Raw genomic sequence first — 70627 nt, forward strand, 5'->3', positions numbered from 1 at the left:
CGGTATATAACTTGTTTGTCTATGTTACTCATAAACAACTGTCTTCTCTTAGCCATTTTATAGGATTTTTGGCTTTGCTAGTTTGGACCATATGTTATATGAACAAAATAAGTCGGTACTTCTCGCTTCTTGTTTACTTCAATGTCTAATAATGAATTTTGTTTTCAAAGTACCCTATTAGAAAACTTCTCCACGTTAAATGTTATAATATCAACAACGTGACAATTAATTGAATGTAATTGGAGATAATGAAATGAAAAAAAAAAAAAAAAAAAATCACCATAAGATTGGTTGATACTTGATAGTCTATACTAGTTTATCGATGATGTCATGCAATCACCTTTGAGCTACACTTAACGTATAATACAAGTGATGGTTTGATGAAGCTAATCTTAGCCCCATTGATATTATATGTTGGCCGTACGAGTGACCTACTAAAATCTAAAGAGACCTCAACCATCTCATAGTCTAGCTTTTAAATTGGGGCTCCAAATCATAAGAATTCCTTCGAGATTTACAATAACGGAATAGTTCATATCATTTTCGATTTGTTTTAAATTTGATTTGTAGTACATCAAGGTCATCAACCTTTTACTGGTAGCATCAAAATTAATTTATTGATGATGTCATGGAATAGTTCATATCATTTTCGGTTTGTTTTAAATTAATTTTGATGCTTAAAAATATACTTGTAGCATCAAAATTAATTACGCTTTTATAAATTAGATCATGTATGAATATATTAACAATTACTCGTAATATTTACTCCTTATTTCAAAAAAATTGAATTGGGCAGAAGAGAAATTAAAGTTTTTTAGTAGTGTAACATATAGTACATATACATAAACTAGGAAAGAACAAAGCAACAAAAATGGTAACATTTTAACTTACAATTAAATAATTGTTGGTTATGTAACAAGTAAGGTATCACTATCTCAGTAAACTTTACACTAATTTAGAAGATACTCACAATCATGGAGCACAGAAATGCATGCTCCACAAATAGCCAGTTGGAATATAAAAATTAAAATAAAATAAAATGGAATAATCCCATGACACAAATTAAAGAAATTCACCAAAAGCCAAAAGAACAATCTATTAAATATCTCATGCATTCACACCTAGCACTAAGATGAGGTGATGGAACAAAACATAGGATATAAATATCATTAATTTAATCCTCAATTTATATATTCTGAACAAAACATCTATCTCACCTCAACTTTTTTTATTTCAATTATTCCACATTTAATAATTTTCATAATTTTTTTTCAGAGGAATTTGAGAAAAATGGCATCCTCACTATACATAGTAAAATATAATTTTATACTAACAATAATGTTTTATTTTTTTATTATAAACCTCAAATATACAAAGGGTGATCAACTAGCACCAGCATTGTTTGTGTTTGGAGATTCATTGGTTGATGTTGGCAATAACAATCATCTTCCTTTCTCCATTGCTAAGGCCAATTTTCCTCATAATGGCATTGATTTTCCTACTCACAAGGCCACCGGAAGATTCAGCAATGGCAAAAATGCCGCCGATTTACTTGGTATGTAATCTTACTCACTCTTTTGATACTGCTACAAGTTTAAGGTTTAGACGATTATAACTTTATAATCCCTGTGTAATCTCGATCAATTATAGCAATATATTTACTTCTAACTTATTTTCTCACCGCTTATTGTTTAGGTAGTTATTATTTACGTACGTAGTTATTAAACTTAATAGACCATAGAACAAAACACTTGTCATTATTTTAATTTGTATAAATATGCCATGTTTTGTGTATAATAACAATACTTAATTATAGTAGATGGGTATATATAAATTGCGTAAATATGATGTTAGAGGCTCTAATTGATATTATTACTACTTTATAGGTAATTAGGTGTTTTATTTATCGATACTATAATTCTCTCTATGAATGGACACCCCTAACTTTTAAAAATTATGCAAATTATTATGAATGGGCATTGAGAAATTAAACTAAAATTATGTAAACTATGAATGGGCACCTCTTAATTTTTTGTTCGGTCTATTTACTAAAGTCCAAATAGATGACATGACATGTTCTACACACTTCAAAACATTTTGGCATCTCATGAAATGTGATAGCGGCGTTCATGCATTGCAAACATAATTAACTTGTATTTGTTTAGTCGTTGCAAATGATATTTGTTTAGTCGTTGCAAATGATGTACTCTATCAGAAGATGTTTGTTCATACATACGAAGTAGTAATTAATTTTACGTGTGACTCTTTATGTTCGAAATTTTCAAATATTACAGCACAATGCAATGTCATTTTTATGTATCTTTACGTATAAAATTTCTTAGGACAAAAAACCGTAACTTGTTAAATTGAAATTCAAAAGAAGGTAGAGAACTATATAATAGTATAATTGTGCACATTTTTTTTTCCAATTATTGAATTCTCAATACCCAATACTTGTTACAGTAGTAATTTTGTTTAGTCTCTGGTTTGATATACCTTTCAAATTAAATGAATCAAACCATCAAGGAGCCCATGATATAAATTGTTACATAAATTAATGACCTATAGAGATCAAATGGATGTACTATAAGCTTTACCATAATAGAATATCTGCATCAAATAGTAATTAATGGTATTTAATTAAGCATTTAATTAAGCCTAACAGCATTTTTTTTCGAGATTATAATAGGAATGATAGGTCTAGTTAGATAGTTAGCTAGCTAACAAATAATTTGTTGTTTAAGGGGATAAATGTATACCCATCTTATAGGTATGTAGGTTGGCAAATGAAATAATTGTTCCTTAATTGAATGATTTTGTTTTTTTTATGATAAAATATTGATTTTCTATTTTCATGATTAACCTTTAATTTACCAGCTGAGAAATTGGGGTTAGTGTCTCCACCACCATACCTTACCTTGACACACACCAAAAGTAGCAACTTTTCAAGTGGAGTTAGCTTTGCATCTGGAGGTGCTGGAATCTTTGATGGCACTGACCAACTTTACGTATGACTTCCTTAACTCTCTTCTCAACTTTGTGAAATAGTAATTTTTATTATACTGTCAGTTGTACTGTACAATCAAGGTTATTTTTCTTTCGTGTATGCTCGTTTAGGAAGGTCACGTAAACAATTGAACAAACATAGTATTGGTTGTACGTGTGTATGTTACAACTTATTGTTCTGTGATACACATTTAGCTTAACTTGACCAGCTCTGTACAAAACAAGATAACAAGATTCATTTATACATTGAATTATTTTGAAACTTTTTCGTTACTTGATCTGTGTTAAACCCACCCCACTAATGCTTATGTATTAAAGTTCAAATTAGTTCATACAAAACAAGTCGAATAAAACAATTGGTAACCATAAGACTCAACTATGATAAGAGTGAGATATAAGAATTGAACCGATTAGATAATTGTGTACTAACTTAATATTTCAAAATAATAAAATATTATATAATGTGACATAGCACATATACATATGTAGAAACGAAAAAGAATCATACCTTAAACTAGAAGAAAAGTGGGCCGTTTCAGGCTTTTTGTAAAGAAAAAGAATCTTATAAATGGGCTAAAGCAAAAAAGTAATTGGGCTACCAACAATCCGTCAAACGGTCAAAGCAGATTAACCCCTAAAAATAAAACATGAAAAATGCGGTGAGCGTGGATCGAACACGCGACCTTCAGATCTTCAGTCTGACGCTCTCCCAACTGAGCTATCCCCGCATGTTAATTATTTTTGGTTTTTATTATATTTATTTAATTTTTAATGCTTTAATATTAAATTTTCAGCGTCAATCTATACCTCTAACAAAGCAAGTAGATTACTTTGGTATAGTACAAGGGAAAATAACGCAACAATTGGGACAAATAGAAGCACAAAAAGTATTGTCGAAATCAGTGTTTGCGATCGTGATTGGAAGCAATGATATCTTTGGCTATTTCGGTTCATCCGCTTCTAGTCAAAAGAAAGTCACCCCTCAACAATACGTGGCTTCTATGGTACTCGCTTTCAAAGGTCAATTAAAGGTATATGTCTATATTCTTCCACTTCATTATTATTATTCACAATCGATAGCATGGAGTACATATGCATCCACGAAACAGTAGACATTACTAGTTCAAATAATACTATTTTTGCGACACAAGATAGTTTACATTAATATATTGAAATACATATTGTGATTACAATTTATACAATTTTGGAAGAAAAATTATTAGTACTTTCTCTTGATGTATTTTAATTAATCGCAGCGACTATACGATTTTGGAGGTCGAAAATTCGTGATATTCGGGGTGGCAGCAGTAGGGTGTTGCCCGTCACAGAGAGACAGGAACAGAACTGAAGCTTGCAATGAAGCAGCCAATTTTGGGGCTTCCAGTTATGACAAAGGACTCATATCAGCTCTTCAGGATTACCAAACACAACTTAAAGGCTTCCAATATACCTACTTCGACACCTACGCCGTCTTCCTTAACCTCATCCAACAACCAGCTACCTATGGTACGTTTATTATCGCGTAAAGTGGTTGTCTCATGGCACGTAAAATCATAAATGATATGGTCGATTGTTAGAGATATGACATATCGGAAGATATATCTCTAACATAGATCGTTCACATGCTTAATATGGAATACTTATTAATTGCCTCCATACTATAAGGGTCTGTTCTCATATATGTTTATTTTCAGTTCAGTTCAGCTCCTAATTTCCTTATCTTATAAAATATTCATTTCAGTTCATTTCAGTTTAGTCCATTTCAGTTCATCTCCTAATTTCCTTCTCTTATAAAATATTCATTTTAGTTCAGTTCAGTTCAGCTCAGCTCAATTCAGTTCAGTTCAGCTGAGTTCAGTCTACGAGAACATACCCTAATTCATATTTCTTAGTAAAAATTAAAAAAAAAAAAAAAAAAAAACCTAGCTTAGTAATTTATAATGTAATGATGCTACAACTTATGCTATCCTAGCGATATGAGTATGATGTGGTGTCATGTCAATGTTAGAGCGGTAGCGACTTATAATATTGGGACATAATATATGTACATGCCTAAGGTTTTAGAACTTGTTTACATCATAGATTTTGTTCAACTGTTACAGGTTTCAAGGAAGCAAAAGCAGCATGTTGTGGAGGAATAGGAAATTTACATGCAAAACTAGCTTGTCTACCCATCTCAACTTATTGTTCCAACCGAAGTGACCATGTATTCTGGGACCTTTACCATCCAACTGAAGCAGCCGATCGAATCATCATTGATACGGCTTTCAATGGTCCCCGGAAATTTGCCTTTCCCGTCAATGTGAAGCAGCTAGTTGCAGCATAGGTAAATGACATAGTTAAGCTCTAATTATGTAGTACATTCCAATTCAATAGTATACAGTACTATACAGCAGTCACCATGTTGTTTTCACTACTTACAAGAGGGTCTTAAAATATTAATTGCACATCTTACCCTTGATTACTTGAAACAAAAATGGTGTATCTAGAGTACTTGTTACGGATCAAAATGAAGATATATACATTATTGCACTTTTTGCCCTAGGGTTTTGAAAATAATGTCATGTATGAAGAAGAATAATACTTGTCTACTCGCTCCGTGTTTTTTAATGGTTACACTTTGACCTTAACATGGCATGAAATTCATACTCTATCACACAGGCCCACCCATACCTAGAGCTGACTCCAATACCATGTTAATGGACCATCTCAACCAAAAGTTTAAGCTTACAAAATGTAGTGTGAACAACTTACAAAATGTTTTATACTCTGATCTATGTTTTATACTCTAATCTATCAATTATTGTAGTGTGAACAACTTACAAAATGTTCATATCAGAAGGTAGTTATTTAAAAGTAAAAACAAAGTCGTTATTCATAAACTTTTGTTACATTGTATATAAGGTAGTTCTGCATGTTATCAATTCATGTAACTAGAGCTCGTAGATTTTCAACAAAACCCCTAATGTAAAACTCTTCAAGCTCTTTAGCCAACAAGAATTCTCTCCATTTTGCTTGATTGATCCGTGCTTCCCTTCCCACCTCACTTTTCAGGTCCATTACTGCCTTAATTGCCTTACAAATACCCTCTTTGGTGAGAATACCATCTTCTCCTTTCTCAACTTCGATCCCAATTTTCAAGTCCAAACTCATCATCCTCGCGTTGATAAATTGATCGGTAACCTGTGGGCATAGTACTATTTGACAGTCACTCACCATAGCCTCCGATAAAGATCCAGCACCGCAATGTGTCAAAAAACATCCTACTGAAGAATGTTGTAGGATTAGTTGTTGTTGCACCCAGCCTCCATGAACAACTCCTCTTCCCTTTGTTCTCTCTATGAACCCTTCTGGTAAAGCTGATTCGATTGTTTCGTAACCAATTGGTGGTTTCAGGGCAGCATAAAATGGCATTCCTATATGAAATGTTGCATGTACCATAAAATATTATAAAATGAACAATATTATTTAAATTGTCATTTCGTCCATACATAGGACTAAGTATAAATATTAATTAATTGAAAATTTTATAGTGGTCGTTTGAAATATAAATACCATAATATTTTATTATTTATATAGTTCATGATTGACATTAGGACAGACAAAAATGAAAGAAATAAGGGGAAAAAACTAGTAATAAATATATTTGTTACCAGTAAGTTCAAAACCAAGAAGCAACTCTTGAAATCGGTCCTTACTTAGAGAGCATTCACTCCCAAGTGCACAATAGATCACACTACCCTTATCAAAACCACTCAGCCACCCATCCAAATGGTCATCTAACACGGCCGCAGGTTGTTCCGGCACCACTGGCCCAGCCAATAGCATGGGCTTTCCATACACCTTGTGTATAAAATCACAATAAACCCCCTCCATTTCCCTACAACTCTTGACTGCAAAGGCATCACATGCTTCAAGAGCAACGGCATGCCTTTGTAGCATTGTCTTTCCTTTTCCTCCAAATTCCATGTGGGTTACCATGTACCCCACAGAGCCAGCCTCATGGGCTTGTAACGTGATCATGGACTTGGAGGACGGAAATCCAGGTGGCGGCCTAGACAAGTCTTGGCCGCTAGGCTGAGCCCTTGCTCGGGGCAAGAAATAAGCCCCACTAACCGCGAACATTGTGGCATAGTACACGGACTTGGCCCCATGTTTACGGGCCAACCCAGGTAGCCACTCGGTAAAGTCAAAGAAGACTAAGTCAGGCTTTAGCTGAGAGAGCAACGAGTCAATGGTATCCCTAGTCAAGTCCATGGCTTCCATGATCAAAGAACGATCCTCGTAAGGAACATCAGCCGTTGTCTCGGCCTCACAAGGTAAGCCTTTGACCGCGGGAATGGTGATAGGAATGAAGGTGATAAGGTGAGGGTGGTGATTGTGAGGTGTTAGTTTGGGTTGTGTTTTGTTGGGGAGGAAGAAAGAGACTTTGTGACCTCGTTCGGCTAGTTTATTGGCTAATTGAAGGAATGATGTAAGGTGGCCAAAAGCAAACCAAGAGTACATTGCTATATGCAAAGGCTTCTCTTTTTCCTCAACCATACTTGCTATTTTTTGATCCATATTATTTTCTACAAGTTTGTAGTGAATATAAACATCAAAACACACGTCTTTTTATAGAATGCAAATTACTAATCACGGAAGAATTCTAAGACAATCCAAACATTATATTCACATTCCAAATTTAGAAAGATTCGAAGAGTAGAAATTTGAGTACGATTGTAGCACTAACTTAAAACAGCTCACATCTATCCGATGATCTAGCTTAGATACATACCGAGCCCCACGTTCGAGTGAGCTGAGTAACATTGCTAGCGTACTTATCCATTATATTTCAGTTCAGCCTAGCTAGTTCAACTCTTACTTGTTCGTTCTCTTTGTTGATTTCTTTTATATAATTCTCAACGTGCTTGCTTGCAATAATTTAGCCAGCTCAAGTACAGAGTGTATCTTCAAAGCATTAACATATAATAATAATCCGCTTCTAATTTAAATATTTGTAGGCATGATTTTGTTCTTTGATTTGGTTTCTAATTTAATAAAATACTCCATTCCATGTATCTTAATTAGATACACAATTAAAAACTAAGCACGGTCTTTTCATGATCTTAATTAGATACACAATTTTACTAACTACTACTATATCATGGAAGACGCAGTACGTTACTCTAAAGTGTGTGATCTACCTTCAAAAACGACGGAAGAAACCTCCAACTCTCGAACCTCCAAAAGAATGGTGTCCTTTGGCTTATTCGCGGTTGCTGAAACTTTAGACTATTTTCTGATGCTATTAGGAGGCATTGGAGCATGTATTCATGGTGCTGCACCTCCGGTATTCTTTGTACTAGTTGGCCAGATGATCGATTCTTTAGGGAGTTTATCATCATCAGATCATTATTTGTTATCTTCCCGTATATCACAGGTCAGTATCACGCATTAGTTCCTTCATATGCCTCATCATCATATAGTTCAATTTTCTCAAGACTAATAGGGAAATTCTCAGCCTCTAATCGCTTGAGTTTTTAATGAATCTATTAATAATGTCTGTTGGTATTAAATTGTGCTTTAATGGTACCAATTTAATACCAAAATACTCCCTCCGTCCCTTAATACAAAGCCTCTATCGGTATTAGTACCAACAAATGCAATAATAATGAATCTAATAATAATGTATGTTGGTACTGTTTTATTAGTACCAACAAATGCAATAAGTTCTATTGGTATTAGTGCCTATAGACTTATTTGTTGGTATTTAGATGGTACTCGTACCATCTAACACACCTTAGTACCAACGGCGATATTAGAGTAAATTAAAGGTTGCTACTATTTGAGGCTGAGAAATGGATTACTCTGATGAAGCAAATTGATTAGTGTTATGTTTTTCTTTTTTGCAGTTATCAATGTACCTAGTTTATCTTGGATTACTAATGCTTGTATCTTCATGGCTTGGTAAAATCTACTTCTTTTCTTTTCTTTTCTTTTCTTTTGGTTAGCCTAATCATTTTAGTAGATAATGGTGAAATTGTACCATTATATGCTTCGACATGTTTAACTCTCTTTGATGTAATTTTTCGGTTATTTTTGGCACTTAGGTGTTGCATCCTGGAAACAAACTGGAGAAAGACAAGCATCTCATATGCGATTGAAATATCTCAATGCGATTTTGAAGAAAGATATTCAATTTTTTTGAAACAGAATCCCAGCACAAAAATTTGATCTACCAGATTTCGAGTGATATTATATTAATACAGGATGCCATAGGTGACAAGGTTTAGTATGGGCTTTTTATTAGGATTATTTGTGTGGTATATAAACTATATATAGCCTAAATAGTCTTAAGTCACGATCTCTTCACGTTTTTTAAAGGGAAAATTTGCCAAAAATCTTCTTATACAACACTTATCTCGTACTTTTTTGAGCATCTTATAATTTTTTTTTGGTAACACATCTTATAATTTTTTTTGGTATAGCTTAACTTTATTTTTATTTTGCAAAATACATGTTATGTCAAATTTTGTCCGGAATTAATCTCGTCACATGTGGGTCACGTAATCTCATAAAATTACTCTCACCACCAACTCACAGCTACCCTCACCAACACCATCTCACCTGATAAATTCATTCCCATAAAAAAAAAAAAAAAAAAAAAAAAAAAAAAAATACCAATAAAATTAAGCAAAGAGGGAAAGAGATAAGAGACCTCAAGAGCACATTTATGCAACTAGAGCTTCCTCAAACGGTTGATGGCATGAAAAATATCACTCCTATAAACAGGAAAACCTTCAACCTTTCATTTATGAAATACATATCCAATTGATTCTTCTCTTGGAAGCCTCTCTATTCTTTTAAGACAACATCTTGGGTGCTGAGCTCGAATGCTTCAAACTCAACTAAGATCGATCACTGATTGTTTTGAGTGCCAAATGTAAATGGGGCTAATTTGTTGGTCGTTTTCAGAGGCACACCACCTGTTCGATGAAATGTCGCTGTGAGTGAACGCCCTAAAGCAAGGGCGATTGCTCTCATATTTGTTAGATGTGAGACCAAATTAGTTCATTGGTGAGGTGTATCATATCGGAATTTCGTTCTACATAAATTTAACTACCGATCAACGCTTTGTTTAATGTTCTTCACCTTCTTTGTTTTTGTGAGATGGTGTTGGTGAGGGTGGCAGTGAGGTGGTGGTGTTGGTGTGGGAAAATGAAAAAAAAAGAAAAAAGAAAAAAAAGAAAAAAAAGAAATTGAGGTTGTTTTATGCCCACACATGATGAGGTAACAAGGTCAACGCTTGGATCAGGCATAAGGTATGTTCTCTCAAAAAAAAAAATGTTAAGGTGTTTTGTTAAATAAAAATTACAAAGGCAGGAGTAGTACCTTTTTACAATTAAATTTTTTTTATAAAGAGGTTTTTGGCAAAATTTTCTTATTAAAGTTAAACTAGACTTTTGGCCCGTTCGATGTAGGTTAGTTCATATGTAGGTATGTTTTTTAATAGTTGAAACTTTTGATATGAAATATGAAGTAATTGTTTCATTGCTAAAACTTAAAAGGGAAAAAAGAATGAGGGTAGAACTGTGGAAAACGATAAAGGAATTTAGTTATGTATATATACATGAAGATTGTAGGATATGAAATGACATATTGGTTTAAGTTATATTCTAAGTCTATAAGTTGAAAAGACAATTTTTATATAATTCAATTCATATGTTTATGTGATGTATATATTAATTGGTTCAATTTTATTTTATTATGATGGAAATGAAACACTTCATTTTCTTAATTGAATTTGCAAGTTATAGAATGTATAAAGACTTAAACAAAATGATTAAAAGGGGTGACATGTGTCATACTTCCTCCGTTCTGTTAATATTGCAACAATGGACTTTTTGCACTATTCATCACTCTTGTTTGACCATATAATATGATTCATATGTTAAGCAAAATATAGTCATTTGAGATTTTGTTGGATTCGTCTCATAAAATACTTTCACTATATCAGCTTTTTATAATTTTTACTCTTACACAACTATAGATATTTAGCATATAAAATGTGTATTGGGATGCGTAATTTCCTCCTTGTTGCAATATTAATAGAACGGAGGAAGTATGTGATAGTAAGTGACTTATGATGACATGTGCTATATGAAAAATTATGGTTTGTGTTTTTAAATACTAAGTATAGATATAGATTATTTGACACATTTTACGTTGACACGTTTCTGAATGAATAATTCATACTTAGGAGCCGTTTGATATGGAGTATTCAGGAAAGGGAATGGGAATTAACTGCCCCGATTCCCTTTGTTGTTGTTTGTTAAGCACTTTTTTTATTCTCTTTACCCTCCCATTACCCCAAATCCTTCCAACTTCATTCCCCACCCTCCCAGACTTTCCCATTCCCTTTCCTTTGCCACCCCTCCACCACCACATCCACTACCCTCCACCACCCAGCCGCACCTCCACGGCTCCACCGACCATCGCCGCCCCTTCCTCGACCATCACCACCCTTACCCCGACCATCGTCTACCTTCGCAGCCCTTTCCCCGACCTTCCACGAGCTTCCACGACCTTCGTCGCTCCTTCCCCTCCCCTCGCCGCCCACCGATAAACACTCGCCGCTAAAAACCCCTCCCCTACCTCAAAACACCTCCCTTACCTCCAAAAACCATAAGGGAGGTTTTTCGAGGGAGAGATGAGTCGCGTTGGGCTCAACAAGTGGTGGGAGAGGGCTTGCGAAGGGCGGCGAGGGGAGGGGGAGAGCCGGCGAGGGGCGGGGGAGGGCCGGCGAGGGGTTTGGTGGCTGAGAAAGATGAAAAATTAATGCAATGTGTGGTTGTGTGGTGGTGGGATTGATTGCCTTTGTTTTTAAAACAAACAATAAAGCAAAAATAAGGCATTTTCATTCCATTCTGTTCCATTCTCTTTGTTCATTCCATTTCGATTACCCTGTGCTAACCAAGCGGCCCCTTATTTAATTTTGAGAAATTTTTTGTTGAGATATATCTAATTAACAAGAGTCACGTGACAACTTTTTTGTTAAAAACCCAAACATGACAAAAAGAAATCATTATAACTTAAGTGAATAATGTCTAAAGTTAATACATGCATGTCAACTTAAACGAAACGGAAGGAGTAATAGGCTAAATCATTTAGGCATGTACATGGAGTAGTAGCTAGTAAAACATTTAAGGCAAGAGCCAAGATGCATATACTTCGCTACATTTTAATATGGAGCAGTAGCTAGTAATTCTCTTATTCACTGCTCTCTTTTACTAATTTTGTAGGTCGGACATAGCATTCGTTATCTTTCACAGTCGGTTGTTGGTATGATAATAGGCTTCATGTTGGTATGGCAGCTTACCCTTGTCACTTTGGCTATTATTCCCTTAATGGTCATTGCAGGAGCTTACACTGTAATTCTGACCAAGTTATCGCTAAAAGTTGAAGTTGCCTATGCTGAATCTGGGATGGTTGCTGAAGAGGTAATAATCTTAAGGAAACAAAATTATTATACTAGTATTATTATAAATATTTCAACATTTCTTACTGTAAGCACCATATTGTAGAATAACTCATAATTGTCTCAATTTCGGCCAGGATTCAAACTCTTAAAAATTATTCTTAGTGAACAGAATTTGCAAGTTGAGGACAAATCTCCTCTTTGGGAGCGTTATGATTTGTGAAAAGATTGAGAACACTACCGGCCTAAAAATGGGATTAGTAGGAGTTAATGGTAAAAAGTTCGGATTATTCTTATTAATTTTCCAAACTTGACTTGTACAAGTATGCAAATTACTAAGTTATAAATTTAACTGATAATCAAGGAGATTGTATTCCATTTAGATTATCATTGTGGCTAATTAAAACTACTTAAACTATGTTTAATCTAATATCCTTAGTTTGTTGCCTTTGAAAATTTCTCTAGCTGATCTCTAATCTATTAAGTTGATGGATGAATGGAATAGAATCTTTCACAAATTCGAACAGTTTACGCATTTGGAGGAGAAAGCAGAGCAATTAAGGCCTATACTAACTCACTTCAGAAAGCCATTGAACTAGGAAAGAAGAGTGGTGTTACGAAAGGAGTTGGCATGGGTTTATCCTTTGCATTATTGTTGTGCACCTGGGCTTTTCTTCTATGGTATGCCAGTGTACTTGTCAGACATCAGAAGACTAATGGAGGCAAAGTGTTTGCCACAATTTTCAATGTCGTTTTCAGTGGATTGTAAGTTTGTGTCAACTTAATTGAATATCTTGGTGTGAATAGGATTTTTGCTAACCATAATCATACGAATTTTTGTATCTCCAGTGCTCTTGGTCACGCGGCTCCAAACCTTGCTGCAATTGCTAAAGGCAATGCTGCTGCTACAAACATAGTGAGTATGATTGACTCTGATACTAATTCTTCTAAACGATTGGTTTCTGGGATAGTCTTCCAGCAAATAGCTGGGGAACTTGAGTTTCGTGAGGTCTGTTTTGCTTATCCCTCGCAGCCTTATAACTTGATTTTGGACCGTCTGAGTTTCTCATTAAGTCCGGGGAAGAGATTTGCTTTTGTTGGCTCAAGTGGTGCAGGAAAAAGCACGATTATCTCCTTGGTTCAATGATTCTATGATCCTACTTCAGGTAGGTTAGTTTGGTTTAATTTTCAGTTATGAATTATGTAATCACAAAGGGTTTTAAATTTTATGTATTGTTATTATTATGCCCAATAAAACAAGGTACTATACTTTTGGATGGGAATAATGTTCAAGATTTGCAGCTAAAATGGTTGAGAGAGCAGATGGGGTTGGTTAATCAAGAACCAGTTTTATTTGCAACAACCATATTGGAAAACATTCTATATGGAAAACAAGATGCGGATATGGATCAAGTTAAGGAAGCTGCTAAAGCCGCGAATGCACATTCTTTTATTCAAGATCTACCTCTTGGTTACCATACACAGGTTGGACTAGTCTTGTAAACCCTTTTGTGAATGTAGCAACTAACATATACATGCACTTACATGTACCAGCTAGTGAAAAGAACATCAAGGATATATGGTATAGCCGTATAGCATGTTAAGGATAAAGGTGATTGAATTTGATAATAAACACGTAGATGTTAGTTCATTGATTTGTCTAGAATCACTCTATTGAAATTCAGAAATCTGTGTTGGTAACACGAAAAAACCATTACTAACTTCATATTATATACAAGTATTAAAAATAGTATGATCTGTTGCTTTATTGATCTGATAATGTAAGTCCTTTTAGGTAGGAGAGGGTGGAATACTGCTTTCAGGGGGGCAGAAGCAAAGAATTGCCATCACAAGAGCTATCTTGAGGAACCCGAAGATATTACTGCTAGATGAAGCCACGAGTGCTCTGGATTTGGAGTCAGAACACACAGTTCAAAAAGCCCTGGATGTGATAATGTCAGAAAAGACGACAATAATAGTTGCACATAGATTATCAACAATTCAAGATGTTAATCAAATCATTGTTCTGAACAACGGTGGAGTTATTGAAATTGGGACTCATATAGAGCTGATGGCTAAAGCAGGAAAGTACGCTAAATTAGTCAGTTTACAAGTATCATCAGGTGGAAAGGATCAAAATCCATCAAGCCTTAGTAAGCCTACTATAAACCATCTGCGATTAAGGTCAGCTAAATCTAAGGAAGTGTGTTTGCCGTTGACCAAAGTCCCAACTCCATCACTCAAGGAATTGATTAAGCTAAACAAATCAGAATGGCTAAATGCAATACTTGGGTGTATAGGTGCAATTCTTACTGGCATACAAGTCCCTTTATTTGCTCTTGGCATTACAAGTATGTTGACGGCATTTTATTCTAACGCCGAGGCCAAAATCAAGCATGATGCCCAAGTTGTTGCATTTATTTTTCTTGTGGTCGCTGTCATCACAGTTCCTATTTATCTGCTGCAACACTACTTCTATACAACTTTAGTTCGTACAGCTCTCGTGGATCGTCTATCAACCATTGTGCAAAATGCTGCACTGACAATCGCCGCATTTAATTTGTAATAGCATTTAAGTTCAGTTGGCGCATTGCAGCAATCACATTTACCATATTTCCTTTATTAATCACAGCTTCATTAACAGAGGTGACTTTCTTTATCAACTAAATCCATTTAATTTAAATTTTACTTTCAATTTCTTCTCATTTGATTTTCTGCATTACATGATTCATTACATATATGTGCAGAAATACTTCCTTAAAGGTTTTGGTGGAAATTACACTGAAGCATATTCTCGTGCCAATTCCTTGGCTCGAGAAGCAATTGCGAATATTCAAACAATTGCAGCCTTTGGGACTGAAGAGCGGATTTCAGCACAGTTTGCCTCAGAATTAAGACAGCAGATGAAGCAATCACTTAAATGGGGACATATATCAGGTTTAGGATATGGATTTTCACAGTTCCTTTCCTTTTGTTCCTATGCACTCACGCTCTGGTATGCTTCAGTTCTTATAAAAAAGAGAGTTGACAACTTCGGAGATATCATCACATCCTTCATGGTCTTAATCGTAACCGCCTTTGCAGTGGCAGAAGCATCTGCTCTCACATCTGAGATCATGAAAGGGTCTGAGGCACTAGTATCAGTTTTTAACATCCTTTGCAGGAAGCCAATCATAGATTCTAAAGATGTTACTTCAAAGGTAGTAAAACATATCAAAGGAGACATAGAGTTCAGGGATGTTATATTCGAGTACCCAACACGAACACAAATTACTGTCCCTAGTGAGCTGAACCTGAACATCCCGTCTGGAAGAAGTTTAGCAGTAGTCGGGCAAAGTGGATCAGGTAAAAGCACATTGATTTCGCTTGTTATGAGGTTTTATGATCCATCTTCTGGTTCTATACTTGTTGATGGATTAGACATTCGACGCTTGAATTTGAAGTCTTTTAGAGAAAGAATAGGCTTAGTTCAACAAGAACCTGCATTATTTTCAACCACAGTTTATGAGAATATACGTTATGGTAATGAGAACGCTACAGAAGTAGAAATATTACAGGCTGCAAAAGTTGCAAATGCTCATGAATTCGTTAGTCGAATGACAGAAGGATATCAAACAGAAGTTGGAGGAAGAGGGTGTAAGTTATCAGGAGGACAAAAACAAAGGATTGCTATAGCTAGAGCAATCCTTAGAGATCCATCAATCCTTCTCTTAGATGAAGCGACGAGTGCACTAGATAGTTCATCTGAGAAAATTGTTCAAGAAGCTCTTGAAAAGGTAATGCAAGGACGAACAACGATTGTGGTGGCTCATAGGTTGTCAACCATCCGTAATGCAGATTGTATCGCGGTGATGAGACTTGGGAAGGTGATTGAAATAGGAAGCCATGAAGAACTTGTAAGAATCCCTGAAGGGATATACACTCAATTAGTTAGATTACAAAATACAAACAAAGGAATTGAATAGTTGTTTTGATTAAACTATTTGTACTTTTTTTTTTTTTTTTGTTTGAATTTATGTAAAACAACTCATTCTTTTTTGAACGAAGTGGGTGTTTATATGTTCTTGAGAAGTGATGGTAATAGAAATGAATTGAAGTTTAAATTTATAATATTACGAATTTATCATTCAAAAGAGATCAGAAAGTCAAAATTTTGTAAGAAGACAAAAGTATGTAATTTAACAAAAATCTTAAACATTGAGCTGTGTCATATTACATATAATGTCTTACAAATAAGAAAATAATACAATTGAACTAATTCAACCAAAAAATTCCAACCATGAATCTTACAAATAATAATATACTAGCAAAAACTAAATTGTACAAAATATAAAAGTACAAATTTACCTACATTATTAGCTAAAGTATCTATTATATGTGATAGATATTATATTTAGGATAATATAGGATACAATAGGGCTTCTCACCTCGTGCTTTCCATCCGACCACACTAAACTTCCGAATTTATAATCCATGGGAAGATGATTAACATCCGCGGAGAAGATAAGTTTATATATTATCTCTTGATCCACTTTAGAGAATACCAGAGTCTTAGGTTCTACTACAACCGAAATCCCGGGTGGTGCTTGTATACGTGATGTATAAGTCCCTGGTTGTCCAACATTTTTCAACCTTCGCGTAGCAGTTGCACTTCCAGTGAACTCGGGAATACTTATGGAGGGATAGTTGAAATCCATGATATTGAAGGATTTACTGATTTAGGACACTTGTAATTGTGTTGTTTTGAGAGAATTTTGATAGCTTTAGCTTTACTATCATATGAACATAAGAAATTAAGGTAATCATAGTGATTCATGTCGTAAACTAGCCCAGGGTCCATTGCTAGGTTAGGTTGTATTAGGCCTGCACCACTAGCAAAGGGAGTGGCCTCATGCACCATGTCATCTTCAAGTATCGACATCGCCTTGTTGTCTAGAGGGCTTGCTGCACACATTCATGAATTCTAAATTAATAAATTTTAAATTAGGGACGAAAATAAAATACTACCTCCGGTCTAATTTACTCGCAAAAATTGGACCGGAGGTAGTAACTCCCTTCGTTTATTATGTGCAAAATTTGTATTTGGTCAACTATTCATTAAATGCTTTGTCTTGAAATTTTTGCTAATAATGTATAAATTATAAATATTTTCGTGTAACATGTTATTGGATTAGTTATAATGTATATTTTCATTAATATCAATAATTTCTAATTCATAATCAAATATATTAATGGTCAAGTTGCATATATATCAGCCAATAAATTGTGATCAATTAACTTTTGCACTTTAAATAAAAAACAATATAAGAGCAAGGGCGAACCTATTAAGCCCTTATGGTGAGCAACTGCAGCCCCATTTTGTTTAAAAAAAAAAAAAAAAAAAAAATCAGGTCCATAAGCCCAAGTAAGTTAAAAACTAAATAAGCCCAAAAAATTGGACTCCCATTCTAAATGTGTCTGTTACATTAACTACAAACATGTAGTGACTCCTTATTATGACTGCGGGTAAGTAACCCTAGCCTCTCTTTCCTCTCTTCTCTCTCTAAAACCCTAGCCTCCATTGTTGAATTTTGAAGGGGCTTCCATCGGATTTACCGGTGGAAAGCCCCAATCGTTGTTTCTTTTGTGCCTTTTCTCTTGATTTAGGTTTATAATAATTCTTCCTCTTCTAGGACTCTAGGAGGAATATTTCTCCCTCGAAAGACAGGGTTTTTCTTCCTCTTTAGGAGGATTTGCCTCCTTCGAAAGACCGGGTTTTTCTTTTCTCTTTTGAGGGAGGATTTGCTTTTTTATTTCATGGATTGCTATATAGAGTTGTTTTATGGGTAAAATTTTGTGTGGTATTGAAAAAGAGATTAATATTTTGACAACCATCGAACGAATCAAACGGAAATTTTATGTACAGCTACAACATATCGATAGACCCCCTTGCCGAAGAAGGCTGTAAATCACAGCGATATAAAAGAGGGTATGAAGAATGTACGATTTGCAACAACGATCGTAGCTTTGATTACAGAATGTTTTATTTGATTCAATTATTATGTATTTGTTAGATCTAAATCTCTTTGTAGATGTCGTATGACTTATTTATGAATCAATTTTATTTCAAAAAAAAAAGTAGTGACTCCTAATTTCTCCTAAATGTTCACATGATTGGGGAATATAAAAAACAATATTAATTTTTTTTTTTAATTTTTTTTAAAAAAGTTCTTGTACAGTCACCATTTTCACAAAACCCTTACCTAATTTTCTCTCTCCAACTCAAATGCTTCAACACTTGCTCAATTGCCCAGATCTACTGAGTACTGACTAGTACTATTGTCGCCCAACCCAACCCCACTGCAACTAAATTTGCCAACCTGATTTTGCTAATTTGCTGCCGGAAGATCCGACTTCGTTCAACTTCTCCAAGTCTACTGTCTACACTTGGAGAATTTTCCCTTATTGTACAAATTTAGATATTTCTTGCCTTTACTTTAGCTGTGTTTAATTTATTGTGTGTTTAATCAAGATTCAAGAATTAATTTTTACTTTGTAGAATTAATTTGTGTATTTGATTGATTCAGATTGTAGATTTTAACTTTAGAGTACTAATTAGACTACTAAAGTGACCGTGCGAGTGATTAACTTAGGTAATTGATTGATTTTGGATTAAATTTACATCAAATTGAATGACTGTCTTATTCTAAATTTTAATACTATGCAATTGCCAATTGTGCAAATGTGAATGATTTTTTTTCATCAATTTGTTTCTAATACTGTGTAATTTTCGGTGATGTATTTTTGACATTTCTTTACTTTGTTGTTCGTACAGTGTTATGATTAAGTTGAAAGTTTATTTTGGACCCCCATTTATAAATTTCTGGATCCACCACTGTATAAGAGTATAGATTATTCGCTTATGTACCTGTAGTCATGATTGCAGATTTGATAGCAGAGTTTGTCCAGTTAGGATGCAATTTTCTAAGAAGAGCAGCAATACCAGAAACATGAGGACATGCCATTGATGTCCCGGATAGTGGGAAATATTGTATAGGCTTTCCCAATGGATTGGTTGGATTCTCCGTAAAAGTGGCGATAATACTTACCCCAGGAGCTATTACATCAGGCTGTATGTGGCACACTAAGCATAAGTATGATCACTCTTTCAAAATACTGATGCAACAAACATTAATAAACGAGTAAAGGGAGATGTCTCAGTTTCTCATAGTGACAAACAACTTTTGTTTCTCACATGACATTTTCGTAAATAAACTAACAACTTTATTCAATTGTGGGCTATAATGAAAAGGTTGTTGATTTATTCACGATAAATATCCCCATGAGAAACAAATTTTATTTCCTTATATGAGAAACAGGGAATTTCCAAGAGTAGGGTGGTACATAAAATCTAGCCCAAAATCAAAGCAATTACGTACAAAGTAACAACAAACCTTAAGAATCTCGGGGCTGATTGGGTTAGGACCTCTAGATGAGAAATCAGCAACAACAGGAGAAGGCTTTATTCCAAACTCAACCCTTCTGTTAGTAAACATTGCAGTCGGAGTCCTGTATATATAATAAATTTATAATACAAAAGTTCAATTGATTTAATTTGATCTATACATATCGATAAAAATGTGAAAAATCTTAATAATATGTACCTAAAACAAGGTACGTACATATTCTCACATAGAAAATCAAATAGGAAAATGTGAGTGGTACGGTGCATCTAAAGCAAGTTACACTTGGATACGTAATTGTTAGAGATATGAGATATCGGAATATATATTCATATTTTCTGATATCTCATATCTCTAACAATAACAATGGATGCTTCGATAAAAACAAAAGAATAATAAAGGAATTAAAATACCCACCTTGTAGAGTTTGTATAAGAAAATAGTGCTTGACCATCCATGTAGTTAATGTGTGCTGTAGGGAGCCGTTGCATAGTGTCAGGGTGCAATTTTTGTCCAACGTTTTTGTCATTTACTAAGATGACGCCAACGGCACCTGCTTCTTTTGCAGTATTGCCCTTTTTTGTTATCACAACAAGATTCCCAACTTCTAAGAGACAAACTAAAATCTTCCCCTTAACCTTTACTGGATCAAGAGTTCCATGCATACAAGGGAGTTTTTTCACGAGTTTTTAGAGAGCCACGTAGGATTTAATTTTTTCAGCGCGCCACGTAGGATAATAAATTTTAGTGGTAGCCAATTAAATACGAGATTATTAATTTCTTTTATAATTAAATAATTTAACTGACACGTAAGCAAAATTAGCGAATGAGATTATCCAGTTTAAATTAATTAAATATAAAATATTATCTTTTAATATCAGGAATAAATATTTAACAATTTTTAGCACATAAATATGTATGTAAAAATATTATTGTTAAAAATTCAAACAAACCGTGCATCGCACGGGCTTCATCTAGTATTATACATAGCTATAAGGGTAAAATTGGGGAAACTAAAGCTATCTATAATCAATCAATCAAATTATCAATCAATCATCAATCAATTACATACTACTAAAAGCGAATCAAATGGGACACTTGGCAATGTATCATTAAAAAAATTCCCGCCAAAATTACCTTCTAAAAAAATCATTATTGTATTAAAATAAGATTACATTTTGATTATGACTTTTATTTTATATATAATCTAAAGTAAACTTTCTAAAATATCAACTAGCATATTATAGCTATTACATATTTAAATATTTTTTCTCACGTGTTTTTATTGGTTTAATACATTTCATGCATTATAATACCTGAGCAACAAATTCATTTTTCATATGTAATATTTTAATTATAATTATTTAACATTCGTGCATTTCACGGGGTTTAACCTAGTACATTTACTATTGTGGAGTTTTCTTAGGAGCAATTAATTCCTCCTAAATAATTTTTTATTTTATTATATTTTTCAAAACATTAATTTGCTAAACTTCATTATTTTTTTATTACTTAATTCTTATGATAAACTATTACGGAGTAGTTCACATTTTCTAAACACTTCTACGGAGTATATTATAATTATTACTATTTCCCCCTCTATTTTTCAAATTACCCTTTCCAAATGCAGTTGAATTTTTAAACTTTCATACTTCATAGTATTTGGTAAATAATTATATTTTAATATTATATCTCTCTCTTCTCGTGGTCCTCAATCAAACCCACTACTACACTTTTATTATTCTTTTTCTCTTATTCCTTTATTTTTTAAAAAAATATTAACCTTACCATCTTATTTTATAATTTTTTAATAATACTCCAGTTACCTCCACTTATGTCGTATTATACCAAAGTAAATTAATTTGCCTAAAATTACCTGTCGACAAAGTGTAACACTTAAAAACAACAAAGAAAATAATTTCAAAATTCAGGCATGACTCGATAATTTTCTAGTATGTAAACATTTACATTCAATAATGTCTAAGAATTTTATTTGTTTTCTAAACAACTTAAGTGCATGGAATTGAATACTCACGCATTATTCAAGTCAGCACCAACAATACGGGCATTTGCACCCGTAACTATCGAGTAGAACGTATTGTTACCTTTCGGATCTATAAATCGTGCAGCCTGCAAAAGTTTGGTTAATTTAGACTAAAAATGTTAGTACAATAGTAGTATTATAAGAGCCAGACCCTGTTAAGGCCGCTTCGCCGCCAAATTTAAATAAAACCCTAAAAATTAATACATAATTAAGGGAATGGTACGGTTAACCCAAAATGATAGGTATTTTTCGATGATATATACTTGGGTTTTAAACAATGGAGCTTTGTAAATTTCGGTTATAAAAAAATCGAGCTTGAAGTAAGCTTTGTGGGGTTCGATTGTTGATGAAATTGCTCAGAACACGTTTGAAAAAGATAAAATTGCATCCTTTTTGGTGGTTCGACGAGAAATCGTGACAAAAGGTTGCGGGTGTGGTGGTGGTGGTTGTGGCAGTGGATACTCACTGTGACCCTGCATTGTAGAACGTTAATGATTACACATCGATCCCTATATAGTTCATGGAAATGACATTTATACCCCGATAGAAACAAGTTTTGTAAATATCGGATATTAACTTGTACTTTCAAGTATTATAGTAGTAACATACCACATTAACTGACCCGAGAACCCGACCTGAACCGACAATAATCTGAATCCAACCTGTACCCGGACAATGGGGTGAAACTAGCGACCTTTAACCCGACCTAATGTTAACCGACAACCAATTTGATCCAATACTATTTGACCTGAACCCGAACCTGCTCCCGACCTGAGAGTAACCGTCAACCGATTTAATCCGACCCAACAACAATTTAAACCCGAACTAGTACCCGACTCAATCAGAACCTGTACCCGAGTCATGGAAGGTTTTAAAAAATTTATATGCCTTTCGTTCAACTTATATACTGGTACAAATCTGTAAACCCACAATCCGATTCAGCTTGTATATCTTTTGTTCTCTATTACTCATATATAGGTTTAATAAAATTTTGATAATGCTGATCAAATTATGGATGGCGTAATTATATAGGTTCAACTTGAACACATCGATATTTATTGGAATTGAACTTGAACCAAAACCCAACTCAACACTAACTCGAACCCGAATGTACCATCTATTAGCCCACTCAAACTCGACTCACTCAAAACCCAAACCTGAAATTGAATCCGATCTGAATTTGGCTCAAATTGAACCCAACATATATCCAAAAAGGTGAACGGCCCAAAATAACCTCAATTGAAATTGACCCGACCCGAACTTGAACCTGATCTAAGGCTAGATTGACCCGACATAACCTGATAATATTTTAACCCGAGACATGATTTGACCCAACCCAAACCCGACTTGAATACCCAAATCGACAACTCTACTATAATACACGAAATAGGGGTGATTTAGGAGGTGTCGGGATGTTGGAATTTCACGGAACACTACGGGATGAATCCCGGGATCATATAATATTGTGTGGACCCATATATGACCATTATCCGGAAACATAAAGGCCCCGTGAGAGCTTACAGCCAATACAAGAGGCATGTACAAAAACGGGTAAAATGACCATTTAAAGGCAAATTGGATGGTTCCACCCACCCAATTAAACTCTCGGAGGGTATTAGGGACCATGGTAAACATCTCGACAATTTTTATTTTCGGGCGAAAAAAGGTCATAAAATTACAAAATTGAAGGCTTAAAAAATCCATAGTTTTTGAGCAAATTTTAAGGTTTTGGGGCCTGGTGGCGAAAAATGTTGAGACCCTAGAGCAGTCAAAAATCTGACGCGACCCGAGGACTCGACCTTATATAGACAATTATCTTAACCCAGCCTGTACTCGAACAATGGGGTGGATTCAATTTTGCCACTTTTCGCCACCAGTCCCCAACCCTTCAAAATTTCCTTAAAAAGCGTGGATTACTATAGCCTTCAATTTTGTAATTTTTTGACCTTTTTTCGTCGGGAAATAAAAATTGCCAAGATATTTACCATGTTCCCTAATACCCTCCAGGATTCCAATTGGCTCTGTGGAACCGTCCAATATGCCCTTAAATGGGTCATCTTACCCGTTCGCAACTTGCACCGATTTCGTAAACTCAAGCCTACCACGGACGTTTATGACAACATATAATGATCATATATGGCTTCAAACGAAATTATATGACCACGAGATGTATCCCTTAGGGTCTCAAGACTTTTCGCCAATGGGCCCTAAAACCTCAAAATTTCCTCAAAAAACGTGGATTATAGCCTTCAATTTTGTAATTTTTTGACCTTTTTTCGCCCGGTAATAAAAATTACTGAGATGTTTACCATGGTCCCTAATACCCTCCAGGAGTCCAAATGGGTCAGTGGAACCATCCAACATGTCCTGAAACGGTCATTTTACCCGTTCGCAACTTGCGCCGATTTCGTAAACTCAAGCCTACCACTGACGTTTATAACAACATATATATAATGATCCTATATGGTTTCAAACGAAATTATATGACCCCGAGGTGTAGGTTCTCAAGACTTTTAGCCACCGGGCCCCAAAACCTCAAAATTTACTCAAAAAGCGCGCGTGAATTATATAGCCTTCAATTTTGTAACTTTTTTACCTTTATTCGCCCGAAAATAAAAATTGTCGAGATGTTTACCATGGTCCCTAATACCCTCCGAGAGTCCAATTGGGTCGGCGGAACCATCCAATATGTCCTGAAACGGTCATTTTACCGGTTCGCAACTTGCACCGATTTCGTATACTTAATTAAGCCTACCACGGACGTTAATGACAACATATATTGATCATATATTGTTTCAAACGAAATTATATGACCCCGAGATGTATCTCTTAGGGTCTCATCAAGCCTTTTCGCCACCGGGCCCCAAAACCTCAAAATTTCCTAAAAAAACGTGGATTATAGCCTCAGTTTTGTAATTTTTTGACCTTTTTTCGACCGGAAATAAAAATTGCCGAGATGTTTACCATGGTATCTAATACCCTCCGAGTGTCCAATTGGGTCGGTGGAACCATCCAATATGCCCTTAAACGGTCATTTTACCCGTTCACAACTTGCAGTGATTTTGTAAACTCAAGTCTACCACGTACGTTTATGACGAAATATAATGATCATATATGGTTTCAAATAGCATTATACGACCCCGATATATATCCCCAAGGGTATCAACACTTTTTGCCACTGGGCCATAAAACCTCAAAAGTTCCTCAAAAAACGTGGATTATAGCCTTCAATTTTGTAATTTTTTGACCTTTTTTCGCCCGTAAATAAAAATTGCCGAGATGTTTACCATGGTCCTCAATATCGTTCGGGAGTCTATTTGGGTCAGTGGAACCATCTAATATGCCCTTAAACGGTCATTTTACCCTTTCAGAACTTGTAGTGATTTCGTAAACTCAAGCCTACCACGTACGTTTGTGACAACATATAATGATCATATATGGTTTCAAACGGCATTATATGACCCCGAGATATATCCCCTAGGGTCTCAACACTTTTCGCCACCGGAACCCGAAACCTCAAAATTTTTTGACCTTTTTTCGCTCGTAAATAAAAATTGCCGAGATGTTTACCATGGTCCCCAATATCCTTCGGGAGTCCATTTGGGTCAGTGGAACCATCTAATATGCCCTTAAACGGTCATTTTACCCTTTCACAACTTGTAGTGATTTTGTAAACTCAAGCCTACCACGTACGCTTATGACAACATATAATGATCATATATGGTTTCAAATGGCATTATATGACCCCGAGATATATATCCCCTAGGGTCTCAACACTTTTCGCCACCGGGACCCGAAACCTCAAAATTTTCTCAAAAAGCATGGATTATAACCTTCAATTTTGTAATTTTTTTTTTACCTTTTTGGGCCCAGAAATAAAAATTGCCGAGATGTTTATCATGGTCCCTAATATCCTTCGGGAGTCCAATTGGGTTGGTGGAACCATCCAATATGCCTTTAAACGGTCATTTTACCCGTTCACAACTTGTAGTGATTTCGTAAACTCAAGTCTACCACGGACGTACGTTTATGAAAACTTATAATGATCACATATGGTTTCAAACGACATTATATGACACCGATATATATCCCCTAGGGTCTCAACATTTTTCGCAACCAGGATCCGAAACCTCAAAATTTCCTCAAAAAGCGTGGATTATAACCTTCAATTTTGTAATTTTTTGACCTTTTTTTTGCCCGGAAATAAAAATTGCCGAGATGTTTACCACGGTCCCTAATACCCTCCGGGTGTCCAATTGGGTTGGTGGAACCATCCAATATGCCCTTAAAACGGTCATTTTACCCGTTCAAAACTTGTAGTGATTTCGTAAACTCAAGCCTACCACGTACGTTTATGACAACTTATAATGATCATATACGGTTTTAAACGGCATTATATGACCCCGAGATATATCCCCTAGGGTCTCAACACTTTTCGCCACCGGGACCAGAAACCTCAAAATTTCCTCAAAAAGCGTGGATTATAACCTTCAATTATGTAATTTTTTTGACCTTTTTTCGCCCGAAAATAAAAATTGCCGAGATATTTACTACGGTCCCTAATATCCTCCGGGTGTCTTTTCAGTGTTATATTTTAAAGTGGTCCTACTTACCCATCTCTCTCCTACTTTCTCTCACCCCCCATGTACTTTTCAATGTTTTAGTATTTGTTATTGATAAACGGGTCTGGGTCACACCCGTCACAACTGTCCACTTTATACGACCAAGGAGGTTCCACCTCAAAACCATATGGCAATGAGGGGAGTAGCCCCTTAGCCTTATAAAGTGGACACGACTTTCTCTTTTCTACAATGTGGGATACACATCCCAATATTTCTCTTCACTTTTATATTCTTTCAATGTGGGACAACACTTTCACTCACATGTGGGTTTCTCATGGGCTCAACAGCTATGCATTTGCAAATGCATATCAAACCTACATTAGTACTTCCTCATAAAAGACTATGTTAAATTTTATATATATATATATATATATATATAGATCAAACCAGATTAAAGTCAGAGGTCAAAATTTGCTAGAGGGAGTAGTTGATAGATGAATTGAATAATGAAATAACACGCATGTACGTACCGTAATCTTTTGCTGGTTTCCTAGTATGATATCACATTTAAACTCTCTATCCATAGTAGATGCGCCAACAGTAAGTATCCAAGGCGCAACATTGTTAATAATGCTAGGCAATGGACCAAAATTTCCGGAACCTCCGACCACAAAGACGCCGTTGGCCATAGTAGGTAGCCAATGAAAGAGGCTCCTCAAAATAGAAATCTGTCGGGGCAGAGGTTGTGTCGTTGGTTTCCGATTCCTCGGGTGGTGTTCCTATAGATAAATTGATAATGTCTACGCCATCATCTATTGCAGCTTCTATAGCTGCTATGCAATCTGTGGCATCCCCTTCCTCCAACGATAAGGTAAGTTCTTTGGTTTCAGGCCATAACACCTTGTATGCAACCACTCGTGCTCGTGATGCTCCCCCTCTTACCGTTACATTGTTTAGCCCCATATTGGTAAGAAATGTTATATTCGATACTGGCACCACATTCCCACCGGCAGTCGATAATGTGTGAGTCCCATGTCTCGAAGACTCGGAATTTTTGGGAATGTTATGTTTTCGGACGCTAGAGATTCACCAAGCCCTTTGTGAAAGAATCTTGCCCCGATCAACTTCCTATATCATATTATTAACCATATAATATAAGCATCTTTGTAATCAACACAAGCAAACTTCAATTTGAATAAATAAATGGACTTACATACTTGTTACATTTAAACGTTGGATCAACCGTATTCTCACACCGGCCTTTAAATTTTTTAGGAATTGGTCCATAGCCTTCATCGGAAAAACTCATAGACTTGGGCCAAACACCTGTCACAATCATATATATTTATTTAAATGGGAGTTTTTCCCCTGAGTTTTTAGATAGCCACGTATGATTTAATTTTCTTAGCGCGCCATGTAGGAGTATAAATTTAAGTAGTAGCCAATTAATTTAAGAGATTATTAATTTCTTTTACAATTAAATAATTCAAATGCCACGTAAGCAAAATTGGCGTATGAAATTTTAAATTAATTAAATACAAAATATTATCTTTTGAGATTAGTAATTTTATCTAATATTTTAAAACTAATATAATAACAATTTTAATCACATAAATATGAAAAATATTTTTTTAAAAAAAATATACTAACAATAAACCGTGCATCGCACGGATTTCATCTAGTTACATTTATATTAGAGAATATTCACAATTGATATAATTAGTTATGCATACATGTAGCGGCAAAACATAGAGAGGGTCTTAAGGTAAAAGAGTAACTATTATAAATTTATAATTTTCAGTATAAAAAAATTAAGCACACTTTTGTGCCAAAATTAAATTTTTTAATGAGAACAAAGGCTAAAATGAGAACTAATCTAGGCCCTTAGATCTTGTGATGGTCCACATACTTCCTGTGTCATTAATGACATTTTCGTAATATTTGAACTTTACTGAGTAGTTTCCAGTTTCATTTCCAAAAAGTAAATGAAAAATTGGTAAAAGTAAATGGAAAGTTATAAAATAAATGAAATTGACTTAAAAGTTAAAAAATTGAAGAAAAAAAAGTTTGAAAAGCTGCAAAATTACGAAAATGTCATTAATGAATGCAGGTGAAACGTGAGCCGTCAAATGAAATGCGATTAAAGACTGAGATTGGTTCTTAGTTCTCATTATTCACCTTGCTTCTCACATGATCTCAATTATATATATTGTCATACCAATTCCCTGCTAGAATGCATGCAAGCAAAACTTACCGGAATCTAAGTTTGCTATGATAATGTCTTCTCCATTGTTTGCTTTCTTCCAAATTGAGTTATCCATATTAGTAGGGTAATTCATTTGATTTGGGAATGACCCTAAGAAATCCCATGAGTGACTTGTATGACGTCTAACTTTGCGACTTTCAAAAATCGATATAGCATTAGGATTTTCTGCCATAAAATAAATTAGAACAATATATTAACAAAAAATCCCATGAGTAGTAGTAATACTTTTTTTTTTGGAGAAAAAAATTATAGTAATAATTATGTGTATTTTGTAGTATAGACAAAAGCTTGAAAATTAATTTTATGTCTTACTTGCAAGCTCCTCAGCCTCCTCTTCATGCAGAGTTGCAGTAAAAGCGTTTATTATTTTTGTGAAGGAATAGACTAGCCTTTCCGAAGGGTCAAGAAGGTTGTTGCTCCTAATTATTTTTTTTAAAATACAAAATAATACATTAAAAAAATGAAGTTAATTAATAATAGAAGGTTTTGCGTAGAACGGGCTCACGTGAGTCCGGTTTATGACTATGAAAATAATGTAACGCGCTTAAAATCTGTCTACACCAATTTTTGATCGTTGTATTTCTTACAAGATTATCTCTGTTGTAGTCTCTCAGATTTACGAAAGAACAATACTCAATAATCATGTTGACGACTTTCTGGTCATCGTCAATCCAATAATGGAAGCCTTCGTAATGTTTTCATGGTCTAACGACTTCAATAGTCTAGCTTCTACACATAATTCCTCAAGATTTTCCAAGACTCTTCTTTTCCTGGTAATACTTTTATCTTACTCCAAGCAATTTCAGTACCTTATCTAACAGTGCCAGTTCCTTCTTCTTTGATTTCTTCAGTGAGTGGTGGACGGTACTACAGGGGAGGAGTTGATAGGATGGGTTTTTGGTTTTTTTTTTTTTACCTGACCAATATAATTTAATACCTGACCAATAATATCTAATACCTATCAATATTATCTAAAATCTGACCATTATAATCTAATTTCTGACCATTATAATCTAATTTCTGACTATTATAATGTAATATCGGACTATTATTATCTAATTTCTGACCATTATAATCTAATATCTAACCATTATTATCTAATTTATGACCATTACAATCTAATTTCTGACCATTATAATCAATTATCTTACTATTATTATCTAATTTCTGACCATTAAGATTTTTATTCTTCATTTTTTTTCTTGTTTGTATGACCGGACTCACGTGAGTCCGTTCTACACAAAACTTTTACAATTAATAAAGTTAAAAAATAAATCATATAACTAATATATAAAGCTAAACTTTTAGCCAGACCACAACGACATTTGACATTCCAACTTTTCGCCAAGTGTCGCGTCACGTTGTATATACTTAGATAGACTTCATAAGATAAATTAATTAGTTTAGATTTCTATCTTCAGTCAAATTTTGATAGAATTTTAGAATAAAATTGTTAGTTGAGAGTTTTATTTTCGATAAAATACAAATATTTCATACTTATAATTGAATTATAATTTTATTAAAAAAAAATTAGATTATAAGGCCTTGTTCTCTTCACCTTAAAAAATAATATCAAGTAAAAATAATTCCATTTCAGTAAAAATAAGTTCAGTTCAGTAAATTTAATTTCAGTTCAGTAAAAATAATTTCAGTTTAGTAAAAATAAGTTCAGTTCAGTAAAATTCAGTTTTCTTAAAGAAGAATTATAATAGAAAATCAGTAAAAATAATTTCAGTTCAGCAAAAATAATTTCATTTCAGTAAAATTAATTTAAGTTCAGTAAAAAAAATTTAAGTTCAGCAAATATAATTTTGTTTCAGTAAAAATAATTTCAGTTCAGCAAAAATAAGGTGAAGAGAACGGGGCCTAACTCTATTTCTTATGTATAAATTGAATTATAATTTTATTCAAAAAAAAAAAAATTAGATTATAACTCTAAAAAAAATACCAATATTACTATATATTAGTCATTTACATGCCTACTATATAGTTTAAATCATTACAAAAGCACATCAATTCCTAACTAATTTTGTAGATATATTTTGAAATTTGAATATAGATTTAAAATTTATCTCAAAATTTAATAAACAACCCGGGCATTACACGGGGCACAAAACTAGTAAATAAATAAATATAGTATGTACATCCTCCATTCTTCTATTATTATACAGTAACATATTTCCTTTGTTTTCTTTTGCATACAATACTTTGACTTTTACACCATTTATATGCTCTACTTTAACTAGCTTTGATAATTATAATTAAGGAATAATATAGTCATGTGAAATCTTGTCATATTAATCTTGGTTTATACTCTATTAATATTACATTTTTATAATTTTTACATAGTAAAAACAAATTATATTAATTATTTCAAAAAAAAAATAACAAATGATATTAATTATTAAATAACACATTTACAAGCATGTAATGAAAAGTCGTGTTACATTTAAAAAATAAAAATCAGATAAAATATATGTAAACACTTTTATGGCATATTTGTCACCCAAAAAAAAATATGTGGAGTACATATTATGTGAAATGTTTTTGGATTTATATCAATGTACCCCGTAATGTATTACGACTTAAAAATATCAACTGTACCCATTGTACATTAATTCTAATATGTAATTATAGATTCAAAGAATGTAACCAATAAAATCTGCATTATTGGAACTCACGAAATACATGTTTCGTTGAAGCTTTTTATCTATTTAACACTGAGGAAATCATTTGGTGGTGCGAATTTGTTATATTCTCAGGATCACCTAATAGAGGACCTCCAACATTGTGGGATCCTAAATATACGATATAATGCTGTAGACAAATTAAAGATTAATTAATTATACAACGTTATCAAGTCAATTAATTAATTTAACAATCATATATATGCAATTAATTTAATTGTAGAAACAATAAATTTTGAATGAGATCAAATTACCTTATGAACAGCAACAACAGGTGTTTGCAACAATGGTAAAAGAAGAATCGTGAAGAAACAATGCAATAAAATGACAGAATTCGCCATTGAATTTTGGTAAAATGAATAAATGATACAACTAGCTTTTGATAATTCAATTTATACTCACTTTTATCTATTTTTTAAATTGGAGAAGTATTGGATTTAAATCAACAAAACTAATTATTCCATATGCATTTTTCAAGGATCTATATTTTGTGGTGGTACCATTGCTTCAAGAAAATAAATAAACAATTTTATTGTGGTTTACAAAGGCTTGCAACCAACAGAATAGGAGTGTTTGTCTCTTAAGGAGGATAGTATTAGACTTTCAATTCTTACTAGTGGGTGTCTAAACTCTATATGACTAAATATATCCATTTCTTTCTCAGCTCTTTTTCAAAAGTTAAACTTGCTCCGAAATATAATAACTTTAATGTTTGACAAATAAGATTTTATGTTTAGCTAAAAAAAAAAAAAAAAAAAAAGATTTTATGTGAAAAATTAACTTTTACATATCACATTTTGGAAAAACAACATACCTTTTATATTCCAAAATCTGAATAAAGTATGAGGGCTTAGGCCCTGTTTGATTCACCTTAAAAAAATAATATTAAGTAAAAATAATTTCAGTTCAGTAAAAATAAGTTCAGTTCAGTAAAATTAATTTCAGTTCAGTAGAAATAATTTCAGTTCAGTAAAAATAAGTTCAGTTCAGTAAAATTCAGTTTTCTTAAAGAAGAATTATAATAGAAAATCAGTAAAAATAATTTCAGTTCAGTAAAAATAAGTTCAGTTCAGTAAAAATAAGTTCAGTTCAGTAAAAATAATTTCAGTTCAGCAAAATTAAGGTGAATCAAACAGGGCCTTAACTTGGTTGACTACTGAAATACGTAAATATATAAATAGCAATAATGTGTCGTGTTCAAGACTTACTACTAACACTAGTAGGATAACTTGTAGAACAAGACAAGTAATTATTAGTAGTGTGTGGAATAAGCCATGCAAGGAAGTGTACTGTGTAGAGTAAGCCAAGTGTTAACCTAGTTGCTTTTGTGGTAGTGTGCTTTGTACACTTTGTCGTTGGCTTAACTTGTAGAATAAGCCAAGCTTGGTAGTGTGTTATATAAGTTATAACATACTACTTGTATAAATAGCACAAGTAGAAGTGGGAGGATAACTAACTTACTCTAAGGTTTTGAGAGAAAACATAAGAGAGTGAGTAGTAGTTAGTAGCTTGTGAGTACAAATACTAGAAAGCTTGTGAGCTCACCAAGAGTGTTTGTAATTGTGGTTTTGTAGCTCAAATTCAGTAGTGAGATTGTCTTTGAGAAAGGTAACAAAGTTACCCATAAATTGCTCGTGTTGTTTTTATTGTTCTTTGGCATTGTTATTTATAATTGCTTGTTTTCGATCCCGAATTCCTAACATAATTAATATGCAATATAGCAATATAATTAAGTGAGACAATAAGCCAAGGAAAAGAGTTCAACATTTTTTTTTTATCCAAGCTTAAAAGTTAAAACAAGAGTGTTTGGCATACATGAATGTAGCCATGGTAACACTCATATATAAGTACCAACATCATTAAGAGACGTTCCTTAAAAAAACTATGATTACAATATAATTTAATTAGTTACCTTATTTCGAGGTCACTTTCTTGGCCATGATGGGAAAAAGTGACAAAAAAACCCACCTTAATGCCTAGCAATCTTTTTTTTGTTTTTTTGGTTAATAAGCTTTCGCACATTTATACCAAAACAATGAATTATGTTACCATTACCAAAACTTAAGTTTTCCAAGTCCATCCAATACTTTGTCACCAAAATTTTTAACTTCCTTCACTGCGTCTTGAGCCAGTCTTTCCACTCCCTCCCCAATTGCTTCCGCTGTATCTTTCATGGCATTATACACCTTTATACTCCCTGCTTCGATTTCACTTGCAGCTTTGGTTGCAAACTCTACCACCTCATCACCTGCAGATTCCATTGTATCTATTATTTCATCCCTATGTTCGTAAGCTAGCTTGCCAACTTCCACTATCACTTCAACTGCCACAGCTGTCGCTAGGACCGCCGGAAATCCTATACACACCGATGGTGTGTTACCCGCGTTTTTGAATGAGTTCAGTTGCATCGATCCTGTAGAATACTGCAAAATACAGGAGCCCAATTATACCAAGTTAATATCATATATAAAGCTAAGTCAAACTAATGCATTGAAATGTGTACCAAGTTAAAGTGTGTGTCAATTATTTTGGAACGAAGAAAGTAGTAAATAAATGGTTTAGATGTATTTTTTCAACAAATTAAGGGTGTGTTTAATTAATCATATTTTCACTTATCTAAATTTATTTGAACTTATTTGAATTTATTAGAACGAACTTATTAAAACTTAATTTAGTTATAATTTGAACTTGAATAACCCTTGCCAAAGCTTATTTTTCCTGAACTAATCATAACTTATATGAAATTATTAGATCTGAAATAAGTGAAAATAAGGTTAACAGAACATGCCCTTATTCATCAAGCACGTACTCACCATTTTACTAGTGAATTGATTCAACACATCCGTCCAAAACAGATGGTCTGATTTCAGCATTTGAAGGAGTTTGCAGAAGAGATCTTTGAGCTCTTGTTCCTCTGCAGCGTTAATTGAGGCGGTGCTGACTAGAAGAAGTCCCAACACTTTGTCATGCGCCTCAATAGCCTCCAAGAACTCGTCTTTGGCAATATGATTTTCGGGTTGATTGGGGGAAGACCAGGCAGCTAACCAGTACCAAGTGGTTAGTAATGTGATTATATCTTTGGGTTGATCAACATTTAACAAAGTAGTATCAGGATTGCTTAAGTCAATACTATGCACGCGTTCTTTGAGATCCTTAAGTTCATCTTGCATAGCAATTATTTCTCGCATAAATGAACAGAACTCTTCGATCCATTTCTCTTTCGGCATTCCAGAGAAGATAGAATTAAAGGGTTTTGCCATTTCAGGGACGCTTATCAAAGTAGGGTTTTCGAGGTCGTTGACGGCTGAACGCAGATGTTTCATGTGCTTGTAAATCTCTACCATTGCTTGTGTATTCTCCACCTTCAGTGTCCCTTTCTTCGCATCTTTGTTTGCAGAAACCGCGAATATGCAATGCCATAGTGACAAGATTGAGGCTGAGTTTTGATCAACTGATGAATTCATTATCAACGACCACGAATCTTAGGTCTCCCTGAAAAATGCCAGATTATTAGATAAGGTATATTTGTCCAAGGCCTTAATCTCTCATAGTCTTAACAACAATTGGGAGGGGACTAGAAGCTAATCACCCAGAACTGATCCCTGAATTAGGATTAGCGCAAAGGGTAAACCGGGTGGAACACACAAACAAACAAACAAAAAAAAATAAAAAAAAAAAAAAAAAAAAAAAAAAAAATAACTGAATTATATTGAACTATACTAGAATAATTAAATGATAATAATAATAAAAAACAAACAACAACAAGAACATCATCAACATACACCTTTTTGTGTGTCCCATTCAATTCAAAATCTTTCATAAATATAACTTAAATATATTTATGTGAAATTTTGTTAAATTCATCTAATCTTAATAAATTTGATATATAATTAAAAATGAAACTAAAGAAAAGAAACATATGGATTATATTAATTAAAGTTGTATATATAGCTAAACTACTACATTAACTAACTGAATCAAAAAGTTGGAGAATACATTAAAAAAAGAAACATGGCCTAAATATTGATTAAAAAAATTAGCATATTGCTTAGGTGGTCTACTTTTGAACTTGTATTAATTAATACATGTATTAATATTTCAATTTAGAAAGTAAATAATTTCCTTAAACCATAACATATGTTCAGTTCGATTAAATAAAACTTTATACTCGTCTAAATAATATACATTTGGTCTGACCAATAATATCTTAAAAGGTTGTTACATGTAAGATAATATACTAGTAGTTAAAAAGAACAGTGAATAAAGAAATAATAAGAAGTGTTGATGAACAAACGAGATAAACCAAATGATTTATATGATGAAGTAAAAAAAATAAAAAAAGAGCCTTACCAAATGAGCTAAGCCGTAAGTGATTATAATACAAGTACTATGTACTTATTCAAAGAACAACTCGTTACTCCAAATTATTTTTGTTGATGATCTGAGTTCCTTCACCTGATTATCAACCTATTTATAGAATTTGTAACTCTATTTTGGCTAAGGATCATTAATTTGTTTATTCTCAAAAGAAAAATAATACACTAAAATAGTTAATGTTGGGCGGTGATTAATCCGAAATTATAATATAACAACATTAAACAGCTCGATTCAATTAAATGATGTTCATAATTCCCCCCATGATCGAGATATTATTATTTATGGTAGAGTTATTATTTATAATAGATTAACGCTCCACCTCTTTGCACTTCAATCTATTATATGCTCGTATATATCTTCCCACGATCTAGATATCCAAAAATTCAGCCTGTATTTCAATACCCGGCGAGTCGGCATCTTGATCGAAGTTTCAATCTTCCGCAATTTCCGAATCTCCATGTCAAATGGCTTGTTCTCCCAAGTCGTAATAAGAAATTATAAATTTTATGATGAAATGTTAATCAAATTTGAATCTTAAGTAATTAAGTTATGCACGTTTTGGGTTTTGTTCTAAAAACACATAATGGAAATGGTGTATGTAATAATAATAATAATGGTTATGTAGTATGTGAATAGAAGGTCTCCGGTTAGAGTATCACCAAACTCACCGCAAAAACTATTATTGGGAAACGGTGTAAGCCAAGACTCCAATACAAGTTGGATTCGAACAGCTAAATTCCGGTGAATCAGATGGACTTCCTAGAAAATGAATATAATGAGAGTTAGTGAAGACTGAAGAGTCATACAACATCTTTAATTTGTACTAAACTATCACTACTATTGCTCCCTTTGTTTGCCCGTTAGAATATTTTGCACTATTTTACTTAAAGCTACTTAGACTAATGTTTGTGATGTATACATAAGAAAAAATATAGTCTTGTGACTACTTATTGAAAATGTCTAAATGAATAAATTAATTATTTTCATTTGTTTTTTTTTTCCTTTTATAAGAAGAAAATAAATATTTCATCAATGAAAGATATTCAAACGACACTTACTCCAACACAAGTACAAATCACCTTAGAATTAGATACATCGCAAATTTGATCAATGATTGCCTTAATAAAAAAACTTAATCCGAAGCAATACATTATGGGAGTTAGAACTAATTCGACTTGAGATCCACTGATGAATAATAGTTGTTTGAGTGAAAATATTCATATGGTCTTCTAGATACTTTCAAAGATTATGAAACCCTAAATCTTCAACATTCGGCAGACAAACAAAAAAAGAAATTAACCCTAATAGAATAACCACCATCTCAAAGATGAGAGCAATTAAAAAGTTATTTGGGTTTTACCACCAGTAAAAACAACGATGGAAGCCCCTACATAGATTCACAAAAGAGACCAGAAGAAAATAGATGAAAAAGACAGAAAAAAAGAAGAAGAGTGAAAGAAAACCTTCAAAAAAGTAGAAAAAATCTAGTAATGACCTGGAAGCTAGAAAAACCCTCCTAAGGGAGAAATCCTAGAGGGAACCAGAAAAATCCTAAGGGAGAAAAATCCTCCTGTATTAATTTATTTATTTTCATTTGTTATAAATTATACTTATTGACAATTTTGACATATGTGCCAAAAGAATTGAAGTAAGTAATACTTTCAAAATATATGCTTTAGGTATATGGGTGAATTAATATAATTCATAGGAAACGTACAAATAATATGATTACATTATGGTATTTGGGTGAATGAACTTAAAAACATACAACACTTTATGCTGACTATTCCAACTTACTCCCTCCGTTTTTAAATACTTGTTTTACTTTTTCGGTCGTTTTTAAATATTTGCTTCATTTCCTTATTTGAAAAGTTTTTACAATATTTAACTTATTTCTTTCCGCAAGTAATGGGACCCAATATATATAGAACTACATTTTATCACCTTTAGATTCTCTCTTCCAATTTGCCGTCCACTAACCTCCCTATTTTATTACTCCATTTTCTAATAAAACTCCGATTCGCGCGAGAAGAAAGGAGCAAGTATTTAAAAACAAAGTGAATATTAGAATACAACAAGTTTTTTATGTGGCTAGCTAATACACGAGTAATTAACCCTCAATTGACCAAGCAAACCCTGACCGAACAAATAAGGTAACCCCTAACCGAGTAACTTATGATTGAGTAACCTATAAAAGTTTGTGTTGAGAACGAATAAAGGTAATATGAGTACATATTTGATATGTAATTCAAATACATATTAGGGTATTTTAAATATTTTTTAAAAACATAATACGGTATATTGATGATAAGTGTTTTATTTGTCCACTTATCATGGTATTTTTAGCACAATTTTGTTGTCATTTTCCCCTCTTTATCCCCCTTTCCGACTCCTTTTTGTGTATGATTACAACTTTTGGCTTCCCCGTTCCTTTTTATGTGTGTGTTCGTGTTTGTAGATGCAAGGAGAAATTGGTCACATAGCATGAACATGAAGAACTATATTGGAAGCAAAGCACAAGAGGAGAGGGCGTGCAGCCTGTTAGGAGCGGGCGCTCCTGCCTGAACTGCCACATTCTGCCTCCCCTGCACTTTTAGGAGCGGGCGTGCACCTATATAGGAGCGGGCGCTCCTCCCTGTTTTCCTACAAACTGCCTCAAATTGCTGCAGGAGGAGAGGGCGCGCAAGATCCAGGAGAGGGCGCTCCAGCCTGAGGAGCGGGCGCTCCTCTATATAGGAGCGGGCGCTCCTACATGCAGACCCGACTTTTTGGGCGGATTTTACAATGTTATTTCGGGGTGTATAAATACGACCCTTGGCTTCAGTTTTCTGCATCTTCTTCCTTGGAGAAGATCATCTTCTTCCCCTTTAGTTTTCTTAGGCTCTTAGTTCTTCTCAACCCTCATTAATTAGCTTAGATCTTCTCAAACTCAATCATTGTAGTAGATTAATTGAAGATTGTTCTCTTGAATTCAACAATTTCTCAACTTTGAAGCATTTTAAGTAATCTCTTTCCTCTATCCCTTACTCTTTAATTTCAGTTTTTATTTACTTTGAATTGTTAATTTCTCTCTTAATCTTGGTTAATTGTTGTTGCATGTTCAATCTACTTTGTTCTTACTACTCTCTTCAATTTGTTAGATTAATTTTGAACTTAGATATTGTTGTTAGAATGTTCTTCACCATGTTTAGTGACTAGTTTCTTAACTAGGGGTTGGGTGAAGACCCAACCAAGCCATGGGTTAATTGATGTTTGTGTTTGCATGTTCATTTTGGGTTGATGATTGATTGTTAAAGAATTGGTTAATTGCATGTGTAATTGGATGGCCACTTATTGCTCATGTATTCACTTCTATGCTTGCATTGAAAGATGAGGTCTAGTTGTGAGCCATTTCTTGTATGATTATGCTAAATTCCTCTTGATTACGGTACCTCGTTTGGATGATGTAGTAGTCTTAGTTGCGGTAATTAGGAGAGAAATCCCAATTATTTGTGCCTTAGTACTAAGCTATCTCGAACCGATCGAAAGACAAACCCGAGTTAGTAGTCTACTTCCTATTGTTAAAACTTGGTTGGCCTATCTTGTTAGTCGAGTTTAGTTTAGGAATGCTTAGTGTTGTAGTTTCGAGAGAAGTGAACCTTTTCTTGTATGATTAGACCGAATTTCTATCTTGATTACGGTACCTCGTTTGGATGATGTAGTGGCCTTAGTTGCGGTAATTAGGTGAGAAATCCCAATTATTTGTGCCTTAGTACTATCTCGAACCGATCGAAAGACAAACCCGAGTTAGTAGTCTACTTCCTATTGTTAAGACTTGGTTGGCCTATCTTGCTAGTTGAGTTTGGTTTAAGAATGCTTAGTGTGGTGACTTCAAAAGAAGACAATGTTGAGTGCCCTCTCTATCATCCAATTTGTGTACATGCTTGCCTATTGTTTTGATCCATTGGTTTGGTTGGTGTCTATTCCCATTTCCCCCCTAGTGTTTGTCTCCATATAGTAGTTATCTAATCAAACCTCCAATTTGTGACCGAACTAGATTGCAACCGTTTCATACTCTCGGTGTACTTACCCATTCCCTGTGGATACGATCCTCTACTTGCCCTAGACTTGTCTTAGGTTAGTTTAGGTAGAAATAGTGTTTGGCTTGAGGGTGATCGTCCAACGACCGATTATTTTCCTCTACCAAAATGGCGCCGTTGCCGGGGAATGGCGTTGAGCATTGAGTTACTTGTGAAACATGTGAGACTAGTTCATTTGTATAGATTTGTTTTTCTTTGATTTCTTTGACTAACTTTTTGTTGTAGGTGTTAGTGAAGAAACCAATCTTCGAATTTTCGTCAAGCTAGTGACGTTAAAGAAGCGCTCCCGGGAGGCAACCCGAGTATTTTTGCTTTTCCTCTAAAAAAAAAAATAAAAAAAAAAAATTGCTTTTAGAATAGTCCTCAATGAGGATATTGGATTGCATGTGATGGATATTTGCTTTCTTTTGGTAATAAAATTTCGAGCATGGTTTAGATGCCCTTGGTTGAACATAGAATTGGCTAGTTTAGGCTAGTGTGACAATAACCTTACCGAATGTACGAGACCTAAAGTCTAGGATTGTGGTAAGAAGGTTGTCGCCCATATCAAAGGAATTTGAACCCCAAAAGGTAGTAATTGATCCCATATTGTTCCCAAAAGTGAGGTTGTAATATTTTCAAGCCTACTACATTTTGAATGAGTGGCAAGGATCCTCTTTGATTTAGTACCTAGATCGACAACTTGAGTCCCAACTCCCAAGATCGCGGCCTAAACTACTCTTAGTGATTGATGAAGGTTGTTATGTATTGTTTATTCACAAAAAAATTAAGGCATATCATTCTTGTTTTCTTAGTTCAATTTTTAATTTATTGTAATTAGTAGTTAGTGATGTAAATGTTCAAGTTTGAAAAAAAAAAAAAAAAAAAAAAAAAGAAAGAAAGAAAGAAAGAAAAAAAAAAAAAAAAAAAAAAGAAGGGAAAGAAAAGAAGTGATGAATAGCCATCACCCTAGCAATTAAACAAGCTTGGGGGTGCGTTTTTATTTCAAGTTTATTCATATTTTGTAATTTGGGTCAAAGTTAGAAACCTCTTTAGGTTTGCTCTTAGTGCTATATACCTTAGCTTGACTTTAATTGCAAAGCACTTCTAGTTTTCTCTATGCCTTAACTTGTGTCGTAATCCTTGAGTTTTGTAATGTTAGTAGAGTAGTTGAAGCCATAGTCGGTGGAGGGAGTTGGTTCACAAGCATATGGAGAGGGTACTTATCATTGAGATGTCGAGTGTTCTAAACCTTCTTTTGTCTATTTTTCTTCCGGCTCCTTCGAGGAGTCATGAGACACTACCATTAGGGGGAATTTGAACTTTGTGTTGGGGACGCGGTAAGATTGGTTGAATGGACCAAAGTTGAGTACATTCGGGAAGGTTAGCTAGGCCTTGGCTAGTCATGACCGTGGTTGATCTTAGGCATATACCTCATGCTCGAGTTTTATTGCTTAAGGATTCTTTTATCTTTACATGTGCTTTTCTTTGAGCGGATTAATCTATTGGTTTCTTTTGCGCCAAGTGAATTGCTTAGGGACAAGCAATTGGCTAGTTTGGGGGAATTTGATAAGTGTTTTATTTGTCCACTTATCATGGTATTTTTAGCACAATTTTGTTGTCATTTTCCCCTCTTTATCCCCCTTTCCGACTCCTTTTTGTGTATGATTACAACTTTTGGCTTCCCCGTTCCTTTTTATGTGTGTGTTCGTGTTTGTAGATGCAAGGAGAAATTGGTCACATAGCATGAACATGAAGAACTATATTGGAAGCAAAGCACAAGAGGAGAGGGCGTGCAGCCTGTTAGGAGCGGGCGCTCCTGCCTGAACTGCGACATTCTGCCTCCCCTGCACTTTTAGGAGCGGGCGTGCACCTATATAGGAGCGGGCGCTCCTCCCTGTTTTCCTACAAACTGCCTCAAATTGCTGCAGGAGGAGAGGGCGCGCAAGATCCAGGAGAGGGCGCTCCAGCCTGAGGAGCGGGCGCTCCTCTATATAGGAGCGGGCGCTCCTACATGCAGACCCGACTTTTTGGGCGGATTTTACAATGTTATTTCGGGGTGTATAAATACGACCCTTGGCTTCAGTTTTCTGCATCTTCTTCCTTGGAGAAGATCATCTTCTTCCCCTTTAGTTTTCTTAGGCTCTTAGTTCTTCTCAACCCTCATTAATTAGCTTAGATCTTCTCAAACTCAATCATTGTAGTAGATTAATTGAAGATTGTTCTCTTGAATTCAACAATTTCTCAACTTTGAAGCATTTTAAGTAATCTCTTTCCTCTATCCCTTACTCTTTAATTTCAGTTTTTATTTACTTTGAATTGTTAATTTCTCTCTTAATCTTGGTTAATTGTTGTTGCATGTTCAATCTACTTTGTTCTTACTACTCTCTTCAATTTGTTAGATTAATTTTGAACTTAGATATTGTTGTTAGAATGTTCTTCACCATGTTTAGTGACTAGTTTCTTAACTAGGGGTTGGGTGAAGACCCAACCAAGCCATGGGTTAATTGATGTTTGTGTTTGCATGTTCATTTTGGGTTGATGATTGATTGTTAAAGAATTGGTTAATTGCATGTGTAATTGGATGGCCACTTATTGCTCATGTATTCACTTCTATGCTTGCATTGAAAGATGAGGTCTAGTTGTGAGCCATTTCTTGTATGATTATGCTAAATTCCTCTTGATTACGGTACCTCGTTTGGATGATGTAGTAGTCTTAGTTGCGGTAATTAGGAGAGAAATCCCAATTATTTGTGCCTTAGTACTAAGCTATCTCGAACCGATCGAAAGACAAACCCGAGTTAGTAGTCTACTTCCTATTGTTAAAACTTGGTTGGCCTATCTTGTTAGTCGAGTTTAGTTTAGGAATGCTTAGTGTTGTAGTTTCGAGAGAAGTGAACCTTTTCTTGTATGATTAGACCGAATTTCTATCTTGATTACGGTACCTCGTTTGGATGATGTAGTAGCCTTAGTTGCGGTAATTAGGTGAGAAATCCCAATTATTTGTGCCTTAGTACTATCTCGAACCGATCGAAAGACAAACCCGAGTTAGTAGTCTACTTCCTATTGTTAAGACTTGGTTGGCCTATCTTGCTAGTTGAGTTTGGTTTAAGAATGCTTAGTGTGGTGACTTCAAAAGAAGACAATGTTGAGTGCCCTCTCTATCATCCAATTTGTGTACATGCTTGCCTATTGTTTTGATCCATTGGTTTGGTTGGTGTCTATTCCCATTTCCCCCCTAGTGTTTGTCTCCATATAGTAGTTATCTAATCAAACCTCCAATTTGTGACCGAACTAGATTGCAACCGTTTCATACTCTCGGTGTACTTACCCATTCCCTGTGGATACGATCCTCTACTTGCCCTAGACTTGTCTTAGGTTAGTTTAGGTAGAAATAGTGTTTGGCTTGAGGGTGATCGTCCAACGACCGATTATTTTCCTCTACCAAAATGGCGCCGTTGCCGGGGAATGGCGTTGAGCATTGAGTTACTTGTGAAACATGTGAGACTAGTTCATTTGTATAGATTTGTTTTTCTTTGATTTCTTTGACTAACTTTTTGTTGTAGGTGTTAGTGAAGAAACCAATCTTCGAATTTTCGTCAAGCTAGTGACGTTAAAGAAGCGCTCCCGGGAGGCAACCCGAGTATTTTTGCTTTTCCTCTAAAAAAAAAAATAAAAAAAAAAAAAATTGCTTTTAGAATAGTCCTCAATGAGGATATTGGATTGCATGTGATGGATATTTGCTTTCTTTTGGTAATAAAATTTCGAGCATGGTTTAGATGCCCTTGGTTGAACATAGAATTGGCTAGTTTAGGCTAGTGTGACAATAACCTTACCGAATGTACGAGACCTAAAGTCTAGGATTGTGGTAAGAAGGTTGTCGCCCATATCAAAGGAATTTGAACCCCAAAAGGTAGTAATTGATCCCATATTGTTCCCAAAAGTGAGGTTGTAATATTTTCAAGCCTACTACATTTTGAATGAGTGGCAAGGATCCTCTTTGATTTAGTACCTAGATCGACAACTTGAGTCCCAACTCCCAAGATCGCGGCCTAAACTACTCTTAGTGATTGATGAAGGTTGTTATGTATTGTTTATTCACAAAAAAATTAAGGCATATCATTCTTGTTTTCTTAGTTCAATTTTTAATTTATTGTAATTAGTAGTTAGTGATGTAAATGTTCAAGTTTGAAAAAAAAAAAAAAAAAAAAAAAAAAAGAAAGAAAGAAAGAAAGAAAAAAAAAAAAAAAGAAAAAAAGAAGGGAAAGAAAAGAAGTGATGAATAGCCATCACCCTAGCAATTAAACAAGCTTGGGGGTGCGTTTTTATTTCAAGTTTATTCATATTTTGTAATTTGGGTCAAAGTTAGAAACCTCTTTAGGTTTGCTCTTAGTGCTATATACCTTAGCTTGACTTTAATTGCAAAGCACTTCTAGTTTTCTCTATGCCTTAACTTGTGTCGTAATCCTTGAGTTTTGTAATGTTAGTAGAGTAGTTGAAGCCATAGTCGGTGGAGGGAGTTGGTTCACAAGCATATGGAGAGGGTACTTATCATTGAGATGTCGAGTGTTCTAAACCTTCTTTTGTCTATTTTTCTTCCGGCTCCTTCGAGGAGTCATGAGACACTACCATTAGGGGGAATTTGAACTTTGTGTTGGGGACGCGGTAAGATTGGTTGAATGGACCAAAGTTGAGTACATTCGGGAAGGTTAGCTAGGCCTTGGCTAGTCATGACCGTGGTTGATCTTAGGCATATACCTCATGCTCGAGTTTTATTGCTTAAGGATTCTTTTATCTTTACATGTGCTTTTCTTTGAGCGGATTAATCTATTGGTTTCTTTTGCGCCAAGTGAATTGCTTAGGGACAAGCAATTGGCTAGTTTGGGGGAATTTGATAAGTGTTTTATTTGTCCACTTATCATGGTATTTTTAGCACAATTTTGTTGTCATTTTCCCCTCTTTATCCCCCTTTCCGACTCCTTTTTGTGTATGATTACAACTTTTGGCTTCCCCGTTCCTTTTTATGTGTGTGTTCGTGTTTGTAGATGCAAGGAGAAATTGGTCACATAGCATGAACATGAAGAACTATATTGGAAGCAAAGCACAAGAGGAGAGGGCGTGCAGCCTGTTAGGAGCGGGCGCTCCTGCCTGAACTGCGACATTCTGCCTCCCCTGCACTTTTAGGAGCGGGCGTGCACCTATATAGGAGCGGGCGCTCCTCCCTGTTTTCCTACAAACTGCCTCAAATTGCTGCAGGAGGAGAGGGCGCGCAAGATCCAGGAGAGGGCGCTCCAGCCTGAGGAGCGGGCGCTCCTCTATATAGGAGCGGGCGCTCCTACATGCAGACCCGACTTTTTGGGCGGATTTTACAATGTTATTTCGGGGTGTATAAATACGACCCTTGGCTTCAGTTTTCTGCATCTTCTTCCTTGGAGAAGATCATCTTCTTCCCCTTTAGTTTTCTTAGGCTCTTAGTTCTTCTCAACCCTCATTAATTAGCTTAGATCTTCTCAAACTCAATCATTGTAGTAGATTAATTGAAGATTGTTCTCTTGAATTCAACAATTTCTCAACTTTGAAGCATTTTAAGTAATCTCTTTCCTCTATCCCTTACTCTTTAATTTCAGTTTTTATTTACTTTGAATTGTTAATTTCTCTCTTAATCTTGGTTAATTGTTGTTGCATGTTCAATCTACTTTGTTCTTACTACTCTCTTCAATTTGTTAGATTAATTTTGAACTTAGATATTGTTGTTAGAATGTTCTTCACCATGTTTAGTGACTAGTTTCTTAACTAGGGGTTGGGTGAAGACCCAACCAAGCCATGGGTTAATTGATGTTTGTGTTTGCATGTTCATTTTGGGTTGATGATTGATTGTTAAAGAATTGGTTAATTGCATGTGTAATTGGATGGCCACTTATTGCTCATGTATTCACTTCTATGCTTGCATTGAAAGATGAGGTCTAGTTGTGAGCCATTTCTTGTATGATTATGCTAAATTCCTCTTGATTACGGTACCTCGTTTGGATGATGTAGTAGTCTTAGTTGCGGTAATTAGGAGAGAAATCCCAATTATTTGTGCCTTAGTACTAAGCTATCTCGAACCGATCGAAAGACAAACCCGAGTTAGTAGTCTACTTCCTATTGTTAAAACTTGGTTGGCCTATCTTGTTAGTCGAGTTTAGTTTAGGAATGCTTAGTGTTGTAGTTTCGAGAGAAGTGAACCTTTTCTTGTATGATTAGACCGAATTTCTATCTTGATTACGGTACCTCGTTTGGATGATGTAGTAGCCTTAGTTGCGGTAATTAGGTGAGAAATCCCAATTATTTGTGCCTTAGTACTATCTCGAACCGATCGAAAGACAAACCCGAGTTAGTAGTCTACTTCCTATTGTTAAGACTTGGTTGGCCTATCTTGCTAGTTGAGTTTGGTTTAAGAATGCTTAGTGTGGTGACTTCAAAAGAAGACAATGTTGAGTGCCCTCTCTATCATCCAATTTGTGTACATGCTTGCCTATTGTTTTGATCCATTGGTTTGGTTGGTGTCTATTCCCATTTCCCCCCTAGTGTTTGTCTCCATATAGTAGTTATCTAATCAAACCTCCAATTTGTGACCGAACTAGATTGCAACCGTTTCATACTCTCGGTGTACTTACCCATTCCCTGTGGATACGATCCTCTACTTGCCCTAGACTTGTCTTAGGTTAGTTTAGGTAGAAATAGTTATTGGCTTGAGGGTGATCGTCCAACGACCGATTATTTTCCTCTACCAATTGATCATCAGAAAAATAATTGTAATGATACAATTTACCTACTTCTTGACGTCTTATAGAAATTGGAGGAAGTAATAAAATATGGAGTGACATTATTTACAAAAATGCTATGGGTTTGTATTTGCAAACACAAACACGATATATACCAATAGATTTGTCCATAAGAATAAGCCATTAAAAAAAATGAGATTCGGAAATCGCGGAAAACTAGATTATTTGATTAGTATTGAAAACAAACAAGTATGGGGATATATCTGGGTCGTGGGACGATATACATGATAGTGCAGAGAGGTGGAGCATTTATATATGAATTATTTCTGAATTATGAGTCATGGCTTTGATGGAAATTCATTAAATTAAATCGAAGTGATTAATATGGTAATATTATAATTTCAGATTGATCAATCACCGCTCCACATCAATTATTAATTATTTTATATTATACATTTTTTAAAAACAAAATTAAAATTCGTTAATTTTGTGTTCTATAAATAGGTCGATAGTCTGGTGAAGAACTCATCAACCAGAATTAAACTTGTGAATCTTAAGTAACGAGTTGTTCTTTGAGTAAGTACGTAGTGTTATAATCATCTACAACTTGGCTCATTTGGTAAGGCTTTTACTTATTATTTTTTACTTCTCTCTTCTTAGGAATTTTTTAGCTTAATCTTGCAAAAGGTCAAGGCTTTAGACACGACATACTTATACATTTGCTCTGTTTTTTTTTTTTTTTTTTTTTCTTGCAACAATAATTCTCACTACATACGTCAATGCATTGTTTGAGTCAGTAAGATTTTAAATTACCAATACCTAAAACTTATATATTAAAAAATGATGTTATGTATGAAACTTTAAATTGAGAAGAATTTAAGAGGATTCCACATAATTATATTTCTACTTTACAAATCAAAGTCATTCAAAGAAGCACATATATATAATGTAAAAGTCAAAGTGTAGCACGTTAAAAAGTTTACAACACAGAAAAAAAATATATATTCCCTCCATCCCATAATATAGTTTATGTTTTTCTATTTTGGAGAACCAAAATATTGTTCTTGTTTCTATTTTAGGATAGTATGCAAATACCATTATACCCTTAATTTGTAACTTTATTCATTATACTTTCTAATTTACCCTTGAATTTTGCACATGCTTTGTACTTTTTTCCACTTTTTCTTTCTAACTTTTGTCTATGATTATACTTTTCATTTTTATTAAAATACTCTATCCACATTTTCCTCCTTTATTATGGGACGGAGGGAGTAATTATAATCTAATAATTGAAATATTTCAGGTAGACTTGACCCCAAAAAATCAGCTGTTGACTATGGAAACTACCGTTGACCAAAACTCAGCCACAATCTTGTCACTATGGCATTGCATCTTCGCAGTTTCTGCAAACAAAGATGAGAAGAAAGGAGAGCTGCTGAATCAGGAGAACGCCCAGGCATTGACAGACATCTACAGTCACATGAAAAATCTGCGTATGGCGAATCACGGAATCGAAAACCCGGCTTTGATCAGCATCCCTGAAATAGCAAAACCCTTCAATGCTATCTTCTTTGGAATGTCGAAAGAGAAATGGATCGAAGAATTCTGTTCGTTTATGCGAGAAGTAGTTACTATGCAAGAAGAACTCAAGGGTCTTAAGGAGCGCCTTCATAGCATCGACTTGAGCAATCCTAGCACTTTGTTAAATGATAACAAACCCAAAGATATAATCACATTACTAACTCTTTGGTATTGGTTAGCAGCTTGGTCTTCCCTCGAACAACCGAAAGATCATTGTGCTAAAGATGAGTTCATTCGGGCTATTGAGGCTCAGAGCAAAGCGTTGGGATTTCTTATGGTTAAAACTACCCCAATTGACCCTATTGAGCAACAAGAACTCCAAATTCTTCTTTCCAAGCTACTTCAAATGTTGAAATTGGACTATCAACTTTGGATGGATTCCTTGAATCACTTGATTGATACATTGGTAAGTTCCTAATCAAGTAAAATTCATAGATATGGAGTAGTTTATAAAACACATGCATGCATTTAAAGTCATTTAACTATATAATACCCTAAAAATTCTATGGTAGTTATCCTTACAATGACTAGTATATTTTTTTGTCAGAATTAATCATAAATGTGTTTTCTTATTTTATTTTTTTTTTTTTATTTTTTTTTTTATATTTTCATAATTAATTCATTAATAATTTTTAATTTCAGTAATAATAAAATCTGAATATTGTAATTAAATTAATTAGGAAAATTATAAAAAAAATTCAAAAATTATTTCAAAATTAATAAATAAATTTTGAAAATTAGCTAAATGATTTATAATCAATATTTATAATCAATATTTATAATCAATATTGATGTTTAAAAAAATAAATCAAAATTAGCCAATAACAAATTAGTATAATGGTATTCATTTTAAGTATGACTACAATAAAATCATACTACCTCTATGTCTAGATAAGTGCATCAATTTAACAGAGCAATTATAACTTTGCATTCAAATAACTTTGACTGACAAATAATATTACAACCGATCTGTTCACTTTTAATTGCAACAATTGTCTCAAAAGCTAAAAACATATGAAGTACAAAGTATATAGTATTACATTATATATATGACTTCCGATGTATATGTATAATTGTTTTGTGATTTGCAGACATTGCAGCCATCTAAAGTAGCAGAAGCATCAGAACGTATTGTGACTTTACCGACATATTTGAAACCATTTAATAGCACATACAACAACACACCGTATATAAGTTTCGTTTCAAAAGTGGGAAAAGAAGTAGTTGAAGGCATCGTAACGACTTTGGTCCAGGAAGGTGGTAAGTTAATTTCCGAAAATAGGGAAGTAATTTTGGAGAAACTAAAAGAAATGGGTCATGATGTGGCAGATTTTACCAAAACAGAGTTTAATAATGTTGTTAATGAAATAGAAAGTCTAGTGGATGTAACAAAGAAGGGAATGGAAGAATTAGGTACTGGTATAGAGGAAGCAGTGAAAAATGCCGTGGGGGAATTGGAATGTTTCGGAGGAAAGGTATGGGATGAATTGCAAGATGCTACTAAAAAGGTTGGGGACGCAATAAATGATGCTTCTAAAACGGTTGGCGACGCACTCAAACAGGGAGTGAAAGAAGTGGAAGATTTTGGTGGTCAAGTGTTGAAAGGACTGGGAAGCTTTCTAGGGTTCTGAGGTACTGCATCATGTTAAAACCTTTTATATACACCTGAGTGTATATAGAAGTACATGCACCTAAGGGTGGTTTTTTTATTCATTTTCTAACTTTAAAATGAGCGGGGAAAAAAATCAAATGATAAGAAAATACCCTTTAATTTTATGTAACTTGCATTCAGGTGTATATAAAAATGGAGGGAGATGAAAGTTTGGGCGTGATGGTACCAATGGCAGTTATTATAGATGAACGTTAAAAAAAAAAAAATGGACTACGGGCATTAAGATAGGTTTTTTGTCACTTTTTCCTATCAAGGCCAAGAAAGTGACCTAAAATAAGGTAGCATTTATTTTTGATTTATTGTAATTTACTTAAGGGCATACTCTCATGCATGTTATAATTGTATTACTTGAATTAATAATATATATCATATTTGGTTAAGAAAAACTTTTTTATTTCAAGTTCAAATATTAAATTGTTGAATGTGGATTTCCTCTTTATAAGACAATAATGTGCATATATCAAAACTCTACACTCATTACCATCACTTTCATTGCTCTACACACTTCATAATTCTCATGAAATGCTATGACAAAAGAACAAAAAAAATTTGGGATTAAAAATGGTGAAGTAGTACAATGTTATATAATTTAATTTACCTTTATTTGTTGGTGCTCTCTCTTCCAATTTTTTTGGGTTAACGAGCTAAACTAAAATCATTGTGTTATGGTGTAAACTAAATAAAAAATGTCTCACGATTACATCTTCTTAAATTAAAATATTTTCTACTCATTAATTAGTTATTATACCTCCACCACATCTATACTAATACCAGAAAGTATCACATGTTTTTTTTTTTTAACCCTAACTCTGAATAATTATGATTTTTTTTTATCCCAAATTTTTAAAAAGCTTTCAAATATTTATCATGCAATTCCTTGACACATCATAACTTTAATATTTCCTCATCAAACAAACAGTTAAGAAAAGTAACAACCAAGGTTATTGCCTGGAATAATATACACTAGTTAATTACTTCGTATTAAAATTTAAGTGATTTTCTTATATAAGGGAAAGTTATTCCATAGATTAAAACCCTAGAAACTTCTTCTAAGAATGAAAACATAACACACTGCACATACTAAATTCATTCCTCCTATACAACATAGGGAATGATAAATAAAAAAAATAAAAAGGCTAATAACTATGTTTAGATTTTTTTGGCCTGGATTACAATAGGACTTCTTACAACATGTTTAGCATCAGACCAAACCAAACTTCCAAATATATGATCTTTAGGAAGACGCTTAGGATCAGCCGTGAAGGTAAGTTTAAACTTCAGCTCTTGATTCTTTGTAGAGAACACCAAAGTCTTAGGCTCCACGACGACTGACACCCCAGGTGGTGCTTCGATTTTTGAAGTGTAGGTACTTGGTTGTCCAACATTTTTCAACTTCCGAGTAGCAATTGCATTGCCGGAAAAGTCCGGAATAGTTATGGAAGGATAATTGAAATCCAAGATATTAAAGGAGGGTGGACATTTATAAGACGGGTCATTGGTATACACCTTCATGGTTGTACTCTTCTGATTAGTACTCGAACAAATGTAGTTAAGATAATCATTTAGGGTCAAGTCATAGACCAAGCCAGGTTCCATTGCTTTGTTGGGTGTTACGTGACCCGACCCGTATGCAAATGGTGTTGCCTCACTTACCAAGTCTTCATCACGTATTGGCATCCCTCTGTTGTCTAGGGGGCTTGCTGTATTGTTAATAATTACGAATTAATTACATTAAATACTGATCAAAGTTAGGGATTAAATTAAACGTACATGATCCTATACGTGTAAATTTTTTATTTGTCTAAAATGCATTTACTCTATTGGACGCAATCTTCCCACTTTTAGGTATAAACAAACTAAACGTACCACATTTTAGTCCCAATTTAGTTTATCAGAAGTTTTTCAGTGCGGCAAGTCACATGGTGCGGCACGGTTACTTGTATGGATTATTTGTAGAGTGTTACTTGTATTATGAGATAACTTGTATGGATTACTTGTATCGTGGGGTTACTTGTATGTGGACCCCTGATCAAAACCAATAACAACCATACAAGTAACACCTGACAAAACCAGTAACACCCTACAAGTAACCCCGACCATAACCAGTAACACTCATACAAGTAACCCCAGAATACAAGTAACACCTACAAGTAACCCCTGACAAAACCAGTAACATTCTATAAGTAACCCCGACCAAAATAAGTAACACCCATGCAAGTAACCCCAAAGTACAAGTAACACCTACAAGTAACCCCTGACAAAACCAGTAACACCCTATAAGTAACCCCGACCAAAACCAGTAACACTCATACAAGTAACCCCAGAATACAAGTAACACCTACAAGTAACCCCATAGTTTATATATATATATCTCTAATTAAAAGTGATAACATCCACAATTACCTTAGTATCTTACAATCCAATTGAGTACATACTACCCTTTCACCCCCCCTCAAATAATTTACTACCTCCGTTTCTTATTATTTGTAATAAAGGGTATTATTTGTGATATAAAATATTTCTTTTGTTGCAAATAATAAGAAATAAATCTATGTAGTCAGGAGTTATCTTATAAAAATATACTTGAATGTTGTTATAGATTGAGCGTATTAAATAGGACTAGAGGAAGTACCAGTAGTCATGATTGCGGATTTAATAGCTGCAATACTCCAATCTGGGTGTAGCTTTTTGACAAGAGTTGCTACGCCGGCCACATGAGGAGTTGACATTGATGTTCCATATATAATGACAAATGGCATTTTTGCAATAGTTGGTGGATAAGCAGCGAGAATATCGACCCCCGGAGCTGTAACATCAGGCTGTGTGTGGACATGGACAATGTCATGCATAGATACATGAGAATATCAAATGACGAAAATAGTTATTACGGAGTATTATACAGTGGTAAAATTATATTTTTGTCGTTTTAAATTAGATGATATATTTTGACTTTTGACATTATTCAGAAATAATACTACTTTGATTAAATTTTTTGATTTATATAAGAAGAAAAAAAAAACATAGTCAAGTGAAATCGCTTGTTGGAATCCTCTTCATGTGTATATTCAAAATTTCAACTTTTTAAAATTTTGTACTTATTGAAAATTAGAGTTATTTATGGTTGAATTTTGCATTGATAATTGTGATTAAAAAAAATGTATCGTCTACTTTGAAATTGAGGAACGAAATATATGATAAGTATGAGATAACAAGGATTATGAAGATTATAAATGTAGTGATGAACCTTTAAAATGCCTTTGGTAATGTTACTTGGACCCCTAGCCGAGAATGAAGCCATGACGGGAGATGGCTTTACTCCAATTATTGTTGTTCCTTCACTCATTGACGCTGTTGGAGACCTGTCACGTATTTACATTAGGGCAATTAATTTTAATTTTTTAGAGCAATTTAAAATCAAATCTTATTAAATTAGATATGATCTTGACTTTATTTACTAAGGATATACTATTATGTTAAGCTTCCACTTTATAAAAATAAGGAAAATGTTATACATATCCCTTAGGGCTACATATTAGGTATATCTTAACGTGATATACATACCTATATTTCAATAAATTTGCACATTTTTTGGTAGATATACCTAATATCATTAGTAAATTAGGACTCTATCCTTAGCTTAATGTAATCAAATAAATCAAATAAAAGCATAAATACACTTGCCTAGTAGAATTGATATAAGAAAGAAGAGTTACTCCATCATTATAGCTAATGGTCACGGTGGCGATTGAATGAGGTTGGCTAGCTCCAAATCCCTTGCCCTTATCATTTACTAGGACAAGTCCAACAGCTCCTGCTTTTTTAGCTTCCACGCTTCTTAAACTGTCCATATTTCCGGCTTCATTGTATGAATTTTGACATACTACGATCTTTCCCTTCACCTTCGCTGCATCTAGGGCTCCAACATGACATGCCGTACTAAAGATAAATACAGTATATAAGGATGATGACAATTAATATCAATGCTTGTGTTTAATTTTGGTTGCTTATTTACCAAACTCAAATTAAGCTTTTTATGTAACTCACGCATCTTTGATATTAGCGATAGCACTGCGAGCCTCTGCACCACTGATCAATGGATAGAGTTTATTAGGGTCATTTGTCTTAAAATCCATAAAGCGTACTCCCTGTAATCGTTCAAAACGTACATTAGTTGCTATAATAATCACTAGATTTGTATGCATGCGATGCCTGCATTAGATTTTTAAATGTATGAACACCAACCACTTTATTAAATTTTGATATGCACGCAACGCATGCGTTTAGATTCTGAAATAATATGCATTTGCTCAACTAAAAATTACTTCCTCCGTTTTTTTAGTTGACACATTTCTATTATCACGCTTATCAACGCATGTGATAAATGATTAATATCTCTAATTATTAACATTGTAAAATTATAAAAATTGGTTATTAATAAAATATACATTGAAACAATTCAAATAAGCACTACAAAAATTTGGCCTTTTAGTAACAGGTGAAATCCGTTGCTAATTGCTAAAAATCCGTCGCTGGACATAGCTAGCTACGGATTTATCAACGGAATCACTCTGTTGGTAAAAACCTTGTCGCTAAATGAATTTAGCAACTAAAAAAAAAAATCGTCGCTGGACTTAGCAACGGAAAAAATAAATCCGTCGCTGGATTTAGCAACGGAAAAAATAAATCCGTTGCTGGATTTAGCAACGGAAAAAATAAATCCGTTGCTAGATTCAGCAACGGAAAAAAAAAATTGAATCGAAAAAAAAGCTGCTATTTGGGTCGACCTCACTCGGGTCAACCCGACTCGGCTTTCCATGTAACGCTCCTTGAATCTCCAATCGCAATATTACTGTTAGTAGGAGTCGAACCCGTGACCTCAATGTCAAATATTGATACTCTTACCAACTATACCAAATATTATTTGTTTACTTTTACGCACATAATTGATAATAAATGAAAGAAATATTAGCAACGGAAAAAAAAAATCCGTCTCTAAGTTTAGAAACGGAATTTAAAATCCGTCTCTAATTTAGAAACGGATTTTCAAATCCGTCTCTAATTTAGAAACGGATTTTCAAATCCGTCTCTAAATTAGAGACGGATTTGAAAATCCGTTTCTAGTTTAGAGATGAATTTAACTTACATAATTCGTCTCTAATGTAATATTTTAAATAATTAGTTTAAAAAATTATCTAGAGACGGAATAAAAAATTCGTTGCTCATATTAGCAACGGAAAAAAAAATTCCGTCTCTAACTTAGCAACGGAAAAAAAAATCCGTTGCTAACTTAGCAACGGAAAAAAAATCCGTCTCTAAATTTAGCAACGGAAAAAAAATCCGTTGCTAGATTCATCAACGGAAAAAAATCCGTTGCTAATTTAGCAACGGAAAAAAAATCCGTTTCTAATTTAGAGACGGATTTTCAATTCCTTTGCTAATTTAGCGACGGAATTTTTAATTCCGTTTCTAAATTAGAAACGGATTTTTAAATTCCGTCGCTAAATTAATTTAGAGACGAATTTTTTGATTCCATCTCTAATTTAGAAACGGATAAAATTCCGTCGCTAGAATTCCGTTTCTATATGGACATTTTTTTGTAGTGAAGATTACACATTAATATAATTTATTGTATCTATAAACACAAAAGCGAGTCAAAGCGCATTAGAGCCGGGTTGGTTTATTGGTTATATTTATGTTAATATTGTATTTATGTTAAGTTTATCTTATTAGGAGTTTTAGGCTAATTAGGTTTCCTAATGTGATTAACATCAATACGAAGGGCAAGCCATTTTCTCCATATTTTCTTGAGTTTAACATGGTATCAGAGCCTCTCTAATAGTATAAAATTCAAATGATGTTAACTAAAAAAAAACAGAGGAAGTATTTGTTACCATACGTGGAAAAAACAAATGAATAAGTTAACGAACCTTGATCTTCTGATTGTTACCGAGTTTGACATAAGCCGAAAACTCTCTATCCATAGTACTAGCAGCAACAGTCAACAACCAAGGGGCTACATTTTGAACAGACCCAAATTTAGGTCCATTATTTCCAGCACTAGCAACCGTGATGATTCCTTTCTTCATAGCATGGAAAGCACCAACAGCAATCGCATTGCTAGCTAAATAATTATCATCATTATCCTGACTCATCGATACATTAATGACATCTACATCGTCGTCAATGGCTGATTCAAAAGCAGCTAGTAAATCCATTGAGTTGCCTTGGAATGGAAAAGTTTCAGTAGCATGCCAAGCGTTTTTATACGCAACCACGCGTGCCCTTGGTGCCACGCCTTTCGCGGTACCATTTGCGAATCCGTTGCAGCTTGCTCCAGGGACAATATTACCTCCGGCTGTAGATAGAGTGTGTGTGCCATGACCTTCGTTGTGATCTCGAGGACTCAATGTGTCATTGAAGATATAGTTATTTAACTTGCCTTGTTCCATAATTCCTTTGTAAAAATATCTTGCTCCTATAAGCTTCCTATAATTAATTACCCATTAGTTAGTTTTATCTCTAAATAATAATATGTTCCCTTTTGTTCCATGAAATTCTTATTAACTAATTAATTACGGAGTAATTATTAATAATGATAAATAAGTTCAAGTTCAATTTAGTTCAGACTGTTTCAGTTTAGTTCATCACAAATCTGCTTAAAAAAACATAGTCTTATACATTGACAAGCTGAAACCTAACTTGTAAACATTATTATTTCGAAACAGCAAAAGTATTATTTTTTTAACGGACTAGAAATAGTATATTGTCAACCTGTTGCACTTGAATGTTGGATCATTTTCATTTGCACAAGCCCCTTTGAATTTTTTCGGAACAGGGCCAAAGCCTTGATCTGAAAAGCTCTGGCTCTCTGGCCACACACCTGTCACATATTATTAAGTATAATTATTTTGGGATAATCGAAATGTTGTTTTTATTTTTGAAAGACTGGAAATAGGTGACATTATTCATGATATTTTCTCTATTACATGTTTGTAAATAGTGAATTATACTCCGTAGTAAAGGTGTACTGTTGGGAACTTTAATTTCAAATACTAACCAAACAGAATAAATAGGTTTTACTGTTCTAGTAATTATTAAACATGGGTAACAATTGTTATTCCGATCCGTACAATTAATTTTAATATTTCCTAATACTAGTATAATGTAAGTTGCTAATTATAGAATGACCTTATATTAGTTAATTTAAGCTCCCAAATATTTAAATAAAGAAATATGCATGTAAGAGAAGTAAAACTTGTACTTGCCGGAATCCAAGTTTGCTATAATCATGCCATCTCCGAAGCTTGCTTTCACCCAAATGGACTCATCAGTTTTGTAGTTGTTACGTTGATTTGGAAATCCTAAGAAATCCACTGATCGAGTTGTTAACAATTTTAGTGGCATGCTTTCTATTATTGATGCAACACTAGGGTGCTCTGCAATAAAACGATAAGATAAGATACAATTAGGGTGAAGTGGACACTATATAAGTTCATAAGATAATACGAGTGCATTATTAGACAAGCTGACAAGATTAGATGAAACAGACATATATCTTTCGAGAGGTTATAAACAACGGGGTGTACCATACACCCATGATTATTTATTCTCATTTTGATGATTGTTTTTCATTTTATCGTCAAATGAAGAGCAAAAACTAACCATACATTAGTTGGATGTACGGTACACCACACCTGGGTGTATACAACAAATTCTAATATCTTTATTATATATTTCTATGTCTTACTTGCGAGCTCGTTGGCCTCCTCCTCATGAAGGTTTGCAGCAAAGGCATTGAATATTTTATTATATGAATATACAATCCTTTCTGAAGGGTTGAAATCACTATTCAATTTAAGAATATACATTAAAATAATATTGTGGGAAAATTTAAATAAATGAGGAATAATATTGATGATATACCTTGCCAATACAGAAGAAATCAATTCATGATGTGAGTTCGTAACAGTCTCTGGGCTCGCTGACAAATAAGGTTCCGCATGGTGAGATCCCAAATGGATAACGTAGTGCTGCATTAATGAAAAATATGAAATATGTGTATTTGATTAATGATAACTTATGTTAAATTAAACAACCCTAGAGTACCACCAAAAAAAAAAAAAAACCTAGAGTAAGGAAATCTATTTATTCCTTAGTGTATATATATATATATATATATATATATATATATATATATATATATATATTGTCAATTTCAATTAAGTGATTTTGAATAAGCGAGTTCAAAGAGATAACATAATCATGTATGAGTGTCCTTGTTCCCATCTTTTGTTATGTTTAAAATTTTTACTATCAAGATTTTTCTGTGTAAGTTTATTTGTTTCATTAAAAGATTGCAGTTGGTTAGCTAAACCTAGTGGTTGGAGGCCTCTATTCAACCTGCGAAAAATGTTCAATTCTCGACCTAGTAAGCGGATCCGTGTTACCATTGCTAGGGCCAACTATTTACCCTAAAAAGATAATCACAATTATCCACTTAATTTTTTTTTTCATAATAAATATATGTATATAGAGTAATTAATATGTACTGTATTGTAAGTATATGTGACTGTTTAAAATTATATAATTTTATGATAATTTTATTTCCATTTTAAAATTATATAGATTCATATTTTCATTCTATATATGATAATTTTGTTTCCATTTACATTCTCATAAGTCCCACTCATGTGACCTATACCATTTTTTTCAGCAAAAGGTAGCATAAGCCATAACTTGGGAGTTACTAGCTTCATAGTATTTAGAAAATAAATATGTAAGTTTGGATCTTAAATATCCCCTCCAATTCAAAATAGCAACAAAAATAAGAAACGAATAGAGTAAATTAAAAATAGCTTTCGAAAAAATATAGGACGGAGCACATTAAACTAAAGTCTTGCCTTAGGGGCAGCAAAGGTAGGAACTTGCCACAATGACAAAAGAAGAATTGATAGGACGAGTTCATGTAAATGCATTGAAATCTCCATTGTTTGATAAAGTAATAAGCTCTTTTTCCCTTCTACTTTTCTCCTTCCTTTTGTACTAGATCAAATTTGAGAATGCATGGAATCAATTTGTTGTTTTTTCTTTGAAACTCAAATTTGTTTAGTTCGATGATTAGCAAAAATAATCATTATAATTTTCTTTGCCTTAATTACAAAATGTCTATTAGATGGTTGATTAATTAGCAAATTGTTTATAAATTCTTACAAGTGGGTGATTCTTATACTACAAAGAAATTTTAACCTATTTTTCACTTTCTTTTTCTTTTAATTCAAATATTTCCTAACATAGTTACATACTTAAGTGATATTAAATTAACGTGAATGTTATTTAATGTTATAAATGGGTATAGCTATATATAGAGTTTGCTATTGTATGTCAAATACAATTTAATGATAGATGTCTCTCCTCAATAATCTCTACATTGCATGAGCTAGTTTTATTAGGGAATAACATTAATATAACTAGACAAACTAGTCTTTTGACCCGTTAGATACTTAGATAAACAAGTTATTTCTCATAAATTACGTTTCTTGAGGTGTGTTTTTTAGAAAATGAAACAACTCAATTATTATTTATTTTTATTTATTTTTTTTAATGCAAAATGAAACACCTCATTTTGTTACTTAAATTATGCAAGTTATGGAATGAGTAGAGTCTCTAACCGTTAAACGATATTTAATCTATATTTAAGTTAGTTGAAACGTAAAAGAAATAATTTTTACATGTAATAGATTAACTTTATTGACAATTATAATATAAATATTTTGTAAAAAGAAAAGTATGACATATAGCGCTATTGATTTGCGTGATGGTTTATGATATTATATAGTAAATTTATTAGACTAGGCCCACGCTAAAATAGATGGGTTTGTTATAGGTTGTCATACACCTGTCAAAAATAAATTCCTAACAAAACCAACTAACAATGTAGTAGGGTAAGTAGGGTCGAACCACAGAGAGATGGTTATTCAATCTAACTTTTAAGGTATATGGAGAAACTAAACTATGTCACGAAATTGGGATAGAAAAATAGTCTAAATTAAAAGAGGGATAAAATAATTAATAAAAAGACCTAGGGTTATGGTTCACCATGTTTATAGTTCTTAATCTATCAAATATCAATAACAATTCAATCAATCAATAATCTAGAGCAATTGCTAAGCCTATGGTCGGGTCTTAACGCTCTCAATTCAACATATGTAGTTCGGTCGCTAACATAATCAGAATTGCTAATTGTAGGGAAGCCTCTAAAAGTAAGATCTTTCGATTCAAACTCTTATTAACATGAATTAATCAAACAATTGATCAGGTTGCAAGATTAAGAATAAAACACTATCAATTAGAGAAATTAATAATCAAAATATTAAAAACATCAATCAAGATTCATTGTATAAACATGGATTTCCAAACCCTAGAAATAAACTACTCTAGCATGAAATAAATGATAAAAACTAAATCTAATGAAGAAAGCATAATTAAAAGCAAGAAAATAGAAATAAAATACCTCAATAAATTGAAATTATAAACTCAAGAATCATCCATGGAAGAATCCATGGAGATGCCATGAGAAACTAGGGTTCAAGAGAAAACTCAAAAGAACGTAAAAATAATAAAAAGATATAAAAGGCCCTCCGGGAAAAATAATATCCCTTGAGTATTTATAATATCCTAAAACTAATCTAAAAATAATTAAAGAAAAGTAATAAGAAAATAATAAGTACATAAGTGGAATTACTAGATGACGTGGCATAAAACCGCAAGAGAAGTCGAGAACACGAGCTATACATGGCTGTTGTGGCTGCTCGCCAGAACCTGCGGCCGCAGGGTGGTTCCCGCGCCCTGGCAGTGGCGGCAGCAGCCTCGAGGGGGCGCGGGACAGAGGCGCAGCCAGCCCTGCGGTTGGCTGATTGCAACGCTTAGATTCAAATGATCATAACTTCTGTTCTAGGAATCTTCTTGGGTCGTGTGACCTATCATTGGAAATCTCTTCAAGTCTAGTTTCCAACGCAACTTGAATCGCATCAATACAATTTGTAGAACTTGAGTTATAATCAAAAGAGTGGACAAAGGTCATTTTTGCCACTTTGTAAAACATCGTTTAACTTCGTTACTAACTCAAATTCGTTTCCGTAAAGTGCATAACGACCCTTGTGGATGTTATATTCATTCCTCATGCATATAAATCTCAAAAAAAGATTCCACAAACATATATCCTTCTTTAAGTGACCTCCATTCATCGACTTTTCATCTTTTCAATGTCCCGTTCTTCCAAAATCACCCCGAAAGCGTTCGAATAGTTATAGAAACTACCTGAAACATTAATAAAATACAAACGAAGCGTAATAGAACACAAAATGAACAACTTATGCAATTACAACCTAAAAAGCAACAAAAGACTCAAAAATCAACTATAAAACTAGCATAAATGTGCCGATAAACTCTATATAAATGTGATTCATCAGTTTGATTAGGATTGAAGTTACAAACGTACATGATGCATGTTGTAGACACCCATTTGTGTCTCCCCAAAACAAAACCCAGTGATGAATACCTTTCACGTCATTTGATTATCGAACAAAGCGAAAGTGTGAAAAAGTCTAGTGATGAGGATGTTTTTATTAAAATATCTCTTCTTTTTGTTTTTGAAAATATTACTTTTCTTACCTTATTTTTGAAAAACATGCATTCCATTTTATTTTGGTCCATGATAAGGGTCCAATAATGGTGTAGTTGTATGGAGTTTGAAAAGACCTTTCCAACGATATATTATAAGCCCAATTCCGATAAATAATGAGGAAGTTATGGCTAAAATACTAAACTGGGCCCGATTTGGTTTTTATATGCGGCCCAATGATCTAGGAGAGCCTATTATTAATTATCATTCTAAAGCTATTAGGATTGATTATAGTCTTCTAGAATACTCTAGAAGATTCTTTTAAATCCTAATGGAGTTAGAATTGATCATTATGTTTCAAAGAGTTTGAAATTGAATAAAACTACTCCTTTTGAGAATCCTTGTTTTGTACGAAGTGGAATATATTCAGATTTTATTTTTGTGACTCATAATATTTATCCAAATTTTATATGGTTGGATAGATCTTGAAATTATATTTCCAATGATATATTATAATATTAAATCCGAGCTATAACGAAAAAGATATGAATGAGACATAAAACTCTATCCAAAACTGACACCCTTCCATTATTTCGGCCATATCTATTTACATACAAAATATTTTAATCTGATTCTAATTGGGATGGAAATTATACTTCAAGAGCTTTCCAACGACATATTATATTCCTTATTTGAACTTCCGGATCAAAAGATATGATAAAAACAAAAACGCGTGAAACTGATTATTAGCGCCTGACGCTAAGCATTAGCGCAAGGCGCTAAGTCGCATGGCGCTAACCTTCATCAGCGCCTGGCGCTATTTGCCAGCGTCGACGATAATCAAGTTTTATGCGCATCAGAACTCTGTTTCGTTTTTTTATCTTTTTGGCTGATTTTCTCTATAAATAGCTTCCTAAAAACTCCGTTTTCATTCACCAATTCTCATCAATTCTTATTCTCTTTTTCACCAACTCTCATCAAGATTTTCTTGATTATTCTCTCTCTCTTTTCTAAACTAGCCTTTCTCAAATACAAAATTCCGCATTCACAAGACTTAGATACACCTAGCCATATTCGAAGTTGCCTTCGCCCTAGACGTGAAAGGTTTAATTTCTGTGGGTTTGGTCCCAAATCTCTCTTTCAATTATTTAATTTAATTGTTTTGTTTATTATTTTCCTTGAAGTTACTAACGTGTGTATTTTGTTATTAGAAAGAGATACGAGGCATCCAAGTAAGTGCTTTAATTGTTTAATTGATATTTTGATATAGAAATCATGTTTAGGTTATTATTTTGATTCCTAGTATCATGTTTAGGGTAATTTCTAATATCAAGTATGATTAAAAGAATGCTTCCTAGTATCATGTATAGGGTAAAGAATAAGTTTCTTAAATCAATTATGATTCCTGCGATGCTTCCTATATTCTTCCTAATATTTATGATTGTTAGTATCATGTTAGGGTTAAAGCTTTGATTTTTAATGCTTAGTGACATGCTAGGGTTTGTAATTAATCTTGTTAGTATCATGCCTAAGATCTTGCTATTATTATTATGCTTTATTATTAACATGATGATGATGATTTTTTTATGATTATGATTATTATAATTATTATTATTATGATTATTATTATTTTTATTTTTATTATTATGTTGCTTATTATTTATTGTTAGTGCTTGATCACACCTTTTATGCATGTTTAAAGGGAAAATCACGCTTAATAAGATAATTAATAATCTTGTTAGGGTTAATACGATTATAATTCAAGTGATCGCCATTAATAATTTTATTTGTGCATTAATATTCAACCAACATAGATAAACAAGTTTAGGGTTAATCCTATTGATTGTATGTTAGTCAAAAAGCGCACATGAATACGATCAGAATAAAGTAGAGGCTTATTATTAGGGCAGGTTCAATCTCTTTTAGGTTGGATTTGTACCTTCATCCTCGAACTACCAGTCATGGTTCCAGACCTATTGGAGTTTACGATCTCTTGGATCGTTAAGGGGTGTAACCTTCACCTCGTGAACGGTTTACAAGTTCCTAAAACTTGTTGGCGTCTCTTTTGCTCTATCTTCTTTCCCTTTGGACGCCACCGTACTTTAGTGTATGATCACAGTGGGGTTCAAGCTAGGGATAACGCTTGAAATATTCCCTACACATGTGTTCGCATTTATTTATACATATCAAAGCGTTTCCATGCATGCCAACTTTATTCAACCAAAGTTGTAACTAATGTACATTGACAATTATATTGAAACGTTTGGGGCCTATATATGACAGACGGGCTATATATAAGGAAGCTTTAATTCAGATTTTAAAAACAAGAAAGCTATTTAGATTTCAAGCAACATTGCTCAACCAATATTATTCTTCGAAATTATTGGATCATGGCTCGCAAAATAATTCAACATTTTTTTGGTTTTTTCACTCCTTATTACTCTTTTTCTTAGGGAAACCACAATGTGGACTCCCATCCCTACTCGTGTTCCTACTACTACTGCTACTATTATTGGTAATCGTACGATAAATATTAGGCATCAATATGATGCTCAGCTCATCAGATTCAAAGAGCAGACTAGCCTATGGGATTTTCCCTTGTGGTTATTAAAAAAAGCTTTAACACTACTACAAAATGAGTCTTTTCTCGACGCTTAAGCCTCGACGCTTTGGTATGAGCGTTAGGTGGTAAATACAATATGCGTGTTTTTTCGACGCCTAAAAGCGTCGAGATTGATTTTTGACATAAATAAGCGTCGAGAACAACACGTGCAAGGCTCGTGAGTGTAATTTGTTTAACCCACGGTTTCTTAATTTCAGAAATAATAAAACCGCCCATAGTTTCTAAACTTGAAAACCTTTCACTTCTCACATCTTAACCCTAACTATTCATCTCTCCTTCATCTTACTAAATTCTATGAAGTGATTCAGAAAATCATGGATTTCAATGTCAGATCTTCAATTCGTTTCCCGTGCATTGCTCATAAATAATTTTGCTTGCTTAATTTTCTCTACTCACCGGCCTTCAATGATGTTTAATTCCTTCTTCTCGTTGCCGATTTAATTGAGGTACAATTTTTCCTTTTGGGCATCAATTTTTCTTTGAATTGAGTCCTATAGATTGTTTGTAGAGTTTATTTTACAATAATTTCATGAAATTATGATCTGAAATGTATTTGATTCATGAGAAACAGATATTTTAGGGTTTCGTTATATATTATTATGTTCGATTTTGTGCTACAGTTCAAATAAAATTCTAGAAAACTAGCCTTCTTTTCTTCTATGTTTGACGGAAGCACCATTTTGAGTTAGCTGCTGACCTGCTATTTGGAACACTCTTTGATTTTATTTATTTATTTATTATTATTATTATTTTTTTATCGTGTTAAATTTTTTTGAGGTTTTGTTTTCCTAGTTATTTCTATGATATTGAGGAGTGGATAGATGGGATCCATCTTTTGACGCTCTGAACTATTAATTATACTATGGTGTAATTTGACTTTTATCATTCCTATACCCTTTAGTACCTTCTTGTACATTTGAATACTTTATGTGATGATTGATTTATCAGGTTATGTTGTTGACATTATTGCAGTTCCTCTGTAGGAATTTCTATGTAGAAATTTGATTGATTTATCAGGTCATGCTCTTGACAGCTCCTCTCACGCCTCTTAGAATTATATATAAGCATACTAAACACTCTGTACAATTTGTCTATATTTTTTAATTGATTTACTTGCTTTATTGAATAAGTTCTTTCTTCCCTTTGGCAAGATGACTTGACTACAATGCTGGACCAACAATGTGTTGTTGGTCCCAGTTTAATATTAAGAGAATCATTGAGATTACTAGTGAGAATGAGGCAAATAAGATGATCGTGCCAAATTAGCTAAAAGAGAGGCGATTCCATGCTTTGAAAGATACATGGGGAGTCCCTAAATTCTTGTCATAAACAACCAAGTCAAGATATCTACTATGTCGATTGTTGAAGGAAAAAATCACAGAAGCTATTACCAAGAGTATTGAGAAATTCTCGACTTTGAATGATGAATTGTTTTCTCCTGTATTTCGCTTTGATGGATGGTCATGGTATGTATTTAAGTCTTACTTTAAATAAGAAGTGGAAAATTTCACTCAATTGTGACTAAAAATGCTTATTACTTTCTCTGATTTGTAATATTTCAGGAAATTGAACTTATTTCCAGGAGGAGAGGTTGAAGATGGTAAATGTCTCTCATTATTTCTGCATGTAGGCAATAGTTCCGGGCTAACTGATGATAACAAACTGTATGTTGAATTCATTCTTTACTTGAAGAATCAATGCCAAGGAAAAGACGACCATCACAGTAAGATAACTTGTAAGTTTTAACACGTAACATCTTATTTCTTGTTTTAAAAAATTAGCTAGTGTCCTGTGGAATTTATAATTTTTTTTTTCATTTATTTAATTTTTTTTGCACAGCGTACCTGATTTTATGCAAGCTCAAACGATTGGGGCTACCCATACTTTCATTCTCTCAGTGACCTACATGATACTTCAAAAAACTACCTAGTAGACGATACCATAATTATTGAAGTTCGTATTCAAAAGATGATTTTGCTGAAAGATAATATGGCTTCTGTCTATCAGAATGTCCAATAAAAAACAATTGTGTGATTCAATGTACAAAGCAACAGATGCAAGCATACCACATGTACAGCATTCCAGGCCATGAAACTTGATGTATGCTTTTAGATTGTTGTTTTGAATTCATTCACAGAAATTTAATCTTCTCGTACTAGCTAAGTAGTTTCAACATTTTCGGGTTTATTGTTGATGAGGTGCTTCAAGGCGTGAACATGATGACCTATGATCACTTCATTTATTTAAAGTTAATATACCGTATACTTCCTTGTTAATACTAGAAATTTCTAGAATTGAGTGGTTGCTTTCATTAACCAAAGCAACCTGTTTTAATTTTAAACAGTGTGCCTCATGTCCACTCTTTGCATCTAGACTCGAGCACCCCAATCGCCTTATTGTGCCATGTGTATGTCTTTTCAAACAAGGCCATAGAATGCATAGATTGGCATTGATATGATTTCCAAATTAGCTGATTGTGCCAAAGTTGTTGATACTCTAAAAGACGTTGCTGATCATGAGCATTTCACAATTTGCTCATAGGATGAGCAAATTTCATGATGAATAGTAATCTCGTGGGCCCCAACATTCATCCAAAATTGATGAGCAAAAATTGTAGAAATGTTACTACATCAATGAGCAAAATAAAATATGCTCATGAGCAATTCAATTATTTTTTTATCATTAGTGGGATAAAATTTCCTCACCAAAAACGCTCATGAGCAAATTTGGTTGGGAAGAGAGAGAAAGTGGCTAGAGAGAGAATGAGCAATTTTTTTTTTTTTTTTTTTGCTCACTAATGTGTGTGCTCTTAGGGCCAGCAAAGATAGGTAGTTGCCACAATGAAAAAAGAAGAATTGATAGCAAACCATGTAAAAACATTGAAATCTGCATTTTTCTTTTAATAAGGTTATTCAGCTTTTTCTTCTCTTCCAGCTAGTCTCCTTCCTTCAGTTCTCAATCAGATTTGAGAATGCATTATATAAGTTTGTTAATATCTCCTTGAAATTCAACTTGTTAATTAGATGGTTAATTCACAAATTTAGTAAAATTTACATAATATCTACATGGTTAATTAGAAAAAACTTATAAATTACATTAATTAATACAAGTGGATGCTTCTTAGGCTGCAAAAACATTTACAATTTTTTTTACTTTTTTTTTTCAATCCAAATTAAATTCATAACCTAGTTCCATCTTCTATATTTAGACAATTTAGTTAGTACTTATTGATTACCAATGTGATTATTATTAAGGGGATGATCGCCATCTAAAATGATCGAAACCGTCAAAATTTAGTGTAAATGGACAACCATGCCCTTAGTACTTCACTAAACACCTCGACACCGTACCACCACCCTAATTGATGACTAACACCACCACCACACTGACAGGCTACGACGACCACCACCACCACCTTGACCGCAGATGACCACCACCCTGACCGGTGACCCACCATATCCCCCTCAAAGACGACCCATCATCTTCCCCTCAAAGACGACCCACCACCATCCCTCTTTGGCGGGAAAGTGGTGGGTTTTTTTTCTAGCAACCGTACTCGGGCACGGTAATCGGTTTTGGGCTCCGGTTACCATGGAATTGGTTAAGGTGCATGGTAACCGAAGCTGAAAACTGTAACCATGCACGGTAACCGGAGCCCGAAACCGGTTACTGGTAACTGGTTTTGGACTCGAGTTACTGCGGTTGCCAAAAAAAACCACCAGCATCCCGGCGGCGTGGGAAGGTGGTGGGTTGTCATATAGAGGGGGGGGGTGGTGGTGGTCATCGTTGGTCGGAAGGGGTTGTGAGTCGCTGGGAGGATAAAGGGGTCGTGAAGTAGTAAGGGTACGATTGTCCATTCACACCAATGTTGGCGGTGGTGATTATTTTTGTTGACGGTGTTTAGCAATCCATATTATTAATTGCTATGAATAGCTATAGGAATATTTAGGTTCGTGTTGGATGTTGATTACACTCTAATGAATGTTTCTCCTCAAAAATCTCTACGTTGTACACTTGCATGACAACATGAGTCCTAAGGAGATCCTTTATTTAAAATACTAGGACTCGTTCCATGCACGGATTTATCGGTAATTTTTTTTTTTTTAATGTTTAAAATGTTCATAAGTTCAATTTAATTGACCCCAACTATGCTAACAACTCCTATTAATACTCCAAAAACCTAATATCAACATAAATCACCAAAGTAATAGGTACTTATTTTAAATCAATAACCTAAATAATAGCTACTATATGTTTAAAATTAATTAGCATTTTGTTTAAAAAAAAAAATTAGCATTTGAGCAGGAAATTTTTTCATAAAATAGCGTCACGTGTACAACTTTGAATAAAGATGATATCAGCGGTTGTTACTTTACTATTAGTTATTGATAGTATTAAAATACGGAAAACCAAAGGTCCTAATAACAAGGGTATCAAGTTTTTATTCCTTAAGATAAATGAAAAATATGAACCCATGCTTCCAACAATACTCGTAAATACTAAGTATAATTTTAGAAGTAACATATTAAGGCATCATGCGAGCCACACAATACACTAATAAATTTAGTTAGGAAGTGATGTGCTTTTGTGACGATTAGTGAATATGTAATGACTAATAATAATGTTAGTGGAAATGTTCGATTTAATACATTAAAAAAATTAAAAATTTGTAAAAAATAAATTAAATTAAATAAATGTTCAAATCCCGTTGGGTTGACCCGAACCCAAAACTTTGGGCAAAGGTTGAACATTTCTTGACTTGTAACATGAAACGATCCAATCCGAGATTACTCATGACCCGGCCCTAATTAACAGGTCTACATAGTTATAAAATTCTATTAGATTGTGAAGTATATTATTTTAACCGATTAGTATATATTATAAATGTATGTTTTACTCTTTGAACTACTTCCTTCGCTCCAAAAAATATTATGATATAATAAAATAAATTTGTATGACAATTTTTTAGAATTATAATCTAATAATTTTTTATCTAAATTTTTTTTGAATAAAAATATAATTCAACTTGTACATCTGAAAAATTGATATTTTATCAAAAATAAAACTCTAAACCAACAATTTTATCCTAAAATTCTATTTAAATAGAATTCTTAACTTTTTTTTAATCTTCCGAAGTTTATTTAAATCTATCCAACGTGGCACGACACTAAGCAAAAAGTTAGAATGTCAAGTGTCGATGTCTCATGGTCTGGCTAAAAGTTTAGCTTTATATATTAGTTATATGATTTAATATATAAATCTAAGATCATATAAAGCACATAAATTCCTCACTAATTTTATATCAATGATATATTTTAAAATTTGATATATAGATTAAAAATTTATCTTAAAATTCAATAAACAACCCGGACATCGCAGGGGCCACAAAACTAGTATATATATAAAGGAGAGTTTTTTCCCGAGTTTTTAGAGAGCCACGTAGGATTTAATTTTTTTTAGCGCGTCATGTGGGATGATAAATTTTAGTGGTAGCCAATTACATACGAGATTATTAATTTCTTTTAGAATTAAATAATTTAAATGACACGTAAGCGAAATTTACGAATGAGATTTTCCAATTTAAATAATTAAATATAAAATATTATCTTTTGATATTATGAATTTTATCTAAATATGTAACAAATTTTAGCGCATGTGCGCGCGCGTGCGCGCGCGCACACACAAATATCAACCAAACTCCTACCATCAAGGAAAGGCTATCGAGCTTCTAAAAAAAATTTAAAAATTATCTCCTACCAAAAAGCTGTATGATAAAAGAGACCTCTCCTCTCAAATATTCATGACCTTTCACAATAAAAAAAAAATATATAATAAATAAAATAAAATAATAAATCAGGTCCACAAAAGTGATTTCTTAATACTAATACACTAGATTAACTCCCGTACAGTGCACGGATATAATAATAAAAAAATGTATATAATTGTGTAAACTTCAAAGACATTTCAGTCAAAATATGTAAAATCTTTGTATTACATGAGATATTATTAACATAAACCAAACTATAAAAAATTTAAATAATATAAATAAAAGAAAATTCATGTCTACAATAAAATTTTGCGAACTTTGTGATTAGATGGAGTAATCACATACATAAAAGGTTGATATTTGTTTTCCTTAAGATTTTGAAATGAAAAGGTATTGAAAACTAAAAAGTTTAATGTATTACTCCCTTCATGTTTTAATAAGTGTTACAATTATCTGGACCAAAATGGGCCCGCGAAGCCGGTTACCGGACACGGGTTCGATTCCCGTAAGGGATAGGTACTCATTCTCGGCCGTTGAAAAACGGCGCACGAACCGTACTCGAGCTTCGGTTCTAGTTTGATCAGGGAAACCACAGAAAATGAATCTGCTAATGAAGGTTACGGATTCGGGTCCAAGATCTGACTCACTGCCCGAAAAGCTCTTCTTTTTATGCTAGCAGGGGTGGGTAAGAAATAAAT

The 70627-nt window shown here is 33.7% G+C and overlaps 5 protein-coding genes, 1 non-coding gene and 1 pseudogene across 7 annotated transcripts; 2 read left to right on the top strand and 5 right to left on the bottom strand.

The window, feature by feature from the left end:
* The first annotated feature begins 1338 nt into the window (after positions 1-1338).
* LOC145628231 (GDSL esterase/lipase At5g55050-like) lies at positions 1339-5332 on the top strand. The gene is made up of 5 exons (XM_081680530.1): positions 1339-1555; positions 2878-3008; positions 3801-4037; positions 4263-4512; positions 5109-5332. Exons 1-5 carry the CDS (start codon positions 1339-1341, stop codon positions 5330-5332), a joined length of 1059 nt encoding a protein of 352 aa, XP_081536656.1.
* LOC145629393 (ABC transporter B family member 13-like) lies at positions 2968-16680 on the top strand (annotated as a pseudogene). The gene is made up of 10 exons (XR_014111666.1): positions 2968-3008; positions 8160-8428; positions 8901-8955; positions 9099-9275; positions 12291-12488; positions 12972-13231; positions 13316-13632; positions 13728-13951; positions 14262-15112; positions 15214-16680. The product of XR_014111666.1 is annotated as an ABC transporter B family member 13-like (transcript).
* Positions 3662-3734, bottom strand: TRNAF-GAA (transfer RNA phenylalanine (anticodon GAA)). Its single transcript has one exon. It is a non-coding gene; the product is annotated as a tRNA-Phe (tRNA).
* Positions 5859-7548, bottom strand: LOC145627367 (UDP-glycosyltransferase 79B30-like). The gene is made up of 2 exons (XM_081679757.1): positions 6660-7548; positions 5859-6422 (listed from the first exon to the last, which is right to left on the bottom strand). The coding sequence occupies exons 1-2, from the start codon at positions 7546-7548 to the stop codon at positions 5932-5934; spliced, it is 1380 nt and encodes a 459-aa protein (XP_081535883.1). The 3' UTR covers positions 5859-5931.
* Positions 16657-20573, bottom strand: LOC145628232 (subtilisin-like protease SBT5.4). Its single transcript, XM_081680531.1, has 6 exons — positions 20326-20573; positions 19900-20014; positions 19374-19575; positions 17296-17410; positions 16894-17179; positions 16657-16668 (listed from the first exon to the last, which is right to left on the bottom strand). The coding sequence occupies exons 1-6, from the start codon at positions 20571-20573 to the stop codon at positions 16657-16659; spliced, it is 978 nt and encodes a 325-aa protein (XP_081536657.1).
* Positions 20574-27147: 6574 nt separating this feature from the next.
* LOC145628233 (subtilisin-like protease SBT5.4) lies at positions 27148-31808 on the bottom strand. The gene is made up of 6 exons (XM_081680532.1): positions 31722-31808; positions 31500-31597; positions 29093-29199; positions 28769-28945; positions 27732-27840; positions 27148-27592 (listed from the first exon to the last, which is right to left on the bottom strand). Exons 1-6 carry the CDS (start codon positions 31806-31808, stop codon positions 27148-27150), a joined length of 1023 nt encoding a protein of 340 aa, XP_081536658.1.
* Positions 31809-51068: 19260 nt separating this feature from the next.
* On the bottom strand, positions 51069-58675 carry LOC145628234 (subtilisin-like protease SBT5.4). Its single transcript, XM_081680533.1, has 10 exons — positions 58589-58675; positions 57843-57949; positions 57667-57764; positions 57181-57355; positions 55847-56405; positions 53964-54064; positions 53601-53855; positions 53164-53278; positions 52540-52738; positions 51069-51607 (listed from the first exon to the last, which is right to left on the bottom strand). Exons 1-10 carry the CDS (start codon positions 58673-58675, stop codon positions 51069-51071), a joined length of 2235 nt encoding a protein of 744 aa, XP_081536659.1.
* Positions 58676-70627: the final 11952 nt, after the last annotated feature.

Source organism: Chenopodium album, chromosome 4, assembly GCF_948465745.1.
Source record: "Chenopodium album chromosome 4, dcCheAlbu1.1, whole genome shotgun sequence".
Lineage (NCBI taxonomy): Eukaryota > Viridiplantae > Streptophyta > Magnoliopsida > Caryophyllales > Amaranthaceae > Chenopodium > Chenopodium album.

Excerpts from the sequence above, each read along its gene's own strand:
- LOC145628234 (XM_081680533.1), bottom strand. The coding sequence starts at position 58,675 with ATGAAGCTAGTAACTCCCAAGTTATGGCTTATGCTACCTTTTGCTGAA. Across the intron at positions 54,065-55,846 it reads GTAACAATCAGAAGATCAAG|GGAGTACGCTTTATGGATTT; the intron begins GTTCGTTAACTT and ends GAACGATTACAG. Across the intron at positions 52,739-53,163 it reads TTACCAAAGGCATTTTAAAG|CCTGATGTTACAGCTCCGGG; the intron begins GTTCATCACTAC and ends GTCCACACACAG.
- LOC145628232 (XM_081680531.1), bottom strand. The coding sequence starts at position 20,573 with ATGCATGGAACTCTTGATCCAGTAAAGGTTAAGGGGAAGATTTTAGTT. Across the intron at positions 17,411-19,373 it reads ATCTGCAATCATGACTACAG|CAAGCCCTCTAGACAACAAG; the intron begins GTACATAAGCGA and ends GAATGTGTGCAG. Across the intron at positions 17,180-17,295 it reads AACCTAGCAATGGACCCTGG|TAAATCCTTCAATATCATGG; the intron begins GCTAGTTTACGA and ends GTCCTAAATCAG.
- LOC145628231 (XM_081680530.1), top strand. The coding sequence starts at position 1,339 with ATGTTTTATTTTTTTATTATAAACCTCAAATATACAAAGGGTGATCAA. Across the intron at positions 3,009-3,800 it reads ATGGCACTGACCAACTTTAC|CGTCAATCTATACCTCTAAC; the intron begins GTATGACTTCCT and ends TTAAATTTTCAG. Across the intron at positions 4,038-4,262 it reads CTTTCAAAGGTCAATTAAAG|CGACTATACGATTTTGGAGG; the intron begins GTATATGTCTAT and ends AATTAATCGCAG.
- LOC145627367 (XM_081679757.1), bottom strand. The coding sequence starts at position 7,548 with ATGGTTGAGGAAAAAGAGAAGCCTTTGCATATAGCAATGTACTCTTGG. Across the intron at positions 6,423-6,659 it reads TCTTGGTTTTGAACTTACTG|GAATGCCATTTTATGCTGCC; the intron begins GTAACAAATATA and ends CATTTCATATAG.
- LOC145628233 (XM_081680532.1), bottom strand. The coding sequence starts at position 31,808 with ATGGCGAATTCTGTCATTTTATTGCATTGTTTCTTCACGATTCTTCTT. Across the intron at positions 31,598-31,721 it reads CTGTTGTTGCTGTTCATAAG|CATTATATCGTATATTTAGG; the intron begins GTAATTTGATCT and ends ATTTGTCTACAG. Across the intron at positions 29,200-31,499 it reads CACCAAATGATTTCCTCAGT|GAGCAACAACCTTCTTGACC; the intron begins GTTAAATAGATA and ends AAAAATAATTAG.